Source organism: Magnolia sinica, chromosome 17 (assembly GCF_029962835.1).
Source record: "Magnolia sinica isolate HGM2019 chromosome 17, MsV1, whole genome shotgun sequence".
NCBI classification, from domain to species: domain Eukaryota; kingdom Viridiplantae; phylum Streptophyta; class Magnoliopsida; order Magnoliales; family Magnoliaceae; genus Magnolia; species Magnolia sinica.
The window spans coordinates 67584004-67656092 of record NC_080589.1 but is presented as its reverse complement, the minus strand read 5'-3'; the positions used below and the strand labels follow the sequence as shown (position 1 = coordinate 67656092).

General features: G+C 40.4%; 1 protein-coding gene across 7 annotated transcripts; it reads right to left on the bottom strand.

Moving 5' to 3' along the window:
* Positions 1-26709: 26709 nt before the first annotated feature.
* LOC131231943 (mediator of RNA polymerase II transcription subunit 12) lies at positions 26710-67234 on the bottom strand. 7 transcript variants are annotated; one of them, XM_058228355.1, is made up of 14 exons: positions 67080-67234; positions 65399-65853; positions 65168-65322; positions 61062-61121; positions 60618-60723; positions 49838-49909; positions 43706-43759; positions 43061-43168; positions 42238-42414; positions 41844-42149; positions 39263-41685; positions 29803-32385; positions 28658-28979; positions 26710-27705 (listed from the first exon to the last, which is right to left on the bottom strand). In XM_058228355.1, exons 3-14 carry the CDS (start codon positions 65293-65295, stop codon positions 27250-27252), a joined length of 6795 nt encoding a protein of 2264 aa, XP_058084338.1. In that variant the 5' UTR covers positions 65296-65322; positions 65399-65853; positions 67080-67234; the 3' UTR covers positions 26710-27249. The 7 variants fall into 7 exon arrangements, with proteins under 7 accessions (XP_058084338.1, XP_058084337.1, XP_058084336.1 ...); XM_058228354.1 differs by having other exon boundaries at positions 65168-65318; XM_058228353.1 differs by having other exon boundaries at positions 65168-65301.
* Positions 67235-72089: the final 4855 nt, after the last annotated feature.

The window sequence follows — 72089 nt, the reverse complement described above, 5'->3', positions numbered from 1 at the left end:
AGGTAACAAATGAACCACTAAAAAAATTGTTTTGTACATTGAGGTCCACTTGAGTGGACTATATGGGACCCAATGTAATGTCCGTGAGTAATCCACACCTTCCATCAGCTTCACACGCTCTTATTAAAATAAAATTCCGAAAATTAGGTAGATCCAAAACTCAACTGGGGCACACCACAGTAAACGCCCACGATTGAAACCTTCACAGGGCCACAAAAGTTTTGGAATAGGATAATATCTGTATTTTCAGTTCATCCCGGTGAGAGTAACCTTATGAACCGTTTGGATGGAATATAAACATCACAATGAGTTCTTGGAAGGTTTCAACGGTGATCATTTTTCATCCCCACTGTTTCTTATTGTGTGGCCCATTTGAGTCTTGGATCTTCCTAGTTTTTGGTTTGTATTCTAACGTGATCTTCTGAAACTGATGGATGGTGTGGATTCCTCACGTCCATAGCATCGAACCCCACATAGCTTCCGGAGGCACAGGCAATTTGCATGTCCCTTCAGGGAAAGCCGAAAACATCTTCGATGTTGACGTAGAAGGCCTAATCATTGCCTTCAACCGGATGAAAGTTCCGATCTCACACGTGCTTGCGACGATGGCACGTGTGTCTGCATGTGGATGGGCGGTATGGATTGACATACGGATATACAACGATTGTTATCATGCGTCAGATGGTCGTAGTTATCAGTGGTCCTCTCTAATGTATTTTAATACAAATTAGTTTTAAGGTGGAACTCGGTCCGAGTCAACTCAGACCCACACACGCCCGATCTAGTTCAACATGAACAACTCAGTGAGTTTGGACAGATTCCACCTGCCTTGGGTGAGTTACAATTCAACTTGACTAAATGAGTCGATCTAAGTTGTCAAATCATTTAGGGCCAAATAAATAGGGCTGTACACAAACCGAGTTAGCACGATTGGCTCACTCGACTCAACTCGAAAAGGCTCGATTTGTCTCAGTTCGAAACTGAGTTCGAGCCGAGTCAAGCTGACTTTTTTAGCTTGTAAAAAGTTTTGAACCAAGTTTGAGCTTGCTCGAGCTCGACTCAACTTGGATCAAACCCAACTTGAATTGAAACCGAACCAATTCGGTGATTCGGTTACTTTGATATTGATGCTGCTCACCAAGTGTTTGATGAAATGACTCGACGAAGTGTTGGCCGGTGGCAAGGAAGGTATGTATATGAAACAAATACATTTTTTCCTTGATTTTGATGTTGCCTATAATGTGTTTGATGAAATGCTTGTAAAACCACTGTTGTTATTTTACATACAATAAAAATTTGAAGGCACAGTCCATGTGTTTGTGAAAATGCTGCACAGGTGAACTCGGCTTGATCTTGGCTCAAACGCGGCTTGAACTGGCCCGAGTTGCTGACTGAACCGAGCCGAGCTGGCTAGTCAGGCTCGAGGACCGAGCCGAGCTGAGTTCAAGCTGGGGTCAGCTAGTGGCCGAGCCGAGCAAGCTCGACTTGGTTTGACTTGTGTACACCTCTACAAATAAATTACTTTTTCTACTCACAACAGTATATAAGTGACTTTCAAATAAGAAAGTTTAGTTTATTATAACTTTTTGACTTAGAAGTACTTTAATCACTTTAGTTAAAAAGAATTAGCTTTTTTACTTTTCACAAGTTACTAACTTTTCATAAGTTGCTAAAGGGAGGCATCTGTAGAGACGAAATAACGAAGCTGATAAATATGTTGTTTACTAAATATACTTTTCTTCTCAATTAATAGAAACTTAGATAAACTACTTGTACGATAAGTAGCTTATCTTAAGCAAGTTACATTCAAGGCGCCCCCTTAACATCATATGCATAAAGTAAGCCTCATTTGATCTTTCAACTTTCAATAATCATAAGGTAAGAATTAGAGAATTTTTAAGTGTCATAAGAAATCTTGTCAAATTGGGACTAAAGGGGTTTTCCCTACATACACTAAAGGTATCTTGGGAGCTCAAAATATATGGACTTTTTTTTTGGGGGGGTGGGTGGGGTATAAGGCTCTTGAGATTTTTTCCAGCGTCACATTATTTCAAAAAAATACTCATAACTCCTTCATTACAGGTTAGATCAAAATGATCTTCGACTTGTTGGAAAGATAATTAGACAATATTTCAATTATGATGAAATCATCTCATTTAAAGATTGTTTGAACTTTTAAAAGTGGGTTCAAAGTCCCTTGTGGCATAACTTATGTTACTTGTATGGTTAGCATTGTGCGACTTGTGGTAGACTAAACAATTTCCAACAAAGGCATTTTTATAGCTCATTGAAAAGCTCATTGAATTTACATTTCCAACAAAACCAAAATCACTCAAATCCAAAGTGTAATGAGGGAGATTCAATCCATTTATCTAAATTGTATGGTGTTGATTGTACAAATAACATGAGTTATGACATGAAAGAATTCGGCCCCACTTTTGAAAGATCAAATGGCTTTCAAATGAGATTATTGTAATTCTTTTTAAAAGTTCATTAAACTATCATTCCAACGAGCTCAAGATCTCCTAATTTGACTTATAATGAGGGAGTTATTAGTGTTTTTTTGGGACCGCATGATGCTAGAAAAACTCGGGTTCACTTTTATTATCAACTTTCGTTTGCATTTTTAGTACAAACTTACATTCAGTTTCAACACAAACTTACACTCACTTTCAGAACAAAGTCACATTTGCTCTTGGTACAAATATTCATTCGCTTTCAGTTCAAACTTACATTCATGATCAAGGGCTAGAATCTTCCCAATGCTAGATGATGTTAAGCAAGACTCCTACCCATGCTGGGTTTCATGATGTCAATAGCTTGGATCACCAAAATAGAGATCCAATTGTACCACTTGGCCACAATAATCTACATTCAGTGGGGAAAGGGTAGAGCTGGGCATTATTGACCCGATCCAGTGGATTCGACCCAATCTGACCAGATCCGACCCGATTCGAACCGAATCGACGGCCTCGATCAGTGCAGTTCGAGTAGGGTCAGGCTGATCCGACTGTTCATCGGATTGAGTTTGAATTAATGCCAATTCGGACCAATCCGATCCAGAATCCGATCCAATCAGATTCAATCTGATCTGGCCATATAGTATGATGTTAAAATAGAGCCATTTGATATTTTCATCTTTAACTGTTGAGAAATAAAGGGTTGAGGCTAAAATAGAGCCATTGGATGTTTGCATTATCAGTACTTCTACCTTTTCTAATGGTCTAGTTCACTTGAGCTTTGGATATGCATAAATTTTGAGTTCAACCCCTAAAATGATTTGGAAAAACGAATGGATGGTGTGGATCAACCACATGCATTCACGGTGGACCCACGTGCATTCAAGCTCTATCACATGCCAACTATACTGGTTTGTGTAGCTGGATAAACTTCAAATTGATAGTTTGTATCACACGCAATATACTTGCGGACAAGTGACAGGTTGAGTAGCTAGCGAGACTACCTACTGAAGTGACCAGGTTCTGTGGGACCCACCATGATGTATGTGTTGTATCTACACCGTCCATCAATTTGTAGAGATAATTTTAGGCCATGAGACAAAGAATGAGTTAGATTTAGATTTGGAGTGGACCGCACCACAGAAAACAGTGGGAAGAGTGACTTCTACCTTTGAAACCTTCCTAAGGTCCACTATGATGTTTATTTTAGATCCAACATGTTCACAAGTTAAGACAAACATGAAAGAAGGGAAAACACAAATTTCAGTTTGATCGAAAACTTTTGTGAGTCTTAGAAAATTTTAATGGTGGTCGTCACTCTCTCCACTGTTTTCTGTGGTGGGGTCCGTTTGAGCTTTGGATCTGATTCATTCTTTGGCTCCTGCCCTAAATTGATATCTCCAAATGAATGGACAGTGCGGATACAACACATATATCATAGCAGGTCCCACAAAACTTGGTCATGTCACTTTAGTAGGGAGCCTGGCTACTCAACTTGTCAGTAGCTAATCCGCGTCCCATGCAAGCTACATGTCCATGATAGGCTGTTATAGATGCATGTCTCTTGAAGACGAGCATGTACGCGCCTCGAGCTCTGAGATGTATGAACAACTCAAATGAGATCAAAGTTACATGGCCCATCATAATGTTTATTTTCCATCTAATCTGTTACTAATGTAAAAAGTACATGGATGAAGTGGAAAAACAAATTTCATGTTGATCCCAAACTAAAGATCTTAATGGTAAACGATCAATCCCCCACTGTTTTTTGCAGAGTGGTCCAACTGATCTTTAGATCTGTCTTATTTTTCGGCTCAAGCCTTAAGACAAGCTCTCCTAATGGATGGACGGTTTGGATATAACACATATCTCATAGTTTGACCCAAAGAACTTGCTAACGTCAATACACCACCAGCCCATCCCCTTCCGGTCTGTATCACCCTCTTCTCTCTTCCGATCCGAATAATACTCAACCCGATCCAATTCGGTTTTCCTGGTCGAGTCAAACTCGGTTCGAGTCAAGCTATCAGTGCATTGGGTCAAATAACCTGAACTCGGTCCCAGATCGGATCGAGTTCAGATCAGGTCACGTAGAATCTGGTTTGAGTCGAGTTGGACCCAATCTGATCCGACTCGGTCCGATGCCCAGCTTTAGGAAAGGGGCAAAGATTAGGATTGTGTAGTGAAGCAGTCACCACTCTCTACCTTGGTGTGAAGACTTTGTGGGGTCCACCATGATTTATGTGTCTTATCTATGCCATCTTAACTCATTTTAGGGCATGAGTCCATAATTGAAGCATATCCAAAGCTTGAGTGGACCACATTAAAAGAAACATTGGGGATTGAGTGCCTACTGTTGAAAACTTCTTCACGGCTATAGAAGTTTTGGATTAACCTGACACTTGTGTTTTCCCTTCGTCCATATTTGCGTGATATTACAAACACTCTATAAATATCAATACTAAGAAACATCATACATTAAAATGGGTCCCATGAAGTTACTTAATATGCGAGGCACCTCCAAAATTTTCAAGGCTCCATGTATAGGTATTTTCATTCAGAAAAACAAAAAACACCAAAAAGACACCTATAAGTGTAATGGTCGTGAAAATTTAATTAAAAAAATTAAAAAAAGATTTTTTTTATCTTATCTCCTTTTTATATTTATTTTATCTATATCGCATCTCCTATCTGATCTCTTATCTTATCTATATTATTAATCCGTCTACCTTAAATATACATTTAACCCTTCCCGCATCTCTCACGATTCAAACAATGAAATTTGCATTGTAAAAAGAGTTCTAATTCAAATTAGATATTAACAAAAAGGCTACTTATGACAACAGAGAAAGGGATAAAGAGAATTTTAAATTGCTTAGATCAGGTATGTATATCGTCCTCCTTTTAGTATTTTTATATATTTAATGTAATTTGATTCAATGTATGCAATGAACAGTGTGGACCGGCCACATGTTTATTGCATTGAATTATGGATAGATACAATGTAAAGGTGAGGAGAGTCTAAAATTCTGTAATTATAATTGGTATGCATCTGATTGAATTAAATTAGATTTATACGAATCATATGATCCATAAGGCCAAAATATACAAGGGCCATAATTTTCAGTTCAATCTGACCATCAGATGAGCCACATTAATCAGATCTATAAGTGTTTAATAAGCGAATCTTAGATTTTTGCACAAGTGTTGGTATCACTTGGCGTAAAAGGTCGAGATAGGCCATTAGTGTATGTGTGATTAGATCAACACCATTCATCAAATGTGTAAAGTAAAAACATAACAAGACCTCAAGAATCTGAATGATCTAATCATCCGATGGGCCACCCCGATCAAGTAACTTCCAATCAATTTTATAATCTTAAAAAGGAAATAAAAGATATAAATCTAAAATAGAAATTTTAATTATTTGATCATTTAGGATTTGGCCACCTAGGATGTTAATCAAAGGTGGGCCCCACCATCTAATAAAAATAAATGAATAATAATATTGTTGATATAATTGATAGGACCTCAGAATTCAAACCAACCTAATTACCTTATAGAGTCTATACTACCAGACTCGGGTGTGTAATCCAACTTATCTCATGATTCATTAAAATTAAAATAAATCATTTGAGATTATTTGATTGATTGATATACTGATTTGAGTATTTTGTTATGATAATTATACGCTAAATTCATATGTGAATATTCTGATCAAGACAACTATGCCAAATATAAAAAATATGCATTTACCTATTATCCATCATTAATTGCATTTGCATAATGCATGGTCGATTATAAGGGCCCTCCCTGGAAGAAATGTTGATCCTGGTAGAGCATTACCAGATACGGGCTATGCCCAAGCGTATCAAAAGGTGGAAGCCTACCCAACGGATGGATGCGTGTTGACGACCTCCAACCCAAGCAGATAGACGATCATCTCATTTAATGCATTCTTACACTAATGCATTCTTACACCATTTGCATCCATATCATTGTACATATATTTTTGTATTATTTTATTTGTTATGATTATTAACCATGATAGGTTATTTCACTAAGCTTGGCTAGCTTACTTTTTTATTGATAGAAAAACCGTACAGATGAGCCATTAGCAGATAATGTGGCATAAGAACCGGAAGAATCTACCGTACCTGAACATGACTTATGTGAAACGTAGCTATACTTATCTAAAGATAAAGTGGCGGCATTAGACCATTTCTAATTATATGATGCATTTGCTAGCATAGTTTGATTAACGTATAATGCATATCGGTATTGATTTTGAGATTTTAAAAAATTATTTAGATTTATTTCATTGAAACAATGTTAGTATGAAATAAATATAATTATAGTATGATAATATAATAAATGAATGATTTTTTTAGAGTTTATTTTATTTTAAGGGTCGTGAAGATTTATATATGCCTGGTTGATTGGTGCTAAGTATTATGTATGTGTAATTGAGATTATGGTGGAACTTATACTGAATGTAATTATCACCTCTGATCAAATTGATTAAGGAATTAAGTTAGTACAATTTGTGTACGAGTTATGAACTGAAACTCGAGTCTGAAGGTACACACTCTGTACCCGAATTTTGGGGCGTGACAGTTTGGTATCAGAGAAGTTAAATTAATACCGTAAGTGATGTGTAGGTTATGAACCCCATACATGCATAATGTGTAGGTCCCTATAACTAGAAACTTACACTTACGACTTCCCATTATAATACTTTTATATAATAAGAAACTACAAAAAATATATAATTTATAATTCATTTATTATTATATGAAGTGAAAATTAAACTTATTTATATAATTACATTCCTTGAAGATGTAAATCTAGATCTTTGAACAAATTTTAAAGTAATTTAAGTTGTGATGTACTACCGGACAGCGATGGAGAACAGAAATCAACTACCTTTAAAAAATTATATAACTAAATAAATATAACTCCGATTAAGGTGATTCAAAAGCCTAATCGTAGATATAGAAGTTTAAATTCAATAAAAAAAATTAGATAATTGGAATCTGACAGATACTATACTGATTCTAGGAATTAGTGCAGACTGGTTAGAAATCGTCCAAATATGAACAAGTCTGATTGCAGTAATTTTTAAAAATTCTGTGGTTGCCTGATTCACATGAAATTAAATGTTGTATACTTATGTAAAAACTTTCAAATTTTTTTTGAGATATATTTGAAATTTTTAATCATGTAAACCAATGATTGGAATAATATCCACTAATAGTGAATTGGTCTGTCCATAATGTAGCACTAATAACTTGATGAATTGTAGAATTTTCTTTGTTATTAACGCTAAGGGCCTGTTTGGATTCGCATATAGTATTGTATTATATTGTATTTAGGTACTGTTCATGTATACATTGGACGGTTTTCAGAATACATCCAAATCAATCAGATACTAATCAATGTTTGGATAGGAGGTATTGTTTGGCATAGTATGCAATACGTTATACAGATCAATGTTTGGATAGGACATATTATGTCTGTGTATTGCACAATCTTAATTGGGTCAGGTGGCCTGTTTGACATATGGAACTTTCTGATTTATAGCTCAGATGATTTTCACGTTGAAATGTACCAAATGAACGGTCCCAATCTTACACTGCATAGGTACCAGATATCTTGTAATCATACAAATTTCAAACTTTCATCCGCTGCCAAATACAGCGCAATGAATACGAAGTATTGACGGCAACAGAACCCACTGACAATACTCTACCGTCGGTTCAAAAATTTGGCTGGAGTTTGTATTCGCATGCATGGGATTCAACTCCTATTCACTCCAATCCAAACACGGTAAACGTCAAATCATAACTTCTAATACGATACAATACATTCCAAAACGCGTATCCAAACAGGCCCTAAGGTATTTCGATAATATTGAATATGAATTAGAGAATCTAAAAGGTCCATTAAATTATTAATAATCTATCTTATAGGAGTTATGACTCCTAAGAAGACGCGTAGTATTCGTGATTTAATACAATCCACCAATGCACCTCTCCCATTACTCATTTGCCAAATCCTCCTATTCCCAAAGAATCTGAAACAATTCCTGATGAGTAAGACGAGAATGAAGTTAATGAAGCAAGGCAAACTCCTCCACCACCTCCTCCTCCAGTTAACATGGCAGATGTTGGACCTAGCACGCAACTCCCATTATCCCTAACCACTATTCGAGTGTTCAGCCATGGGATGCTGCCTTTGGGTTGGTAGCACAAATGGCAGGAATGCTAAAACAACAATAAGAATAGTTTGCCGTTTAGTGGGACATGTTAGCCACATTGAACCGGACATCTCAACATCATGGGAACACATCTTCACTAAAGTTTGATCAGCCTCATGAGGTAGATTTACTTAAAAGGTCTACAAAGTTACGACCACCAGTATTCAAGGGTGCATCTAACCCATTAATAGAAGAAGATTAGTTGAAGCAGATTGATAAAGTATTAGAAACAATGAACTGCCCTGATGATCAGAAGGTTAGACTGACGTCCGTTATTCTTAAGGGCGAAGTCGATGTATGGTGGAGAGATGCAAAGAGAATGGTTCCAGCTGATCACATGTAAACTTGGAATGAATTTCAGAAAAATTTTCGTGAGAAACATTTTCCTAAAGCGTACCGCATCCAAAAGATGGCAGAATTTTCAAAGTTAGAACAAGGTTCCATGACAGTAGCCTAGTATGAAGTAAAATTTGCTGAATTAGCAAGTTATGTGCCAAAGGTAATGGAAGATGAAGATTATAAGATTATAAAATTTGAAGAAGAGTTAAAATATAATATCAGAATGAAATTTTGTTGCGTGAATATGAAGAAATACTTGAAAGCAGTCGATAAAAGGTTATGAGCGGAACAAGATACAAAGTGGTTTCTCAAATCTCGTGTACAGTTAAAAGAAACAGGACAAAGAAATAGGCCGACACCTATCCAACACCAACCACTAGAGAAGAAACCCATAATAAAAATTCAGTCATCAACACCAAGAACTTAAGAATGATATTTTTCAGAAAATTGTGCATACTGTGGTAAATATGGTCACATGTCTCAGGTGTGCAGAACTAAAATGAGAGATATGGATATAATGTCTCTTCAACAGATACCTCCGCGATTGTAACTTTCATCATCATCTCAACAAACAGGTCAGACATCACAAGCATCACGTACCCAACCGCCCCGACCGCAGTAAAATCAGCAAAATCGACCATCTCCATCAGTTCCTCAAGGCCAAGGCAATTATCCCAGCAGACAGTAGCCACCATGTGCATGAGTTTATTCCATCTCATCTAATGAGAATTTAGAAGAAAATAATAACGTTGTTGAAGGTATGATCGAAACCCATGGTATTCTGATTTTTGTGTTATTTGGTTATGGGGCTACTTTATCTTTTATTGCATCATCGTTAGTATTTCGGTTAAGATTGAAGTCAGAAATCTTCGATAAGCAAATTTTGGTAAAATCCTCCATCAGCAAGTCAGTTATTTTGGACAAGATATGTAAATCTATTCCTCTTATGATAGACGATATTCCTATATTAGCTAATTTAGTAGAAATGAGTATGGCAGGGTACGATATTATTCTCGGAATGGATTGACTTAGTCGAAATCATGCGACCTTAGATTGTTATGCGAAGACTGTTACCTTCGCAGCGCCACGAAGAGAACCACTTATGTTTTAAGGGAAGAAAAAGAATGAGAAGATCGAATATGTCATGACGTTGAATGGTAGTGAGAAACAAAAAATGACAATAGATTTGATTCTGGCCGTGCAAAAATATTTTGAAGTTTTTCAAGAAATACCAAAACTACCACCTCGGTGAGAAGTGAATTTTGGTATCGATCTCCTACTAGGATTGGTACCAATATCTATGTCTCCATATCGAATGACGCCTATTGAACTGAATGAGCAATTGGAAGAATTGAGGTCTCAAGGATTTATTCGACCAAGTACTTCTCCTTGGGGTGCACCAATACTTTTTGTAAATAAGAAAGATGGCACTCAACATTTGTGTATTGATTATCGCCGCTTAAATCAGATGACGATTAAAAATAAGTACCCATTACCCCATATAGATGATTTGTTTGATCAGTTGCAAGGAGTTCGATATTTTTCTAAGATCGATTTGAGATCAGGTTATCACCAACTATGTGTTAAAGAAAAGGATATCTATAAAACTGCTTTCAGAATGCGTTATGGTTATTATAAATTCTTGGTCATGCCGTTCGGGTTGACCAATGCATCTGTAGTGTTTATAGACTTGATGAATATGGTGTTCCAGCCTTATCTGGATAAATTTCTCATTATATTCATTGATGACATTCTGATTTACTCGAAGACCAGTGAAGAACCTGAGCTGCATCTAAGGACGGTATTGCAAACTCTAAAAGATAACCGGTTGCATGCTAAGTTTTCTAAGTGTGAGTTCTGGAAGGAGAGTGTTAATTAAATTTCTTGAGCATATTGTTTCAGAAAAAGGCATTGCGGTTGATCTTATGAAGATCGAAGCTGTGGTGAAGTGGGAACAACCTGTAAGTGTGTCATAAGTTAGAAGCTTTCTCGGGCTTGCTGGATATTATAGAAGGTTTATTAAGAAATTTTTGATGATTGTCAGACCGCTAATGAATTTAACTCGAAAAAGAGTGCCCTTTAAGTGGACTGAAAAGTATAAAAAAGCTTTTGTTGAACCGAAGCAACTCTTAACCTTAACTCCCGTTCTAACCCTCCCGAAGGATGGGTTGATATTTAAAGTTTACACCATGCATCAACTAAAGGTCTAAGTTGTGTATTAATACAAGGAGGCAAGGTGATCGCATATACATTAAGACAATTTAAACTCCATATTTATTCAACCCATGATCTAGAGTTGGGTGCTATTGTATTTGTGTTGAATATTTGGCGGCATTACTTATATGGCGAACAATTCGAGCTTTATACAGATTATAAAAGTTTGAGGTACCTATTCTCACATAAGGACTTGAATATGAGGGAGAAAAGATGTATGAAATTTCTTAAGGATTATGATTTCTAGTTGTCCTATCATCTGAGTAAGGCTAATCTGATTGTTAATGCATTGAATAGAAAAGAATGTAAACAAAAGAGTATAGCCAGCTTAATGGTACACGAATGGGAAATGTTGAATTTTATTAGAAAGTTTGGCATTCAATTAAATTTTCAAGAGAAGAAGATTGTGTATGTAATATTATGGTAAAATGGACCTTTATGAAGAGAATAATTGAAGCTCAAATGAATGATGAGTGGTTTAAAAAAATGATAGCCAAGTATTAGAAAGATAAGACTTTAAATTGGAGTATAGGGGACAATAAAGGAATTTGGTATCGAGGTCAACTCTGTATGCCTAATATTTCATATCTAAAAGACGAGATTCTAAATGATGCGCATCGAACTAAGTTTACAATTCACCCGGGAAGCACAAAGATGTACCATAGTGTGAAATGATTATTTTGGTGGCTGAATATGAAGAGAGAAATCACCAATTATGTGTCGAGATATTTTGTTTGTCAGCAGGTAAAGGTGGATCATCAGAACCCATCAGGATTATTGCAACCTTTGAAAGTACCTGAGTGGAAGTAGAATTGTATCTCTATGGACTTTATAGTTGGTCTTCCTAAGACACGGAAGAAGCACGATTCAATTTGAATAATTTTCGATCGACTGACCAAGTTAGCGCACTTTATTCTTATCTGAATTAATTATTCAATGGAGGAACTCACCAAGCTATACATCAAGAAAATAGTGAGACTTCATGGTGTCCCTAGTTCTATTGTATCAGATCGAGACTCACGTTTTACTTCACGATTTTAGACAAGTCTAAAGGAAGCTATGGATATGACTACGGACTACAGCACAACATATCATCCACAATCTAATGGGTAAACGGAACGTGTGAATCAAATATTAGAAGACTTGTTACGTGCATGCGCTATGAATTTTAAGAAAAGTTGGGACGACAACGTACATTATATTGAATTCGCCTACAACAATAGTTACCAAGCAAGCATCGGTATGGATCCGTACTAAGTCTTGTATAGATGTCCTTGTCGAGCACCTAACTGTTGGGCCGAGGTATGTGAGAAATGCTTAATTGAGCCAGATGTTATACAATAAGCTATTGAGAAAGTTGAAATTATTCGAAAGCGACTACAAGCTGCTCAGAGTCATCAAAAGAGCTATGCCAACAATCGAATACGAGATCTAGAGTTCATAGTAGGAGACCACGTGTTTTGAAGGTTTCTCCCATGAAGGGATTAATGCGATTTGGTACCAAAAGAAAATTCGCACTACGTTTTATCGGACCATTTGAAATATTAGAGTGGATTGAAGAAGTGGCATATCGGCTTGCATTACCTCCTCAGTTGGCCAGTGTCCATAATATTTTCCATGTATCGATGCTATGAAAGTATGTAACATCCTGGATTTTCACTATTTTAGATTTCCAAAAATCCTTGAAATTTCTTTTTTGTAATTAACTTATATTGTCACTTACTGACCATTAGCACTCAATGTTAGTTTATGCATGAGTGGAACCAGTAAAGAACAATACAAGTCCGATTAATCAACTGTAGGAAGCCAACGGATCCGCCTGGATCTTGACTAATAGACCAAATCAACCCCGTTACTCCTTTAGCCTAAAACTGATGGATTTGAGTAATCTTGACCAAATCTCCACTTTTACTAGTTATAAATAGGTCACACTATGAACATAGTTAATCCAAACCCTAATCATTGGCCACGAGAAATCTCACTACCTAATTCATTTCAAAAATGCCCCGATTCTCCGAACAAGCTCTAGACCGCTCGTTGGTGGGCCACTGGTTCTAAAACTATAGAATAATATCCTTCTGACTGGGCTTGACGTCCATCGCGGGAGTCAGACATGGGTACTGTCTAGAACCGCTCAACTTGAGCCAAAGGACGAGTGCATGAGAAGTGCAAATATTCTAAAAGAAGAAGCTGAAACTTAAGTGAATTGGGTCGTCCACTCTTATGCAAAGTTAAGGATTTTAAACTGTCAGTTTACGACCAAACTTCACACGTGGAGTAAGAATATTTCTCTACTCATATCCGTATAGCCACGGTCCCGATCGATTATCGGCAACCATTGAATAGACTTTTCATCATATCTGTCGATCGGCGCATCCAAATGGCGGGCCGATCATATCCATACATAGATCATCATTAGGGCTAACTATACAATGGTGGGTGTCGACTCGTACGCCCCGTAGTGGCCCCAAAATGATAGAAAAATACTCCCCTAGGGCTAGTATAGTAAAAACCCAACACTTGGGGCCATTTGCACCAAACTAACATTATAAAAGGGGCTCCTTTGGGGCACCCCTCTCCCCATACGAATTTACCCTAGAGAAGGCAAGAGAGAAGAGAAAAAAGAGAGAAAGAAGAAAGGAGAAGATAGGAAGGGAGAGTGAAGGAGGGAGAGAAAGTGGGCCATAATTAAAGGTGGGGCCCAAGAGAAGTTGATCCTAGCAACTCCTTCCTTCTTCCTCAAGGGATCTCACACCCACCACTCTAAGTTTGAATTCTAACCGATTGGACAGGTAAGCACCCATCTTCTTGATATCCTTTGTATTGAGCTAGATATTGAATGTAATTCTAATATGCAAATGTGTGCTTTAGGGATTCCGGCTGATCGACCCCAACTCCATACTTCTAAGTCATTTTACAAGTCTTCAACGATCCATAAGTGCAGACTATTAACCTTAGGTGGCCTAGCACCAATTTCATTATGAGTTTAATAATTTTGAATACTTGGATGATGTGTTTAGAGGATCTGGAGAGAAACTTAGGAAGCATCTTACCCTTGATTCTATAAATTTAACTTGGAGTAGTTATGGCATGTTTGTTGTCTCTTATGTTTGGGTAGGAATTTAACGTTGTATGCTCGTGTCTTGTGATTCGTGTGTGATGTTCCTTATAGCATGTTTGTTGCCTCTCGTATGATGGGGTAGGAATTTAATGGTTGCATGCCAATGACTTGTTAATCCTTATATGATGTATTATATAGCACTCATTAACACTTCTGCTTGTGTTCCTATGATGTATGAAATGTTTATCTTCCTCACTAACCCACACAATACACTTGCACATTTAGTTCACTTCATGATTTGCTTTGCTTGGTAGAGAAATTGAGATTCTATGTCGGAAATTATGGATGCATGTTTTCACTTATATTAGAGGATAACTATGTTTGTGGCATATTATGAATTACCTTCAACCTTAGGGTTGGTCAGGAAAATGAGGAAAGTGAAGGTGGTCCCGCTGGTAGGACTATCCTGAAGCTGAACCCATGGATTTGGGCGAGTACGTGTGGGCGATAGTAGTTAGACTACATGGGTTGCTTGTACCCGATGTCGTCTTCCATGTGCTTGCCTGACTCATGTGGTCTAGCCTATTTACTGACTAACCTTGTTTGTTAATCCTATTTGCTCACATATGTATGGAACTTGGAACACCCTACAATTGTTGTAGCCCATCGATAACTAAATTAAAACCGATCCACCGCCTCGTGAGCCGGGTATGGTGGAATAAGACAGTGTCCGAGCTGTTGGCCTACGCTGGGGTGACGCGCCTCCCCGTAGTGACCGCGAGCAATCTTTTTTTTCTCGGCACTCCCCATGTGCTTGAAGTTGGGATGGGGAACCCGAAGGGATCAAGAATCGCGGGATCTCGGCCTCACACATTGGGGGGCCTTGGCCTCGCAACTAGTTCGGGGCATTTGATACATGGAGTGTATCAGTTCCCCAACCTACTGAATGAATGGAATTAACTAAGAACTTGGCTAACATTATCATCGCATCGTACTAGCTAGGTTGGCGACTCGACAGTCGAGGTCGCTCTGAGGGAGTGTTGGTCATACGCGATCATTAGATGGAGTCGCTCGAGGGAGTGTTGTAGCGAAGGCATGCATCATATCATCCGTCATACATGTGCATTAATAAGATTAATTAGGTGTTTATGAATGGTTGTTTTTCATTAAATTCATAATATAACTGATGCTTGTTACAACTTAAAACTAATAGTACCAACTGAGTTGATCACTCACTCTCACTCTGGGACGGTGTTTTAAAACACCAACCAGACTCTCCCGTAAATGCAGGTGACGCAGAGTATGAGGAGCCTAATGGCGCGAGTCTTGATGAGGAGGATGAGTTGTCTTACTTCCAGCTGATGGGCGGCTCTCCATCAGCTTGATAGGCAGGACTTAGATCGCTAAGCAATGGGCTCAGCTCCATTCTTTTTGGACATATCATTCTTTTTGTGGTTTTTGCTGGGCAACACCTTATGCGACCCATTTATATTTTTGGACCTGTATATATATTAGATCTCTTTCATTTCAATAGACTTGTGTGGTTGTGCTTTATGTTCCAGAAAATTCCAGGCTGCACATTTGAACCCGATTAAACGCATATTAATGAAAATCGGTTAAAAGTGACACTCGGGAACTCGGGAGTCGAGTGTATGCAGGACCCCCGATTTCTAGGGCATTACAAAGTATAAGAGGGATGATTCTCATGTGATTAACTAGCAAGATCTCGATTTACAGGAAGATACATCTTACGTGGAGAAACCAGTTTGAATACCAGATCGTAAGGAGCACGTGTTGCGCACTAAGACGGTACATTTAGTCAAGGTTTTATGGAGTCATCATGAAGTAGATGAAGCATCTTGAGAGCAGGAAAAAAATTAGTGAGAAATATCCTCGTCTCTTTGAGCAATAGTTTTAGGTAAATTTCGAGAACAAAAATTTTCTTTTAGGGAGATAGAATGTAACGGTCGTGAAATTTTAATAATAATAATGATAATAATAAAAGATTTTTTTTATCTTATCTCTATTTTATATTTATTTTATCTATATCTTATCTCTTATCTTATCTTCTATCTTATCCATATTATTGATCCGTCTACCTTAAACATATCTCTAACCCTCCCCACATTTCTCAATATTCAAACACTCAAATGTACATCGTAAAAAGAGTTTTAATTCAAATTAAATATTAACAAAAAGGCTGCCTGTGATAACAGAGAAAGGGAGAAAGAGAATTTTGGATTACTTCGATCAAGTATGTATATCGTCTTCTTTTTAATATTTTTATACATTTAATGTAATTTGATTCGATGTATGCGATGAACGGTGTGGATCGGCCACACGTTTATTGCATTGAATTATGGGTAGATACAATGTAAAGGTGAGGAGAGTCTAAAATTCTGTAATTGTAATTAGTGTGCATCTGATCAAATTAGATTAGATCTGTACGAATCATATGATTCATAAGTCCAAAATATACAAGGGTCCTAATTTTCAGATTAATTTGACCATCGGATGGGTCACATTAGTCAAATCTAAAAGTGTTTAATAAGGGAATCTTAGATTTTTGCGCAAGTGTTGGTATCACTTGGCGTATAAGGTTGAGATGGGCCATTAATGTACGTGTGATTAGATCCACACCATTCATCCAATGTGTAAAGGCAAAACATGACAAGACCTTAAGAATCTGAATGATCTAATCATCCGATGGGCCACACCGATCAAGTAATTTTCAATCAATTTTATAATATTAAAAAGGAAATAAAAGATAGAAATTTTAATTATTTGATCATTTAGGATTTGGCCACCTAGGATGTTAATCAAAGGTGGGCCCCACCATGTAATAAAAATAGATGAATGATAATATCGTTGATATAACTGATAGGACCTCGGAATTCAAACCAACCTAATTACCTTGCGGAGTCTATCCTACCAGACTCATGTGAGTAACCCAACTCATCTCATGATTCATTAAAATTAAAATAAATCATTTGTAATTGTTTGATTGATTGATATACTGATTTGAGTATTTTGTTATGATAATTATACGCTAAATTCATATGTGAATACTCTAATCACGACAACTATGTCAAATATGAAAAATATGAATTTACATACATCCATCATTAATTGCATTTACATAATGCATGGTCGATCGTAAGGGCCCTCCTTGGAAGAAATGTCGATCTTGGTAAAGCGTTACCAAATGCGGGCTATGCCCAAGCCTACCGAAAGGTGGAAGCCTACCCAATGAGTGGATGCAGATTGACGATCTCCAACCCAAGCAGATGGACGATCATCCTATCTGATGCATTTATATACCATTTACATCCATATCATTGTACATATACTTTTTGTATTATTTTATTTGCTATGATTATGATTCATACTGGGTTATTTCACTAAGCCTGGCTAGCTTACATTTTTATTAATAGAAAAACCATATAGAGGAGTCATTAGTAGATGATGTGGCGCAAGAACCGGAAGGATCTATCGTACCTGAACACGACCCATGTGAAATATGGTCATACTTATCGGAAGGTGAAGTAGCAGCATTAGACCATTTCTAATTATGTGATTTATTTGCTAGCATGGTTTGATTAACATATAATGCATATCGGTATTGATTTTGAGATTTTAAAAAATTATTTAGATTTATTTCATTGAAACAATGTTAGTATGGAATAAACATAATTATAGTATGATGATATAATAAATGAATGATTTTTTTAGGGTTTATTTTATTTTAAGGGTCGTCAAGATTTATATGTCTGGTTGATTAGTGCAAAGTATTATATATGTGTGATTGAGATTATGGTGGAACTTACATTGAATGTAATTATCACCTCTGATTAAACTGATTAAGAAATTAAGTTAGTATACTTTGTAAATGAGTTATGAACTGAAACTCATTTTTGAGGGTGCACATTCTATACCCAGATTTTAGGGCGTAACAATAAGTATACATAAGTTTTTCAAAATAGAGTGATTTTGGGGGTCCCTAAATATACTAGGTGTATTTAGGGAAAATTTCTAAACATAATTCCAATTCTAGTAGCCTTTGAGGTCCAATCCATTAAGCAAAAGAGGTGTTTTTTTTCTTTTTTTTACTTAATTGCAATTCTAAGTGTGTATAATGTATTCCTATTTCCATTGTCATGATTATTCAGGTATATGGCATGTGTGTCACATGTGAAAAGAAAGGAAGAGAGATTGCGCGAGGAAAAGTATGAAAACACTTGGGTACCTTGCCTAGGTACTGATCAGGATTTCTTTCACTAACTTGGGTTAAACGACTAAACATGCACAAAATCTAGGCCATCAATTAGGTAAACCACATCTTAGTTGGCCTTGATTGAAAAATTAGGTTACTTCAATTCTCAAGTGGGCCAGTTTATAAACTTATACACAAAAAACATCTAACTTTATGTAGTATGACAACTAGGCCTTATAATACTGGGAATTTTGGGCAATTCTTTCGTCATGATGAGGCGCATTGGATAAGATGTGGCCAACCTTTTTCAACTGATAGGATGACCTAAACATGTGACACATTGATGGGAAAAAACATCATCTTCCTTAATATTAACAGCTCTAACAGCCACCGCGCCCACCAGCATAGATAATATTAGTATGCACTCCAAAACCATTATACACCTTCAAATCAGGTCCGTTGCATTTTGGTGCATCCAAGCTGGGGTGGACCTTCAAGGTATCTGGGTCCACCAAAACGTTGGACTTGGTCACGGTCCGAACACCTCCAAAGCTACATGCCTTGTTGGGTCCTTCATGTAGGAAATGGCCACTCCCCATTCGAGGGCTATATAAATTGTAAGAGAGATTTATATAAGCTAGGTTTGAACCATGGACTCTTTGTGACTCTTTCAGCCTCTGGCTGAGTCGACTCAGTCAAATCGGGTTTAATTCGGCCACAAACTTATTGTGACTCTTCCAGCCTCCAGCTGAGTCGACTCAGTTAAATTGGGTTTAATTGGGCTTGCTTGCTTGAGTCAGGGGGCTGACTCCTAGTGCTGATCTGATTCGTATAGGGCTGAAACTGAGTTGACTCAAATGAGTTGTCAAATCATGGTTTGCGTGCTACCATCTGTTAGATGGACATGATTGCGTCCTGCCCCGGCCCATCTCTAGCCCAAACGGGCAGTTCTATGGGTGGGCCCACTATGATGTATCTGCTTATCCATGCTGTCCATCCCTCTTCTGGTATCATTTTAAGGTAAGAGCACGTAAATGAGATAGATCCAATGCTCACATATAACTCTTGCATTTAATGCAATTGGCATTTAATACTTTGTGCATTTAATGCAGCCTAAGCTTATGGCTGGACTAGGAGCATGGATTTCGAACCTCTTTAGGGCCTGTTTGGCCAGGTAGACTGGATAGATTAGATTGTAATGGAAGGGATTGGAAGGAGCAATCTCGGGATTGGCCGGGCGTGCCAAACAGGGACGTTGAACTTTTGCCTAGATTGGAGCTAATCCCATGGGATTGCCAGCAATCCACTGACATCACCATCATTACATAGAAATCCACCCAATCCCTCCTAATCCCATCTATTTTGCGTGGGACATGTTTGGGTGGACGGATTGGAAGGGATTGGCCGGGCGTAATCTCGGGATTGGCCAGGTGGGCTAAACATACTCGGTGGTAAATTCCCTGGATATAGCAATCCCATGGGATTGCCAGCAATCCACTGACACAGCCATCATTACCTACCATCCACCCTAATACAATCTAATCCCATGGGATGGGCCCATCCAAACACGCCCTTAATTTGAAACCTCCTCAATTTGAAATCCTCATATTGTGTTTGGCACCCTAGGAATCAACTTTAATCCACAAGTAGCTATGAATTATATATTTACAGTTTAAATTTAATTACTTAATCAATTTTAATATCTCTAATTAGTGATATATGTAATGTTTGACATAATGGTTGTAATAAGCCTGCTAAAATATATGCTTTGCCCAAAAATGAAGAAATTTCAAGTCTCAAATGAGCCACAAGCACAAGATCATGTTTGAGTGACTCACCAATGATTTTCAGTTATTGATTTACATGGATAATGTTTGGATACTGTTAATCATCATATTAAAGTAATTATAGTAATACAATTGATAATCTAATTGTTTTTGGATATTATTAGTGGGTCATGTGCCCAATAGAATAATAGCATGGCGACACATATGTTACACAAGCAACTATTGAAAGGAGTTTAGGTGTAATCCAAGTTCCCACCTTGGAATTGAAACCCCCATTTACTTTATGCTGCCAAGCAATAAGGGGATTTGAAAACCCCCCAAATCCATGGTGCCAAATGACTCATTATTTGGTGTGGTCCACTTGAGTGTTGGATCTGTCTCATTTTTGTGGACATACCTTAAAATGATACTAGGGAATAGATGAACAACGTAGATAAACAAATGCATCATAGTGGGCCTGCCCATAGAACTGCCCGTTTGGGGCCTAAGACGGGCAGGGGTAGGGTGCAACAGGTAAGTCAGAATTTTAGCCCAAACCCAACCAATTATAATTTGAGCTTAGGTTGGGTTTGAATTCAAAATTACTAACTCATTAGTTACTAATGGGTCACACCTCGGTCTTCTTGGACCTACATCGAACCATTTATCACATGGATAGGTTTGGACCGCGAATGGGTAGGATATAAAAATTAAAATTGAGATTTTACACAAATAATATTCCATGTCATCAAATTAGTCGGTTGGGTTGGGTTGGGTTGGGTTGGGTTGGGTCGGGTCGGGTCTACACGCTAGACATGATCTGACCCAACCCAACCCAACCCAACCCATTCCATTTGCACCCCTAAGGTCAACCTCTCTCATGCATAACATCCGAGCCATTCCTGCCCCTATCCTCCAAAAAAATGTAAAATCAGGCAGCTCTTCTCATCATGTGGGCCACGCTAGAAACTTTGATCAGGTCATCATGTGGGCCACCTGATGAGTGAAACTTCCCGACTCTTCACACCCGGTGATCTAAATGGTGGGGCCCAGATCTTGCCATAACTGAGTCTTGCTGTGACTCGGTTGAGTCACTCAGGGATTCAAGTGTCCAAGTGAATCGGATCAACATCGCACCGAGTTGACTCTACCGAGTCTCGAGTTTTAGAACTATGGCTCTTGCATGGGTCTCTGATGTTTTAAAATTCCATCGTGAAGGCGGGAAATACAGGGCAGCATGCTTACCTTGGCCAATTGAAGGATCTGAGTATGTCTATCCAGCTCTAAGTTCTCCTCTCTGGTACGTGAGATTCATTGGACCTACCACTCCATGCATGCTTGAAACAAGAGAAAAAGCTACAAAAGCTATTATAAAAACTCCTGCAGATGACATGTAAATACAAACCGTCCGTTTAGAATATGAGCTTTTTAATCAATGGATGCGATGGAAATCACAAATTTTAATTTCATTCATGTCTGGATTAGAATGTTAGTGCTATGTCCAAAACAGATGCATTTATAATTCTCGTTTTTCAATAGAAACGACTGATGGCGTGTTTGGATGAATCTTTAATCGACGTGCAACGCATTTTTTGTGGGAAAAGACCGTTGGGGGCGTGTTTGGATGCGGACGCGGATTTCCATCGGAATCCTTTCGCATGAAGTTACTGCACTGGAAACTTAGGTGGGGCCCACTTTGATGTTTGTGAGAAATCCACCCCGTCCATCCGTTTTTTGAGCCAATTTTAGGAATTAACACTAAAATTTAGGAGGATCCAAGTCTAAGGAGGTCCGCACTAAAGGAAAAGGTGGTTAGGGAAATTCCTACCGTTGAAACCTCCCTGGGGTCGAAAGTGATGTTTACATGCCATCATAACATCATTCCTACTGGGATGAACTGAAAACACAGATATTATCCTGATTGAAAAGTTCTGTGGCCCCACGAATATTTCAACTGTGGACGTTCAATCCTCATGTTTTCGGCCCACTTGAGTATTGGATCCGGGTCATTTTTAGCCTCATGTCTTAAAATGCTCTCAAAAAACGTATAGACGTGGTAGATTTCTCACAAACATCACTGTGGACCCCACCTGATGGATGCCGTGCCTTACTTTGGAACGGAATCGTTTGCAGCACCCGTTCTTCGCAACAGGTAAAACGCCCGAGCTCTGTGGTGCCCACCAAACTGCATGAGTGACATCCACTCCGTCCATCAGGTGTTTCAGTAGATTTTATTTCATTAGACCAAAAATCAGTTAGATCGACAACTCATATGGGCCACACCACATGGCACCATGGGCAACAGGACGCCAACCATAAGCTTGTCTATGGTCCCGCCGCGGTGTTTATATTCCATCCAACCCGTTCATCATCTGACACTTATCTTAGTCTTGGATCAAGTTCATTTCTTGGTTGTATGGTGAACATGACGGTGGGGCCCATCATGATGTAGAGCCTAACATCCAATCCGTCCAATAAGTGAACCCCTCCAATTTCAACTCTTGTTCGAAAATTCAGGCCCATCCAAAACAAAGTTAGGTCACACCACAGGAAACACTTATGGGGGATGTGCACCATTAAAATCTTTCAGATTGTGAGTCGGCTTCACAGTAATTTTTATATCACATCCGAACCGTTCATAAGATGCGCCCCGCAAGAATGAATAAACCACCTAAAAATCACACCATTCCACAACTCAGGTGGGGTATAGTATGTGATTTTAAAGGTTGTAGGATGAATTTTACATGGTGTCCCACCTAATTTTTTCATGAGCCTGATTTTTTGTTTCCATGGAGAAAATGATGGGAAGCATAGAATGGACCCAGTGGATATGGGCCATACATATTTCTAGACCCAAAAACGTAGGTGTAGAATAAGCTTATTGAACAAGGGTTGTCGACCATCCGTTTGCAATTGCTCACACGAAATCCATAAGCAGCTCCTGTGATGAGATCTAAGCTTTCCACGCAATTGGAATTAATGCTTACATATTCTGCCTCAAACATCATGCCACATCACCATTCCGTTGGGCCACAATGAATAAACTGATGGTTAAAACAACAGTTGTGTACGCTGTGGCCCACCTAAGAAGGGAAATGGTCTGATTTTCGGTCACAATGACAGTAACTCACCTGGTAGAAGCTCAGATATACCACACATGTTCCATGTTAATAATACATACGCTTGTCAATGTGACAGACTTGGGCTGTCCGAAATTAAAATTTTGAATACACGTGCAGGAACAATTCAAAATCCAGACCAAAGCCAATGCAGGGGCCGACCCATTGACAGACCTGTTAATTCATGTACGGCATGTGAAAGATCTGCACCTGGGTCTGGCAAAATCAATGTTTTGAGTCAGCCCAGCTTTGTTGGGCGAGATGGAATAGTTCAAAATTACGAGTCTGAACAAGCCCCAGGCCAGCCCGTTGCCAGGTCTAGACTCCGGACATGTTTGGAATTAGTAGATCAGTCTGATTGGTTCTGATTTCAGTTTGTACAAGTGGGGGCCCATGATTGAGTGTGCAACATTAAAAGATGAACAAGTCATTTGAATGTGTGACCAGGACTCTTCAATCAATCTCATTTTCTCACTGGGCCACCAACACAAGGTCCTACACGATGGCAAGAGTGTAAGCGGCTGGCTGGCCCCTGTCTGTAGGGCAATGTTGTATAATAAGGGAATTGCTAGGAGTAGAAATAGGTCGGGTATATGCCAGGCCCAGCCCCATCCCGGCATGGGCTTAGCACAACAAGCACAAGCCCAAAAAAGGTCAAGTTTTAGTTGACGTAGTGCTAAGCCAACCTAACCTGGTCTAGCCCTAAATTGTTTTTTTTTACAAATAATAATAATAATAATAATAATAATAAATTGTATTACTTACTCAATTTTGCTGGTTGATTAATTGATCAGGTGGGCCACGCGTGCTCAAGAAATAAATATTTTATAGTAATGGAATGGGCGGTCTACATTCAAGATGGCTTAGAATGGCATATTTGTAAAATATAACACATGGATGTATAAAGCAGGGTTGGGCCGGGCTGGCTGGGGTTCAAATGACTTGAATAGGGCTGTACACGAACCGAGTTAGCTCGGTTAGCTCGCTCAACTCAACTCGACTAAGCTTGATTCGACTCGGTTTGAAACTGAGTTCGTGCCAAGTTGAGCTGATTTTTTTAGCTCGAAAAAATTTCGAACCGACTTTGAGCTTGCCCGAGCTCAACTCGACTCGGATCGAACCACTCAGTTACTTTGATATTGATGTTGCTCACCAAGTGTTCGATGAAATGACTCAACAAGGTGTCAGTTGGTGGCAAAGAAGGTATGTATATGAAACAAATACCTTTTTTCTTGATTTTGATGTTGCCTACAAGGTGTTTTGAAGAAATACTTGTAAAACTACTGCTGCCGTTTTACATATAGTGAGCATTTGAAGGTATAGTTCATGTGTTTGTCAAAATGCTGCACAGGTGAACTCAGCTCGATCTTGGCTCGAACTGGCCTGAGCTGCTGACTGAACCAAGCCAAGCTAACCAGTCAGGCTTGAGGACTGAGCTGAGCTGAGTCAAGCTGTGCCAAACTCGACTCGGTTCGACTCATGTACACCTCTAGACTTGACCCCTAGCTTAACCGAAAATTGACCAGGCCATTCTTGCAACAGCCAAGCTCAATCATGGACCAAACTAGTGAATCCAAGACCGAGCCAAAGGTGGATTGGGCATGGCGTTGGATCAAGCACCCTTGGCTGGACTAAAATGAACGGAGCACCAAGCTAAGCCACAGGGCAGGCTAATGGTTCAGATAACAGTCCCAAGCCGGGCCATTGCGACGTCTGCTTACCTCGTCAACATATAAATCTACAGAAATGGTCTTTACCGAAAAACAAAATCCAGACGTCAATGAAACTCCACACATCCAAACAAAATATCTCAATAGAAGCTGAGGTACCTAATTACAGGTTGACGATCCACGGACCTTCATTTGCAAAATCCTATCCATGCATCCAAACAACCCTTAGATGGGATGGGCAAGCTTTTTCACATTCACATGAGAACGCATGCTATAAAAATAAGTAATTTCTTCGGAAGCCATACTTACAAACAAACAAATCGAAATACTGTAAACCTACACCAGGTTTTAGGCCCGTTTGGACCCCACTTCTGCAGATCCCCTCTCCCTTTATCAGTCCACTTGTTCGCCATTTTAGCGCGCCCCTGATAGCAGCAACAGATGACATTTGCAAACATGCATCCAAACACAAACCCAACTAGGGTTTTGGCTCAAAGCAACATTTCCGAGACTTAAATCTATTCTGCAGGTGCATTGAGGCATGCCCTTGTATTTGCCAAAGGCAGTATATATCACCTGATACCTCATGTATACCACGTGTATCAGCCCGTTAAAAGGTGATAAAGGGCTGTAATGGTGATGAACTACACTGATTATAAACCTTGCTCCTATGTTAGGTTTGCACCATTTAAAAATGGTGGCGACTCATTAACCATACTCATGACATGGTTATACAGCAAGCCGGACCATTCAAATCACTGACCCAACTGGGGATGGAGATGGCCTTTATAACCGAAAAAACTGCACTGAGAAGATAATACTAACCAACAGCCACACACCATTCCACGTTTAACCATCCGTTCAATATACATTAATTGGATGGTTAGGATTGCTTGATCAGTGTGACTTTAGAGAAACACTTCAAACATAACCAGGCGTGCTATCACATCAAAATTGTGGACTAAAAGCTTAGAATGCAGATTAGTTTCTGAGATCACCAACCCTCTGAAAATGAGGGGGGGAAAAATTTCTGTCAGTTCATGTTTCATATAACCATTTTTTTGCCGTAGTCCTCTATATTGTAAATAAATAAATTGTTTTGGAATGTGGGTTTGGACCTCATCTGTACAAACAAGAAAACCCGAATGGGATTTGCACAGACTCAGCCCTATGTATTCGATAACCTCATTTTTAAGATGAGGTTTGTTAGAATCCATCGTGATGTATTGCTATAGGATGTGTCAGGACTACTAAACTTTCAGAACTTGGTCATATCCCTCAACGATCCAAACCATTCATATGACAGACCTCACCTTCAACGGGGGGCAACCAAAAATGAAGGAGCTCTTAGATTGAAATATTTCAACCCTTTGATCATTCGACTCTTTTTTGTTGAATAACATTCTACCAATCAAAGAGTTGAAATGTTACAATCTGATTTTATTTTATGTTTTTCTTTTCTTTTGGATCTGCCATCCATTGTGTGGCCCAACAGTAAACGGTTTGGGCCATCCAACTGCTAAAGCCCTGACATAACCTGCTGCAATGCATCCGGATGCATTCTAGAAAAAATCTCTTTCAAAACTTCCCCTCACAGGGCAGAAAATCATGAAAAAGAATTTACAAGCTTTCATCATCTAAGTTTTCCCAACTTGAATGTTTCCCTTGTACAATTCAGTGGATTCAATTTTCCTCAATTGCAATCAGTACAGCTACAGCTACACCCCACTGCATGCAGATAAGTACAAAAAAATACAACACTAACACATGCATGCATGCATATGTATGCATGAGAGAATCTTACCAATGCAGGGTGTGTAGGGATTGTAAGCTCAAAACAGCTCCAGAGACCATTCCTCCTGACATTTTACTCATCTCAACAGTGGAAAATTAAACAATATCTCTATATATACAACAGCCTCCCGAACTGCACTGGTGGAGGCATATGGGGCATCAAGTGGGCGGTATCTTAGGGTTAGTTGCCAACCACATCTGATGCCCGTTTGGCTGGAGAAATGTAATCTGAGACATTCTCCTGGGAAAAAATAGCGCCACCCAACAGCGAATCAACGCCATCGAGGCAAAAGAAAAACAGCATCCATACCTGTCAAGTGGGCCCGTTTGTGCCAAATGAATGATTGTAGAAGTATCAGCTATCATCATCCACAGGCCCAATGTAAGTGAGATCTGTTCTTCTAACTCTCACAGTCCCTTTGAGCCAGCTGCAGGCTGTCAGATTGGTGTGGTCACCAACGCCCATGTTGCTGTTGCCTGAAGGAGGTGCAGACCCTGTCCCATCTTCTAACAGCATCCATGGGTCGATTTCCATGTCTGGATCCTGCACCTGCAAGGGCAATGGCTTGCTTTTCATGGAAACGTTAGTAGTGGCACGGCCAGATGGGATGGGACTTCTTTGGGGCAGGTTTGTATTCCCTTGCTGGAATCCAGGACCCGATATGTTGGATTGCAGTGAAGAAACAGCTGTGGTGGATACCGTTGGGGGCTGGCAAGAAATGGTAGGGAGAGCAGAAGCAGGAAGCACCGGCATTGCAGATTGGAGACGCCGCCGGATGATCGCAGGCAATTGCATACGATCCAAGTCAGCCTGCACAAGTAAAAAAGAATAAATGAAAAAAATAAAAAAAATAAAAATTTATATATATATATATATATATATAGGGAAAAGGTACTATGCGCTCGACCTCACGAGTCCATCCCATAAGGTCGAGCTGTGTGGGCCCCACCGTGATGCGTTTCGAACATCTACCCCATCAGTCAGATGCACCATTCCATCGTGGGCCTAGGTCTCAAAAATCAAGTCAATCCGTGACTTGTGTGGGCCACACCACATACAGAAGTGGGGAGGGTCCGAGCACCATTAAAACATTCATAATCATTTTTTGGGCCCACCGAGATGTGGTTTGCAAATCCAGCCCATCCATTATGTGTGTCCCACTTGGATGAGGGTCCAGACCAAGTTTCAGCAGCATTCAAAACTCAGGTGGGCCCCACCAAGTGCTTTTATATGTTTTAACGGTATCTTCACATGATTTTAGATGGTATGGCCCACCTAAGTTCCGTATATGGTTGATTTTTGGGATATCCCATAATTTAGAGGGGACCCATCAAATGCACGGTGTTGATGGTCGACATGCATCACGGTGGGGCCCACACAGCTCGACCTCACGGGAGCTTATCGTGAGGTCGAGCGCATAGTACCTTTTCCCATATATATATATATATGCCATGGGCATTAAAACTACCTTCAGATAATATCACAGATTTTGTAGTAAATGGCACGAGCGATGCATGCATGAGAGAGGAAATGGAAATGCTGGAGTTGCAATGAACATCGAGACGCGGCCTCGCAGTACATGCAACCATGGCACAGCATGTATGTGAAGTCTAGGCAACTCATCGCATGGGCCCACATGCAACAACATTTCTCACTATTGATAGATCCAATCCATCCATCAGAGTGATGCTGCTATCTAAGAAGGTAGTGACATTTCAGCCACTCCATAAAGAGAGATTTTGGAAGGGTAAGTTGAAAAAACCTGCAAACTCTCCGCCACCTCACGATCAAACATGCCAAAATCCCGAGAAGATTTGCCAGTCGACTTGGAGGCAGACTTGGGCTTCAGCCAACTTGGCTTGCAACTGCTAAGCAACCCATGCAGGACACACAAAAACCTATCGAAGAGGCTGTCGCCAGATAGGTCAAATGACGCCGATGGCAGCTCCACTTCCCTTTTGGACGGAGAAATCCTCTGCACAGGAAAACAAGGCAGGTCCGCATCCTCGTGCACGACCCTCGTCCCGAGAAGGCGAAGCAAAATTGAGGCAAGCATGTGCCTCATGTTCCGACCAGATGGTTCCCTGAAATGACCCAACAGATGAGATTCAGTTCATCAGAAAAGAGAGATTCTGCTCTGCTATCTTTTTTTCCCACCTATCTTTGTGAACTTAAATGTTTAAGTACGCTTGTCAACATGTACTTGAGACACAAATGGATTCGCAGCGATCTAGCTAAAAGGGGCTTTCTCCCTCCCTCCCTCCCTCCCTCCCTCACACACACACACACACACACACACACACACATATTAGAAACTGACAGCACAGCTCCTGTCACTCTGAGAGTGAAGGGGTGGGTAGTTTTTCTGCTTACAGTATTGTAGTGCTACAGTGAATTATTCTAATACCAAAAGTAGACGTATAAAAACCAAGGGAATTTATCACGTCTTCCACAATCCTCTAGCCGAGGCTATGCAGTGTACTTGGATTTTGGTTTGTGCAAATAGGGACAGTGATTCAGTGATCCAGACTATAGACCTGTTGGCTTCCGCATGGGTGGAACATGCCTTGGCATAACCTTTCAATTAATGGCCTGAAAATAGACAGTGAAGAAGAGAAATGCAGCCACGGTTCACATTCAACAAGAAAAGATCGATATTGGTGGCTTGGATCTCCTAAGCAATGAGCTTCTTGGGGTATGGTCCCTCCATGGTGGGGCTCCACAAACAAATGGCCTGGATCACCAATAGTACAAACTAGAAACTGAACCCAAGTGCACTGCATATCATTGCCTCAAGGACCATATAATCACGTCTCTATCAAAAGCCTTGTTAATAACAGTACAACTGATTCTGGATTTTCTGGGGCGCTACCCACAAGTTGACAAGAAACGAAGTAAAACATTTACCTGTCTGCACAGATTATTGGAAGTAATCTCAAAAGGAACTGCAACCGCAACCACATGGAAGCCCGCAATGCCGCTGCAGAAGGTGGTGAAGAATCAGCAGGCGTTGTAGGTCTTCTACCCAAACCAGGGCTTCCACCTCTCATACCTTTGCGAGTGTTTCCTTTGTTTGCAGCACCTTCACCGACAGAAGGAACTGAACCTGCCTGCTTATTCGCACCACGAATGACTGTATTTACTTGTTGCTCGATGAGGCTCATCTGCTTGATCAAGTCGTTTGCAAATGTATTTCGAGATTCATTGGAGCTCCGATCTATGCATGGAAAAACTAATTCTGCAAGAGCTTTCTCAGTAACATACTGTTCATCAGCCATTTGAGACATCACTTTCCCTGACCTTTTTACATCCATGCCTTCTTCCACAACTTCGCCTTCTTCAAGAGATGCAGCCTCCATCTTCCTCTTCACACCTCTGTTTCCTGCTTGGTCTGCAATGCAACTTGACCAGCCCCATGGTTTCGAAAACTGGGGTTTAGTTGAAAGGCCTCTGAGCTGAGCGACATTGAGAAGCCGTTGCCTAATAGACTTGCGACCCAAAAGGAGATCACTGCCTCCTAAGAACCACTTTGCATGCAACAACAGTGACTCCTCAAATGACCTTCCAAGTTGATGAACAACTTCCGAATAGAGACGGGCTGCATCAGGCCTGACAAGTAATCTCGTCAGAACAATTTCAGTAAAATTGCTTTCATTATCGGCAAGCACAAAATTATCAGAATTTGGTGAAAGAGATCGAATCGCCTCTACTAATGACATATTCTGGGACTCGACTTTCTCAATAAGAACCTGTTCGTTCAAGAGAAGCCTCAACTCAACCCACTGCCAATGAAATTTTGCTGGCTGCAAGGTATCTAAAACATGTACAAGTTGATCCAGAAGCTTCATCTCGTTTTCGGCATATGCCTTTGATTCACCATGCCCAGGAGCCCAAGTCCCATTATCCTGCAATGACTGGGGCATCTTACAATCAAGAATGGCATTTAGAAACAGCCTCGCCCGTAGAGGAACAAATGCCATTGTTTTCAAATGTTTGTCTGGACTATGTAATTCTAGCATGGCTGCAAACTCAGAATCACCAGTATCAGAAGCCAGAAGATCATAAAGTGCACAAGTGTCCCGTAGGCATACATCCCGAAATGGCTGGTGTCTGATAGCATCGCCTATTGATGATGATAGAGATTGATACATTTGGATGTCTTCACGGGCTGCAATGTTACTGTTGACAATGTACGGCCTCCAAATCACCATCGCAAAGATTGAATAGGCAGGAGGGAAGACCAAGTTAAGAGGAAGTGTCTGCTGCATCCTTGAAACAGCCAACGCATATGATTCACCAAGGAGCTCCACAACTAAGCCGTCACAAACTGTTCTGCAGTTACCAATGAGCAGCCTAAACCAGTGAGCAGACACTTCAGTGCTATTGTCCACCTTATAACCCCCAACAGAACGAGAAATCCCATTTGAACCGGATCTTGCTGTCCTTACAAACGGCAGTATATCCAAGCCTTCCTTTAATCTGAACACAGTAACCATTCTCTCCAGAGTAGCAACTCCATGAACAACTGCCCCAATTACAAGTGCAGACACAGCTGCTGCAGCTTTTGCAGCCCTTCCGAGAAATACTTTAGCAGAGTTGTTCAAAATTTCATTGGACATGTTCGAATTGGAATCATGGGTTTCAGGAGACAGTTGGAACTGACTGCGAGGAGCCTTTGCAGAAGCTACAGCTGCAGAAACGGCAGAAGAAGCTTCGGTTGCAAGAGCTATCTCAAAGACCCGGCTCTGACGCTCTCCTAGAGCTTCCTTGAGTAAGCAGAGGCAGGTTATATGGATGTGTATAATGCGCCGAGCAAAAATCAAGGAATTTGTAGTTGAAGACAAGCTTGGGTAATTACTGCCAGCTAAAAAATCCGGCATTTTCGATATTGCTGGAACAACGTTGCTGACAATTGCAGAAACGGCAGAACCCACAACAGAAGGATCCACTTCTTGAGCTGAACCACCATTCTGCCTAATGCAGTCCACTAGGCCCAAAACAATCTGTTGAGCTATCTGAAATCCATCATCCCATTTTTCTACAGCAGAAACTCTTGGAGTAGTTGTTGCAAAAGGCTTTCTTTCTTTGCCATGGAAATAGCGCATGGCTTCCTCGATGTGCCTTTGCACTATTTCTTTCATGGTTGGACCCGCTGGCCTCAATAACCTCCCACTTATCTTTTGACGGAGGTAGTCATCAACATCTTCCATTGCAACTGGGACCCCAACAAGTGAATATCCTAACTCACTGTCCAGCGGGCGTGCAGTTTCAAGTTCAGAAAGCAGTCTCTGATCACATGTTGCTTTAAAACTCTTCTCCCATTTAGCCACACTAGCTATGCTGCCAAATTTCTTCAACAAGTGTTTAGCATAAACAAAGGCCACTGAACCAGAAGCCCTACCATTAGATGTCATCACTGCCATAGATCGAAGCATGGCAGCAGCCAGGGCTTCAGGAAGAAGATCCATTGCTATTAGTACATTCTCATACCTGAACCAAACTGATCATTAGGTGAAAACAAAACTAGCAAAAAACACAATAACAGCAACAAATATGGTCGTGCTAATATAAAAAAAAAAAAAAAAAAAATTTAAATGGCAGTCTTCGCCTCACTAGACAAGAGTAAGGTGCTGAAATAATGAAGCAGAATAAACAAGCATTATCCGCAAATAACTCTCAACAAGTGTGCTCGTGAGAATAAATAGATTATGCCTTGGGGAATTCAGCCAAGATGATTGGCCCTTGCTTTCTAGGCATTCGTTGTTATTCTTTGAGCTGTTCGCCCACTTTTGAATAAAATTTCTTCACTTTTCAAAACAAAAAAATAAAAAAAGAGTAGAGGAACAGAAATTAATTGATACCACTATCAGAAAATTTCACAGTAGCAGTTTGCCTCAAGGAGGAGGCAACTGAATGGATTACCTACTCAAGAAGCTTACGAATCACAATCTCAAATAGAAATTCATAAAACCATAAGATACAATGGTCAAACTAAGGATATTGCTACACTTACTGTAAATGTTTTCTCCAATGAGATTATCTAAAAATAAAACTACAACAAAAACCACTGTTGTTTGGGCTGTCCACAGGGTAACTGGATTTGTGGCTAGCCAAGGGTCTCTAACTCATATAGACAAGTCTAGGTTCAATTTTCAAACATGTTTAAAAAATGAGTCACAGTTCCACCAGCTTAGACCCATTTACAAAAAAAATAAAATGCGTAAGGTAAGGTACCTAATCAGGGACTCACTGAGTACCTGCTTGCATTTACTATCATCAACATTATCTAAGCCTTATACCAACTAATTGGGGATCCGCAACATGAATCCTTTTCCCGCCATTCTACCCTCTCTACAGCCATACAAGGCCCTAGCATGAGTCTGGAACGCCATATTGTCTGGATTCATGATGAAAGTTATGGCAATAGTTTGACACCGGCTGCTAACCTGACACAATGCTCCTTTGTCAGGGGGCTTGGGGCCCAACAATGAGAGCACAAATCTCTAAGGTGCAATGTAATAGACTATTACATAGGTTGATTACTATCAATGAGTACATATAATATGTAAATAATATATAATATATTTATATTTATAATTGATTACATATGTATTATGTATAAGATGTATTAAAGCTGTCTGCGCTCCGAAGAGTCTGTTGATCACCTTTTGCTTCACTGCCATTTCGTCCAATCCATCTGGGCAGAGATCTTCATCAGCTTTAATCTATCTTGGTGTTCTCCGGGAGAGGTTAGCCAGTTTCTTCTTCCTTGGCACGGGATGCATTTTGGTAAGCCTAAAACCATCATCTGGAGGATGGCGGTCCTGGTTGTCTGGTGGTCAGTTTGGGGGGAAAGAAACAACAGACGTTTCAGGAATTTATCTAATTCGGCCGAGTCCATGGCGACGCTTGCCAAACGTCTGATCATCGCTTGGGCCACGAATGTCACGGACCTGTTGGATTTTGACTTCTTTTTTCTTGGAGTGTAATTTGAGGGCTACTTTCTCAGCAGCCTCTCTTTTGTTCTTCCTTTCCTTTTAATGAATTCCTTTCTTTCAAAAAAAAAAAAAAAAACCAGCTTTCACATATATATTAATGCATGTATGCATTATAATGACTTCAAAATTAAGTCTTAAGAGAACCAGACCCAACCTGAAGCTAGGACCCCAAGAACCAACAGTTACCAGACTCTATCGGATTCGGTCCTATACCCCAAATGTGGTGCCCAGACCCAAACATCATAAGACCTGAACCTGAGCACTTAAGCAGATCCAGGCACATGCATATCAGGACCCCGTGCACAGCCATAACCATCATGATACAACCCTAAGCTCCCAAGGTAGCCCCAATTCAGATTCAATATTTAGTTGATGTGTCAAAGGAATCCTAATAGGAGAAATTGAAAAACCGTCCACCATCTGAATCTGGAATAAATGCGAACCAAAAAAGGAGATGAGAATACGTCAATGAGCTAGAATACCCCCAAGTTGAGAGGATTCATGTTCTTACAAAACAAAGACTACATATAGATCATTTTAAGCATTCTGCTATTGAGTTTGCAGGAAGGATTCCACCTTATCGCTTTAGTTCCAAGGAGGGGGTTAATGATCCCTTGATAATTGTAACTGTCTAACTGATCAACACTATAAATAAGTTAGACATAATAACAAAAATGGAATGATATCATTTCTGTTCAATATCATTCCTGTTCAGATGATGATGCAAAAAAAAAAAAAAAAAAAGTCACAAGACATTTGTTCAAAGCTTCTCCATTTACATTCTCTCTAGTCTCCTAGTAATTGCAAAGAAGCACAAGATCTATGGAAAGCCTAACTGGACAAAGTCAAGGACTATCTCATGGATGGCTAGGATAGAAGGAAATCAGGCCAAAAAGTTCAACCGAGGCATACCGCATGCTATCGCTTCTGACAGCCATAACTTTGTGACCGGATATCCGTTTTGCCTGCTAATACATCGTTGGAAAGCTATCAAAGAGCTCCACGTCCTAGTCGATGCCAAAGGCCATTAGCCATGAACAATTTTCTGAAATAAGGTTGTTTTAAGGGTCAAATCTGAGTTTTTAATCTTTCAAAAAAAAAAAAAAAATCTGAGTTTTTAGTCAAATTTTACACATTTTAGCAAGTTACTGTTTTTTGCTATTTTTAGGGTGTCTTAGCGTTTCACTATGTCCAATCATGCTTAAAGTCCTTGTTTGAATCACGTGAAAGAGTTAAGAGTCAGTTTAGAAGTAGTCTGTTATTTTTACAAGCTTTATTATTTTAGGAGGGTTCACTATTTCAGATTTTAGGGCTCAAGGCTACTATTAAGTCATGAAAGACTTTTTGTAAACATATTTTATTCATATATTGTCAATTATCTTTTTCTATTTTATAGATTTTTTACCTTGTGGATTCAAGCCACTAACTTATTTGGCATCAGAGCAAGGTCTTTTGTCGGATCAATTGTTAGCAGCAAAACGAGCAGCAACAATCCTTTGGACGGTGCTCCAAGGAATGAGGTAGTGACTAACACGATTTTCCAAGCCTTTTATCAAGAAAATTTACGATCAATGCAAGGGATAATGGCATCGGTTAACCAATTGATTGAGGCTGTGGAGTGCAAATATATGTGGCAACAAACAACCCACGACCATTGAAGGGAATTGGGGTTAGTTTGTAGTCACGTAACCATGCCAAACCATAAGCCATAACCCTACAAAGGCAAGGCTAACTCAAGGAGCAAAATACTTTTATGCAAATCAAATGTTGCTGAAGAAGTGGATTTAATGCAGATCAAGTAGTGCCTCTTTACAAATCCGTCAACAAAGAAGAAGAGTAGACCTATGCAGATGAGGCAGTGAATTCTTAACGAATCCACCATCGGGTAGCTTAATGGTTCCACAGATAGTTTGACAATCGACCTAGATAAAGTTCTGATGGAATCCGAACATTAGTTGATGAATGGCCCGACAGAAAGAATCAATGGATCATGGTTAAGGATAACTAGATGGCCAAATAGATGGACCCTTTCACAGTCATCACAGCTATGTCTACAACTTGGGTCTGGGTCAACCCAAACCCGATTGACCCAACTTGAGTTCTTCAGGTCAGGTTGAGTTAGGTTCGGTCGGGTTAGGTTGTTAAGGTCCTTGGGGTGGGTTCGGGTTGGAAAACGCTAACCCTATTGGAATTCAGTTGGGTTCGGGTAGAGCAAATTCATCCGGGCTTAGGTCGGGTTAGGTTGAGTATAGAGGGCTTTGGGTTAGGTTGACCATCAGCCCAACCCAGCCAAGTTGCACCCTAATCACAACAAAGATCAACACCCTTTTCTCTTCTCCATCGCAACCAAAGTACACAAATCAAAAGCTAATAGTGACTAGTGACTACATCAACATCGTGGCTAATGGACATTTATCAAAAGTGACCATCAAAGGCAGAATCAATGTTCCCTCAATCCACAGTTGCAAATCCATTATTGCATAGGAGGTGGAAGTCAATACCCCAAATACGAAGGATTAAACAAAAGCTGAAGGTCAGATTTCATTCTATGAAGTTTTATTTTATAAACAAAATTCCGATTTGTTGCGTAGCCCCAAAAAGCACTATGCAATGCGCCATTATCAATCTGAACTCAAGGATTAGTTTAGTTTATCAAAGTGGAGGGGTCTGATGTAGCACAAAGTCAAGGACCAACTCATGGATGGCCGGGATCAAAGGAAATCAAGTCAAGTTCAATTGAGGGCATAGCACAAGCTATAGCTTCCAATGGCCATTAACTTTGCAACCAGTTATCAATTTTGTGCATATAATAAATTGTTGGAAAGCTATTGACAAGCTCTATGTCCTAGTCAATGCCTGAAGCCATTGCCCCCTAAGCAGTCCTCCAAAACAAGGTTGTTTAAGGGTCAAATCTGAGTTTTTAGTCAAAATTACCATTTTAGTAAGTTACTATTTTGCTATTTTTAGGGTGTTTAGGGTTTGAGTAAGTCCAGTCATTCTTAACGCCTTGTTTGAGTCATGTGAAAGAGTTTGAGTCGATTTATAAGTCGTTTACTATTTTAGAAAAGTTCATTACTTCGGGAAGGTTACAAATTTAGGGCTTATGGCTTATATGAAAGGACTTTGTAAATAGACTTATTCACATCTTATCAATAATATATATATATATATATATATATATATATATATATATATATATATATATATATATATATATATATATATATAATATATATATATATATATATTCTATTTTAGAGATATTTGACCCTTGTGGATTCAAGGTCTATCATAGAGGAAGAGACCCATTTATTTTCAATTATGAGTGCAACATGGCGTCATAAACTTCAACTGGGCATGATTTGTTCTTACGATGTCATTCAGAGGAACTTGAAACAAAATAATATCTCAGAAACAAAGATGGGAATGAATGCATGGGGATTAATTGCAGTAGATGCTGAGTGCAGCAAAGAACTTAGAAAGGATGGATGTCATCACATGACAAAAAATTTCAATGAAAACAATAAAGAGAGATGGTCTGATAAATTGGGTACAGAGAAGAATCATAGCGAACAGAAACAGAAACTGATTGCAAAAATACATTAGAAACTGAATGGAAAGTGTGAAGCAAGCAGCAGACGGCAAATGGGAAATACCTACATATATCACAGAATCAGCCAGGACTTTGTGAATGAGAATGATTATGAATACACCTGTATTCTATGTTACACAAGCATGGGTTTAGGCCTAGGTGTCAGACTTGCTTGATCGCCATATCTCAAGCTAGAGGGAAGAAGTGATGTATTTAAGATATCAGTATATTTATTGTTAAATTACTTGTGGAAATTTCTTAGCTTTTTTTTATTTTTATAATTTTAAGTTTTTAACTACTCTTTTAGCATAAAATATCCTGATGAGATGATCAAGGCAGTTTTCTCAAGCCTTCCGCTGTACTTCATGTCCTTATTTATATGCCTGAGGAGTGTTCTAGATAAACTGGAGAAGTTAAGACGAGATTTTCAGTGGCAAGGCGGGGAGGAGAATAGGAAGTTTCATCTCATCAGGTGGGATAATGTGTGCAAGCCTAAGGAAGCAGGCGGATCAGGCATAAGAGATCTTGATTCCATTTATAGGGCGCTGCTAGGCAAATGGTTGTGGCAATTCGTGACTGAAGAAGGCTCCTTATGGCAGACAGTCATCAGCAAGAAGTACGGAGTAGACAAAGAAGGCTGGTGGCCAAAGAACTCTTCAGTATAAGAGCTTCAGGAGTATGGAGGGAGATCATGAAGATGAAAAGTCTTATCCTAGAGGGGGTCAGCTTTGTTGTGGGCTCGGGATCGAAAATCAGATTCTGGAAGGATAAATGGCTGGGCGAGAGTTGTTTGCAGGACTGATATCCAAACTTAGTTTGTGCTGCACAGAACCAGAAATTTTTGTCGAAGAATGTTTTGTTAGCCATACTTCCTCCACTCACTGGCTCCCTTTGTTTCGGAGGAATTTATTGGAGACAGAAGAGAAGGAACTGCTGTCCCTGCTGTCTTTGCTTGCCAAGGACATCTCTCGGATGAACCGGATTCGGTACGTTGGAATTTCAGCAAGTCCGGCCTTTTCTCTGCCTCTTCCTTTTTCAGTTTCCTCTCCTCCAGGGACTGCAATTCAAAATCCGCCTAAGACGGCCTTTTGGTCTTACAGGGCCCCTTCCAAGATCTCAGCTTTTGTTTGGCTGGTTACTAAGGGAAGACTTCTGACCTGTGATAACCTGAGGAAAAGGGGGCTAGTGATTGTCAACGCATGTCCTCTGTGCCTAAGTAGTCAGTGAATCATCTTCTGCTGCGATGCCCGTTCGCCAATGAAGTTTGGTGCAGTTTTTTGGCATCATTTGGGGTTCAGTGGGGCTTCCCTTATTCAGTTGGCGATTTCCTAGTCCAGTGGCATGGAGGCGGAGTTGGGAAGATGGGACGTTTGGTGTGGAGACTAGAGCTGTTTGCGGACCTTTGTGGTGCCATTGGAGGGAAAGAAATAATGGATGTTTTAATGACTCTTCCAGGGATGCAAAGTCGGTTTTCCATATGGTGTGGTCTCTTATTTCAGGACGGGTGGCTATGTCCGATAAGCTTTAGAGTTTGTATCCTTTCTAGTCTGGATTGGTCATCTTTATGATTTTCTTTGTATTCTTTTGTGGATTGCCGCTTTCTTAATAAGTTCTCAGTTATCCTTCAGAAAAAAAAAAAAACAATCCCATACCCATGTCATGTCATATCCAACCTGGATGATCTGAGGGATCCATGTACAACTAGGTCAACAAAACAAGGGGAGATTGATAAGCATGAAACCTGGAAAATCAGAAGTCAAGAAAGGTTCACAAGTACCTCCGAATGGAAGATAACAGAAATGCCTCCCCCAATTCACATGCATGGCTTTCTGTGTTCTTGGGCAGCACCAAAATGTTTCTCCCACTATGAATAGTAGAGCTTGAACCACTGCGGGCCCTTGGTAACAACCATAGCAGAAACTTCACTGCTGAGAATAAATCAGAAGAAACATCCAACAAGTACAGTATGCAGGACAACTCATCTTCACCAAGCTTCCATCGTACAACACTTCTGTCATCTTTTGGAGGAGAAAAGGGCCCCGTGCATTGTCCTGCCATAGCAGCAGCCTTTTCATTCCCTTCTACAATCTGCCTGATTGAAGTTATTAACCAGAGTGTGACGGATCTCTTCTCGAGCAACCGCAACTGTTTTAAAGCCTTCCCAATCGTAACAATATCACTGAGGTGTGATGCTCGGATCCCATCCACTGATTTTGGAATTTCTCCTTCCATACCAGTTCCGTGATGGGGACAGTTTACTTTGCTATCGCATACATGGCTAGTGGATGCTCCCTGACTACCCTCAATCCTAGCAGCTGCCAACTGTGCTAAACTTTGAGTTTTACGCACAATTTTTTGCCTACCTCGGGATGACTGCTTGGTTGCCCTAAGCGGTGGATCAACCTTGAATGACTCCAGGGGTTTAGGTCCCTTCCTCACCCACCACATGTCTTCGTCGTCTGATGCATTTGATGAAAACCCTAGAAGATGGGAGTTCCTTTCCTCACTTGACTTTTGCCTCTTTGATCTTTTACATTCTTCACAGCCAGGAGTTCCTTCTGTCAAATCAGTCCTGCTAACAAGAGACCCAATAGGCCTCTTAAGACTCCCTTGGGATTCATCAGATTGTGTTTCAGTCAATGTCGAACCAGAATTTGGGAGATGCAACAGAACAGAAATGGCAGCCTTGAGCTCTGCAACTCTGGTTACTGTCTTGGCTTGTTTTGTAGACAAAGGACTGCATGCCACACAATTATTTTTCAAGTGATTCAGGGAAGTGTGCAAGGCACCATCCCTTCCAGCAGTTGAGTTGTCCTTAGGTTTTTGCATAGAAAAATTCAATACACTGCCATTTACAGTTTTCAAATGACCAGAATTTTGACTAAGAAGTCCATGAAGAACAAGGCGACGTTCATTTGAGTAAACACGCATCGCCTCAACTAGTAGTGTGGTTTCAGCAATTCTTGCTTCTTTCAAAGCATCGTGCAAACAAGGGCCTGGAAGGTGCTTCAGGATTCGATGGTGTCTGTTTCGCCTGTCCATTTCCATTGTAGATTCATTCCTATCCATAATCCCACTAACAATCAGCTGCCTTACATAGGCCTGAGGATAAAAGATGCCAAAACGAATAAGTTCCATAACAAGCATCTGAAGTCTCTTAAAACCTTCACCTTTACTCGCTTCATGCTGATCTAGCCAGCACACCACAATATCATGCAATGGACCCGGACTCTGAAGAATATCTAACGTCTCCTCACTTTCATCTAAACTTTTCAAACTATCTCCAAGCACAGAAACATCATCAACAGCTCCTGAAAAACTATCATGCAAAGAGAATCCTTTTGCAAGTGCATTGGCCACCAAAGGACTGCCCTTCTTCCCCTTCGATGAGCCATGCATGTCCTCCATCCTCATCTTCAAAAGTTGAACTGCAATATAAACTTGACAAAAATCTTTTCTACCAGTGAATTTCAGATCATGAGGTAGTGCAGTGCGACAGTTTCTAAAATCACATGTTGCCCACTCACAAAGGAGAAACACTGAGCAAATCACAGGTAGGCTGACTGCCCCAATCCACTTCAAGGATGATCGCAAGCATGGACTGACTTCTGCAACCCAACCTTCTTCAACACTTCCATCACAAAAATTTTCAAACAGACAGTTATAAGCACCTCTGACATCCCCCAGGATCAGAGATTTGTCCAAGGCCTGTACAGCCTTAGTCACACCATGTCCCTGAAGGCCAGGAGTTACAGCCATTGCAAGATTAGCGGTGCGTTTTTGAACAGAAGAAACAACATATCCGAAGGACAAGTACCGATGATAAGCATCTTGTCCTTTGCCATTGTACAAGTTGACAAGTTCTCGAGGACCATATTGAACCTTTTCAACATCCGTCAATAAGAACTGTCTCCCATTCATTGCATCAGGAACTACACAAGGTGGCAGAGGAAAGCAATCCAAGGCAACAAAGGTATCAGGTACAGCCAGTATCAAATATCTCAGAATCTCAACCAAAGCAGAGGCTATATAGGGCCTTCGAGAATTATCTACATCTGAACTGACTCGGGAAAGATCCTGTATGGAACGAACAGCAATGTCCACGAGCATCCGTACGTATGTCTGTGATAGTAATATATGCTCTATTACATCAAATACAATAGGCAAAAGTAACTGTAAAGCCCCAAGTGACTCCTTTTCCTGAAACCATGCATCATAAAAATATTAAATCCTTCACAAAATCCCGACAGAAACCATCATAACAATAAAAATAATGTAATGGAACCTCAGTTGAAATACATGACTACAGTGTTATATACAAGTAAGCTTCAAGTTTTTGCCAGACAGGATAATCGAACCTGAAGTTGATTGAGAACCCACTCAATGATATGAGAAGAAGGAAGAAGCCCTTCTGCATGATGCCATTGTAAAATGCGCACCATGTACCACCATTTGAACTGCAGGGCAGGCTCCTCATTACCAGCCAGAAGTGTTTGAGGCGTTTGATCCCTACTATGTGGAATCGAAAGAGAGCCATCTTTAGAAAGGAATTCGTCCAAGAGATGCTGCAAGTAGTCAATAACATCCTTTGTCCATAGTTCAGTGCGGGCTAACTGCAATTTGTCTGGTGTCCCAGAAGAAACACTGGTAGAGGCAGGCCGAACCTGAAAATGGTAACAGCCATAAATGGGACAATACCAACACAGCAAACTCCAATTAGAAAATATTAGCAAATCACTATTAGTCTATTACCTTATGTGGCTTAAGAATATCACCCACCTGATTAAGATAAGTGACTTTGATAAACCACGTTGCTCTCAGCAATGGAACATTATGCCTGATAAGAACTTCAAACAAAGATTTCCTCCTATAACCATGAGGGACGTGATCAGCCAAAGAACGCAATCGCTTATGTTGCTGAGACAAACCCTATCCAAAAAAGTTCAAAAGCCACATCAGCACAAACAGCAGTTCTATTGGAATTTATTTTTTTTTATGAAAGATGACGAATTTTTATTTTTTAAAAAAAATGAGAGAGAGAGAGAGAGTAAAGCCCTAGCAGGAGGGACGCTCTCATCACATCCCCGGCTAGCCAGCACTACAAAGAAAACAAGAGGCCAAAAATACAAGGGACCCAAAAAACAAAACAACTAGCTTGGGTCACCAAAATCCCTGCCCCAATCCCCGGAAAAGTACGCTAAAGAGAAACCATAGAACTCCGGCCTCAGCATTGCCCAATTGATAGTGTCATATACAAAATTACTCTCTTTAATTAGTCACCCAGAGGGAGTCTTCAACAAAAATAGAAGACGGAGATATGGAAAATTGATCTTCTTAAGGAATTTCCATATGGTAAGCTATGGAAATTATATGAAATAGAAGATGATTTAAAACCATCTTTAAATTTTACCAGCACCCAACCATAGTAGTACCGATTGCACAAGTACAATAGATTAATACGAAACTGCAGTGAGTCCGGAAACAAAAGGAAATAAAATAGAACAGCGCCATTTTTTTTCCCAGATTTAATAGTATTTTTGAGAAAAAGAACAAACAAGAATGCTTCAACATAAACCTCAATCCATTTCTTCCGAAAATCTTCACCACACGGCCTTTGTTCGGGAAAAACACCAGGTTTTGTTAATAGTGGTCCTGAGAGTGGCGCCCCATACACCTGACCAGCCTGATGCATATCAAAAAGAAACATCAAGCCCCAGTTACCAGCATGAAATTTGAATTTGCTTAGATTTTAAAAACCATAGAAAAATAGGAAAGGCATAAAACTGCTAAAATATTACCTACTTATTGTAAAACTGATAATACAAATCAGAGGTTTGCTAAGCCACAGCAAGCACACATGCCGATATGGCACAGCTAGATGTGAGATCCACGCTTTCCATCAGATGGGCCACACTGTTTAAATCTTTTGCCTAAAAATCAGGCACTTCACACTTCAGGTGGGACTGTGGGCTACAGTTCAGAAAACAACTGGATGGCTATAAAAAAAATCTTTTATTCATTTGCTTTGTATACTTGGGTCCAACTGAGAGTGAAACGAGCTGATTTTGACCAGAGGATCTAAAGAATGCCTCCCACCTGATAGAAAGCTCAGATCTTGCACAGGTGAGCCATGTGTGCTTGGGCAAGCTCCACACAAATGTAGGATTAGCAAACCTCAAATAAGTTAATATTAATGGGGAAAAAAAACTCAACACATTACCTTGCGCTTTTGAGCCCGAGAGTCATTGATAGCCCTGAGACGTTTACGAATTGCCTAAAACAAGGAACAACCGAAAGGGGATGGTGAAGATTCATGTATTGAAAACTGTAAACATGGAAGTATAATGCATATACCAGTAAGCAAAATTATCCATTTTAACCATGAATTTCACTGAATTACTCTGCAAAAAGCATACATAAAATCACTTAAAGTAGCAGAAACTTTTCGGTTTCAGTAATTAGGAGGGTAAACCGGACAATGGAAAATAATTTGGAGATCTGGCATCAAGTGTCCAATATATCCCAGCAAATGATAACAAAAAAGTGTAGCTCAAAGTGACTGAAATGTAAACACAAGAAAAGACTGAATCGAAAGTCAGGTTAACAACAATAATGATTGTTGAGTTCAGAAGAGTGCAAGTCTGAGCATGCTCTGATAAAATTAAAAAAAAAACATTGTTACTTCTGTTTAGAACCCAGGAGTCATGTATTTGTGTCCAAGTAATTTCATATAAAAGATAAGTCTGACATTATTTTAGAGGCAAGACTAAAACCAAATTCATGGCATATAAACAGCAAGAATTTTGAAATCTGCATTAAGGAAATAGGTTTGAAACCAGCACATAACTACATAAAGAACCCAAAGATTACCTTTTGGATGAATCTGGGGTTAGGTTTGGAGGCTAATGAACCAAAGAGTGTAGCAAATGGTCCCAATGTGGAAGGAATTCTTCATCGTGGTAACTATTAACAGCAAGTCCATGTTGCCCATATACTTTGATTCTTCATACAAGAAGTTTTTTCCACCTCAATAATATCAGGCGATATCATCGGTATCGCTGGTGGCCAATACAAGACAGCCAGGGAGACATTAATTCCCCAGTATTGCCAATAATATTGCATTGTAATAACAATATCGCATGATATGCCAAAATATCACATGATATCGTCAGGCTTCCTTTATAAAGCCCCAATATCATAGATACATGCAATATGTATCAATGATATCCATGCAGCACACGGAAGGAAAAACAAAAATAAATTATTTTTGGAAGAATCTCTTGCTTTTTGTTTGGTTTTTGGATGTATTGTTTGCTCTTTTTGGTACTTGTATTATATTATTTACGAATTATATGAACTCTTTTATATAATTGCATCACTTCTGTTGGGCAGCACATAGTTTAGGACCTTATACAAAGGAAATTTGTTATACATTCTTGTTTTTGTCATGTTTTGAGCTCAAGTGTTCAATCATGTCTATTTTAACCTCCTAAAGTTTCATTGAAAACTTCCATCATTTTCCCAATGTTTTTACTCAGACAGCGATAGAGTACCCGATACATGCGATGCCGATATATTTCCGTATCCCAAGGGGGTGATGCATGCATCAATACCAATACTAAAAACACTACATAATAGTAAAGGCCCTATCTAATTTCCAGATCATCACCAATAATCCAAGTGCATTCAGAATATTGGCTTCTTTTTCAGTTTCGCCAAGGACTACTTATAACGCCATCGGCCAAGTTTGATATTGTTAGCCTCCATGTGCAACACTTGTTCAACTTCTCTTCTTCGAAAGTTGTTATCCCATATTAGGGGCGTGACTTGGCTGGTACCCCGGAACCGGCGATGTGGTTGGTACCCAAACCGTGGGCCCCACCTCGATGTATGTGTTGTATATCTACACCATCCATTCGTTTTGCCAACTCATTTTATAGCATAAGCACAAAAATGAAGCAGATACAAATCTCAAGTGGACCACACCATGGAAAACAGAAGTGAATGACTATTAAAAAATTTGGTAAGGTCACACAGACCTGGATGAAGGGAAAACAGAAATATCAGCTTGATCCAAAACTTGTGGCCCCACAAAAGTTTTTAATACTCATTCACCACTGTTTCCCGTGGTGTGGCCCACTGAGATTTGTACCTGCTTCATTTTTGTGATCATGTCATAAAATGAGTTGGCAAATCGAATGGACGACGTAGATATACAATGCATACATCGGGGCATTGGAAGTCGTGTTGCTTTCTTCCTTGAATTTTTTCCTTTGCTTTGGTTGATAAATCTGTGAGTGCTCAAAATTCCTGGTGCTGTTGTTGATGGCCTGGTTGTGGCTTGCTGATTATTTGTGGTATTGCTGTTAGATTGGTCATTTGATAGTTAATTTGTTGATCTAGTCGTTTAAATCTAGTGCGGTTGAAGTTATGTATGGGTTCCAAGCCAAAAACACAAACAGACACTCAACAAACTTCCTCAATTAAACTCAGAGGGGTTGAGAATTATTTGTCATCGGCGCAGTCTGTCAAAATATTTCTTACATCAAAATGAAAATTAAAACACTTGACTGATGTTGGGCCCATGGAGAACTCTAACACTTACTGCCAATAGAACAAAGACAACTGCCACCTCATTAGTTCGCTTTTTCACAGCATGGATGAGACTGTTTATCATAATGTTATGTATGGTGATTGTGCAAAAGAAATTTTGAGATACTCTCTAGCAATTATATTCAAATGAGAAGAACATAAAGCGCCTATATGATATCTTCAAGGAGCTTCAAACCATGAAGCATGGAGAGAATCTTCATGAACATTGTGCTCGGTTTAGAGAGTTGTTCGATGGATGGAAGCTTCATCGTCCATTTACCACCAACATTGCTCAACAACAGTGCCAACAAGAAGAAATTAGACTTGCACTCTTCCTTGCCACAGTTCACCTGCATCTGGACCCGATCAAGGTGCAGCTTCTTGGAAGTGAACGTGTTCCACCTCTATCTAATGTTTTTTTCTAGAATATTGCAAGTGTCAAATCCTTCCTCCTCATCCATGTTGCCTCCATCTAGAAACAACATTGCATCTATAAGCCCATGGAAAGAAGCCAATACATTACCACAACAAGCACGGCTTCCGTCCCTCAACCTTAGGCTTTTTCTTCTTTTTATTGAACAATATCATATGCTTGTTCTACAAATGAAATATAAATGTTATACGAGCTACTTTCATTTGCACACGATCCACTTGTTTCAAAAGCGAGATACCTCAGCTGGTGTGCTAAAAGTAGGGAGTGCAACTGTCTTGTTTTGGGTGAATAGTTCATCTTCTATAGCCACCCCACTGGTGTTGCAGTTTGGCTTCATTATCGGACACTGGCCTGCCGTCCCTCAACCTATGGGATGCTGTGTGGTTGTTTTGGGAGGGAAGTTGTTGCACCATTGTTGATGATGGTCCTTACCTGACACCAAATCATCTCCCGAGTCCCCACATAGTTTCCTTTGATTTCAATGCAAGTGTGTATGCGTCAGACATTTTAAACACATTATCCATATAACCTGATTAAAACCATTACGATATAATGAAAATTGAAATTTCATGCTCCTCGTACTCACAAAACCTCGTTCATGATGTCAATGTATGGAATTCATCCAAACATTCATTCAACAATTTATTTCCTAGGCAGATAATAGCATCTTTGACAAAGGCCATGGGAATAAATCACGGATAAGAACACCCTTTAAATTTCTTCATCTTTGTTCCAGAAATTATTTTCCCCTTACCTTGACGGATTCATTTAGCTTGAAGATCATCCCCTAATGCTAATGTGTAATAAAAGACAGTTACCACTTTAACCCTTCAATTATTGATGATTTATCCGTATTCGAACCATTTCTCCCACTTAGCCAATCCATAAAGTTGTCTAAATGCAAATGACCACACAATTCCATAATTTCTACATTAATTCTAGTCTTTGTATTGAATTCCAGCAATTGACTAATCCGACCACCGGTGTCTTCACTAGCCAAAGCAGCCCATTGGTGGTTAGGAATACGGACCTTCCCATATGTGTCTTTAAGCTCTAACTTTGGTCTCCATATCCCCTCCACGTTGAAGTACTCTCACTTGACCAATGAAATCGGCAACCATATGCATGAGTTAATCTACTCATTCTGTGAGCATATGCATCAATTGGGCTACTTGTGCAAACTCTTCTTGTCTTGCCACCTTCAAAGCCATTAAAAGATGATCTAGAGTCCAAATTTGTCAACAATCACCCACTCTGCTACCAAAAATGATGCAATTTGGTCATCGCATCAAATGAACATCCGATATTCAAATCACTAGAATCGACTGTGTAAAGACAACATAGAAGAGTATCCAAATAAAGAGGGACAAGCAACTCATCATTCGTCTAAGCCTTATCCCAACTAATTAGGAACCAAGATTAAAATCTCTACACTGGTTACAAGTACTTAAATAAGAACTTCAGAAAACCTAGGAAACATATAGTGCCTTCTACCTCCTAAAACAGCCCTTTTTACATACCCTAAGGATATACCCTAGAATCCCTATGGAATCTTTAACTGGTATTTTCCAACTCCTAGATTTATTCAAAATCAGGCCCCGAATTAGAGTCCTCTAAATGAAGGATTTTCTTCTACAGTCCTCTAAATGCCTGATCAGAAACAGAATTATTCTTTGGATTCTGTAGTAGCAAACAGAAATGAAATTGATGAGAATCAGAAGTTAACTAAAATGCAGGATCACACTGGCGTATGGAATGCTGGTACTAGTGATATTCTAACCGTCACCTTCCTCAATCCCTCATTCAGAATATTGAATTTGGGGTTTTGTTTGTTTGAAGAGAAGGATAAGCTTGTGTGGACAGCCAGCCTCTAATGGAAAACTCACCATTTAATCAGTGTGGAACCTCAGCAATGGATATCTTGCAGAAAAGATTTGACATTGCTTCAGTTCTGTTTTTGACATCCACTGTACCCAAGATGTTACCCTTCAGCAGCACTGTGAAGAATGGTTTCAGAGGGCATCCTTTCACTCTTCTCGAGAAAAAGGTGCATTGGCATTCTTCTGCTGCTCATCATTTGGGAATTATGGAAGGAACACGATTTCAGATGGCATGAAGGGCGCTCTGACCACAGCTCATATCTTATCTGCGAAATCTCCCATTAGTTGCAAATTACTCAAGGAAATGTTGATTTTGAATCTGAATGTAATTTTTCTGAGTCCATCTCCTTCGACGTCCTATGTGTCAAACAAAGACTGATCAAAGGGCTCATCTTTGTGATCACTAGAATGGGTTAGAGAACCTCAGAGGAGGCTGAAGTTAAATGTTGACAGGGCTGCAACAGGAAACCCATGATTAGGAGGCAGAGGAGCTTTAAGAGATCATAACGGTTGTCTGGTAGCTGCTTTTGCAAATTATCATGTAGTATGTAGCAAGTAGCAACATGGTTGCAGAGGCTAGAGCTTTGTTGGATGGATTGTGTTTTTCTCAGTTACAGGGGCCGTCAATTCTATGGTGGAAAGTGATTCAAAGATTTCAACAAAATTCTGGATCAATGCTTCTGAGGTTTCCTTCAACAATCTGGTTGGGGTGGGGTTTAAATCCTGGAACTCAACAGAATCCTCTCAGCCTTAATTCACCATGTGTACAAGGAGGGTAATCTGATGGAAGATGGTTTTGCAAATTATGGATGTGATTCCAGCCAGAATCATCTCTTTTGGCAGCACGAATCTCCCCTCTTCATTCATGCTTGCCTTGTTTTCTAAGTAGGGCTTTCCACATTTTCAATGTAAAAGGTTAGCTGCTTTAGGCAGAATGTCCCAAGGTCACATAGCCCCCCTTGGCTTTTGGCAGCACTCGAATCTTCCTTCTTCGTTCAAGTTAGCCCCACTCGGCTTTGATGTAAAGCAAATTAAATCAATTAATAAAATTTCCAGGTAGAAATCCCCAGCTTTCATCACAAAAAAAGGAGCTTACAAAATATAACTCCAAGTGAATCAATCCTAATGGGTAAAACTTGCATAAGTCTGACATTTCAAAAATAATAATAATCTTTCAATTGATCAGAGACTGGTCAATTGCTAAAATTCTTCAGCTTGGGTGCACATGCTCTGCTAACAAAATCAAATAAATGCAGCAGGGAAGTGACTATGCCATGCAACAATTGGATCATAAAACAGACTGCAGTTTAAAACATCATTCCATATATTCTATATGCTAAATTCAGCGACCAAAGAAACCTGGTGAATCATTCAGCATTACAAGCAACCATATATTCATCAACAAAATAATTACCTGACATCATAAATGCAATAATAAAAGGATTACCTCTTTGCATTTGCCAATAAGAGGCTTTGTAAGAGATCCAGTGGTCTGGGTTAATTCAGTCTCTCTAGATTCCTACAAACTCAATAAGAAAACAACAGTTAAACTGAAAGAAACCAAAAGTAATAGAAACAATTGACCGGTTAACAAAGAAATCAGGTATGAGAATACACGCATACAAGCATAAATAGATAGGGATATTTACTGAATTGTGAATCCCTATAGGACATAGGACATACTAGCATTGGTGCTCAAGGATATGCTCCGGTGGTTGCAGTATGTACAGCAGGGCATACTCTTGACAAGGAACCAGGAGGTCCATTGACTCTTCTCCATTTCTTTCTTTTCAGGAGAATGTTTGTTGATTAAAAGCATGCACATCTTACCCACTCTAGCAAAGTGGATGGGAATGCTTCTCGGGCACAAATATCACAATATAACCAAATACACAATTTTGTGTTATGTCTATAGTTGCACAAACAGTGAAGCAGCAACAAATTCAGGTGTGAGAGCAGGGAAGTGTCTGTTTTAAAATCTTAGCAAGCACATCAGCCATATCCCTGTTTTTTTTTAAAAAGCAACGAGAATATATTAGAAAAAGAAAAGGATACAAAAGGCCTGCTGAGGTAGCAGGGCGAAACCAAAGGAACAGAGGAAACTAAAAGCCTAAAAACAGAAAATTGAAATCTTTCATACGAGAGACATTAGAGCCCCATTCGATAAGAAGATGCTTCGCCCTAGATCCCACAGATTCAGCTGAACCTTGAACGTTGTTAAAACGCCTATCATTCCTCTCCTGCCAAACTGCCCACCAGATAGCCATAATAGCTATTTTCCAAACCTTGGAAGAGATTTTCCCCAGCTTGAATCCGTGCCAATAGGCGAGAAGAGAGGACACAGTGTAAGGCACACAACCGACAACGCCGAAACGAGAGAAGAAATCCTGATAGATCTGAGAGACAAACGGGCAGTGAACGAGCAGGTGGTTGATGGATTCATCACACCCCATGCAACAGAGACAAATGTTGGTGAGCTGCATACCCTTTTTGATAAGGTTATCAACGGTGAGGATTCGGTTCCTAGAAGCAAGCCAGGCAAAACAGATGATTTTAGGGGGGACTGGGTAATTCCATATAAACGAGGGGAACGAGGATGTGAGCCGGGGGGGGACTAGGATAGAGTATAGGGACTTCACCGTGAAGAGGGAGGACTTATCATTGGGCCATAGGATTCTATTAGGCTCTGTTTGGGAGGGAGAAGCCGTAGATAAGCAGAGATAAAGATCAGCTAGAAGAGGGACCTCCCAGTCGTGAAGATTTCTACAGCAGGTGATATCCCAGACCACACCCGATTCCGAAGTGGTGAAGAAATTGTCGACCGTGCTGGATTTGTTAACTGAAAGACGGTAAATGGCAGGGAAGCTATCCTTTAACTTACTATCCTCAAGCCATTGGTCCTCCCAAAACCGAATAGACGACCCATTTCCCAATTGGTATATGACGTTCTCAATCACCGGATTTTTGCAGCGCATGATACCTTTCCAGATGCGAGACGCCCTGTAGGTGGAGGAGTCCTTCGTCCACCATACTCCCGGGGATGATCCAAACTTCCCTTTGATGATCATATTCCACAGAGCTTAAGGTTCTAAACCGAGTCTCCACATCCATTTGCCAAGGAGAGCCTTATTCATCACCCTCAAGTTTTTAACGCTAGCCCCTCTGTCACAAAAGTGGCAACAGACCTCTTTCCAATCAAGAAGGTGGAATTTCTTTTGGTTTTCCTTGCCACTCCACAAGAAATCCCTTCTCAGCTTGTCGATTCTACGCAGAACAACAGTCGGGCAAGGGAATAGGGACAAAGTAAATAGGGAAGTTGGACAATGCAGCTTTTATAAGGGTGAGTCTACCTCCCATAGACAGAAATCTACATTTCCACGTGGCCAGGCTCTTTTGGAATTTCTCAACCACCTTATCCCACACCGAGATTGGGGGTGAGCCAGTGGCAAGCGGGAGTCCCATGAAGAATGTCGGGAAAGAGGCAGAAGAGCAACCTAAGATCGAGGCAAAGGAGGACAGGTCCAAATCAGAAACATTAATACCAAAGATTTTGGACTTAGCCATGTTGATACGTAAGCCTGAGGCAGCCTCGAAACATCTGAGAGTAGTGTGCAGGTTCCCAATAGCTTCAGTGTCAGCTTCACAGGTGATCAAAGTGTCGTCTGCGAATTGAATATGAGTAATGGGTAAGACGACCCCTAGCATTAAAATACCTTTGAAGAGATGTGCTCCTTGACCCATAAGCAGCATCTGGGATAAAGCCTCCACAATTATGAGGAAAAGAAGGGGGGAGAGGGGGTCACCCTGTCGAAGGCCTCTAGAGCTGGGAACGAAACCTTTTGGCGTTCCATTCAACAGGATCGAGAAGAGAGGCGATTCGACACACGCCTTCATCTATGTCCTCCATTTCTGGCCAAAACCCGTTGGGAGGAGCATATAATGGAGAAAGTCCCAGTCCACATGATCATACGCCTTTTCAATGTCGAGCTTACAAAAAACTTTGTTCGCAATCAGCGCACCGTCAATGATTTTCCTGCCTTTGATGAAAGCGTTTTGGTGCTTGGATATCAGCCTATCAATCACCGAGGCAAGACGATGGGATAGAATTTTCGCCAGAACTGACGTGGAATTCGTTGAGGAAGTGCATAATATCCAAGTGAACTGTATCCCAAAAGGCGTGGAAGAAGCTCATAGGAAATTCATCCAGACCCGGGGATTTGTCGCCACCCATGGAGTCAATAGTTGCTTTGACTTCATCTACCGCAAAGGGAGCCTCCAGTTGATCAGCCTCCGAATTGAGAAGCGAGCAGAAGGGAATACCATCCAAACGGGGCCTGGGCCACCCATCAGAGGTCAATAGGGAACGAAAATGAAGAATCGCAGCCTCTAAGATCTCATCTTTGTCATCTACCTGCCTCCCTTCCAACGAGATGCTATGGATTGCTTTAGCCCGAGCTCGCATATTAGCGATGCCATGGAAGTATTTCGTGTTCTTGTCACCCTCAGAAATCCATTTGGATTTCGATTTGATTTTCCAAGCAAGTTCATCTTCCAGGGATCTAGAAGAGAGGGATTGAATGACTTGGATATGCCTGGATAAGGTCTCCCGAGAGGGAATGTTGCCTTCCAAAGCAAAGTCGATCGCATGGAGCTCCGCGAATAAAGCCTCAGTTTCAGTTTCGCGTTTCCAAAGCACCTCCTTCTTCCACACTTTAAGGTTTTCCTTAAGGATGCGAAGTTTACACATGAGCCTGTAATCGACAAAGCCATCAGAAGGGAATGAGGACCACCACTCAACAATTTTCTGATGGAGAACCACGATGCTGAGCCAAGCGGGATTGAATCTGAACAGCTTAGGACCCCAATCATCATCGAGAACGGAAAGAAGGATTGGCCAGTGACCAGAGGTCGTTCTTGGAAGGGCCGTCTGAGACAGGGACGAGAACTCCTCGAACCAATCAGGAGAAATAAGGAAACGATCGAGCCTCGATTGGATCTGGTCTCTGCGCCCGTTAGACCAAGTGAATTTAGAACCACAGAGGGGAAGATCAATCAGTTCCTGGGTTTGAATCCAGTCATTGAAAGACTACATGGAAGTAGAAGTTCGACGACGTCGAGAGTGCTCGTGCGGAAATCGCACCATATTGAAATCACCAACAAAGCAACAAGGCCCTGCAAAAGACTGTCTCATGACAGTCAGTTCGTCCCAGAGATTAGACCACAAGGAGTTGTTAGTAGGGCCATAAACAGAAATCAGAAGACAGCGGAAAGAAGAATACTTATCTTGGAGGATGACTGCTTTGGAAAAGGACCTGGACAGCGAAAGCTGAAGGTCCCACTTGGAAGAATTCCAAGCGATAAGAATACCACCAGATGATCCGGAAGCGTCCACAGTGACGAATTCAGCGTCCCGATCTCCCCAAATAGTGTCCAGAAGATTCTTAGAGAACAATGGAACTTTGGTTACCTGGAGGCAAATAACATCCAGATGTTTTCTCCTGATAGAGCCTTTGATCAGACTCCTCTTCTGTTTGGAGCCCAATCCCCTAACATTCCAGGAGAGAACAATCATTGGGGCACCGAGCTGCCCCGAGTACCCTTTCTACCATGCCTGGCCGAGGAGTTTGATGCAGAAGCCAGAGAAGATTGAAGACGGAGTAGTTCTCTATTGCTAGCGGAGCGAGGAGCATGTTGGGTTGAGTTCTTCAGAGGCGGTAGGGGCCTGCCCCTATTTTCAATGTATTGGAAGAGGCCAGTGTAGTCTTCTTCCCTGTTCCCGAAAGAAAGACCCAAAGAGTGGCCCACATTTCCCACTGCATCTCTGATCCATTTCTTATCGTGGATTTTCTTGTAGATTTCTTCTCTACTCTTCCCCTCAAGTGGGGCCATGGAATTGTTATCTTGTTGCTGATAAGGAAGATCTGAGCACATCTGAAGAGGTTCGGCGATAATCACATCCGTAGATGTCTCTTCCTGGAACAACATTAGAGGACCCAGATCAGCCCAGTCCTTGGAAGTAGAAGCGGAGTTAATAGGAGAAGAAGGGGTGTATGAGGCAGAGTCAGAAGAGAGATGTTCTGTCATATCTTCTCGAGAGATATCTTCGCCTTGGATAGAGAGAGATGGGTTATGATGGGCGAGGGAGGGAAAGAAAGAAGAGGTAAGGTTGGGGTGTTGTAGGCAGTCGGGTATGTCGGGTTTGTTGGTTAGGTTTATCGGATGTGCGAGGATTACAAGGCTGGGATTGCGCGGGACTAGATCGGATATCTTGAGCGGGCCCCATTTAGATGGCAAATATCGAGAGGATAAGGGACCTGCATCAAACGAGCCGACGTCGATGAGAGACGTCAGCTTCGGGTTGTCGATCGGACGTCCCAGCTGCGTTTTTGCAGCCATCAAACAAACTCTCCGTTGACACGTGTCGTGATCCCATATCCATGCAGCCGTCTTCATTAAAGGAGGGCGGCCGATGGAGACAGAAGACGCCACCCGTCTGCACCCTAGCCACCTGGCGGTCGAATGGGTCCTTATCTCGAGAGGGAAGTGAGGGTTCCTGTACACGCGTCGACAAAGCAGCAACCGCGAATCCTGCGACGCTTGCACCGCCGATCTTCTCTACAAGACGAGGCCCGGAAGCTGAGGAGAGGCTGCCACGTGTCAAGAGAAAAGGCAGGACGCTGTCTCCGTATGCAGGCGTTGCAGAAGCTCTGACGCTCCTATGATTCAATGGTCCGCTAGAGTATGGCTGATGAGTTCCTTCTTCCCACCGAGCTCCCTGGGCATTCTGCAATGGCTGACTCACTGACTCCTTAGCTCCCCACACATCTCCCCACTGGGGCTGCGCCAATTGGGAAGATTCCTTCTGGATTGGAAGTAGAATAATACGATCTTCAATCTTAACACGGATATGCGACAAGAAAGGGAGGGTTTTCTTTCTTCTTACCCGAGCACGGATGACGCCGAGTTCCGTCCCGAGCTTAGTCTTTAGATCAAGCTCGAGAAGAAAGCTGACTCAGGATGCAACTTTAATGAGAAACTCATCATACCAGCATTCTAGAGGAATATCCCAAATCAGGATCCAGATGTTTTCTTTACCAAACAAGGAGAATTCCTCCCACGGAATGATTCTGCTAATGGGCCCATCAGTGCACAAGTGATCCGCCATTGTTAAGGTGTCCGAATTGCAACCAGGGCAAACTCTTAGCCATAAGACGTCGTGACCCAATGGTTTGAACTCGGATAACCCGAGCTCGAATCCCGTGCAGTGACGAATCCAATCCCTGACTTCCAAAATGGACGCTCCTTCTACAATGACGATGACCACTGATTTTGCTAACTCGGCCCGGTTTTTTTCGAAGATCCAGTGGTCTACTTCTAGAGGGGTGTCCGACAAATCTTCAAACCTATCAACCCCATCGGAGTCGATCTGATCCCTCGCTAGATCTTCCGACTACTGAGAGGACACCAGCTTATCCTTTGGGCCATAGAGGAGGGCGTCTCTGAAGGAGCGGCCCTTAGATTGAGATACCAGACAGGTGGCCTTGGACAGAGGTGTGGGCAGTTGTTTTGAACCTTCAGAGACATTGGGAGAAACTCACTTCTGAACGTATGAAGCAGTCAAGGTTTCGGGACCGTAGTGCGCTCGTTGAACTAGCAGTTTCTTTCCGCCATAGCTAACCCCATGTAACATCGAGACTGCCCATGCCAGTTCGGCCTCACTGCCCATACGAACCAAAGCGAAACCACGATACTCCCCAGTATCTTTATCCCTGGGCATAACGACGTCCATAGCTGCTCCTGCTCGGCCGAAAACCCTTTCCAGATTTAGAGGGAACCATCTGTGAGGATATCCTTTGACGAAGAGAGTCGGGAATGAAGCATATTTGTGTCGGCCTTCTCCTAACTGTTTCCCGTCCCCTACCAGTTTATGGTACCTATTCCTTGAGGGAACTGACATCCAGGCATCCTCTCTATTAGATTCTAACTGGTCCCCGATTTTCCCCTTCCCTCTATCTACCACTCGAGACATAAAGAAGAACAAAAAAAGGAACAGCGACGAAAAAGCTACAGTACGGAATTCGTCGGCGTCGGCGTCGGCGCAATCTATTCGTCGTCGGGATGAGGTTAATCCTTGAAAGTGAAATCAAGGAGCACAAAAGCAAAAGTGGCTCCTAGTTAGAAGGATTGTGCAACTACTTCTGCCATGCAATGTCAGCCATATCCCTGTGGCACCAGAAAGCTGGGACCCCACCCGTAGAATAGTATGATGCCATATGATGGCACAAGTGGCATTCAACCATGGATCAAGGTGGAGGTTCTTTGGTGCATCCGAACTGCAATCATACGCAGTTGGATGACCACACACGTCTCATTCTTAAAAAGTGGAATGTGATGGACTCTAGTGTGCACGGGTTCAATCAGATAACATTACATAGCTCAAATATCAATCCATTGTTGTCTTTGATGGATATACACAACCATATATATGTAAAGGCCCAGATACTAATCTATTGTCGTCTTTGATGGATATACACGGTTTTATATATATATATATATATATATATATATATATATATATATATATATATATATATATATATATATATATATATATATATCTGGCACTGCCCGTTTAGCACGGCGCCCCTGCCCGCCGTGGCACTAGCCCCGCCCGCTTAGCACGACCCTAATTTGCCACGATGATGCCCTGCCTGCTTAGCACGGTGCCCCTGCCCACCTCCCAATTAGCGACCGATCCTGGGAAACATATACTATTTCAATTGCGCAGCTTTGCCAGCGCCATCGCCACCTGCCCGCCGATATATATATATATATATATATATATATTGTATAATACCTTTTTCCCGTTATTATTTCCTATTTTGAAGGAACCAATGCATATCGTTCACATTGAGATGCCTACTTTATACGAGAACACATCAACCGTACAGCTAGATACCTACTTATAGAGGAAATATGCCAACCGCGTCACCTTTTCAAACCATATGGATGTGTACAATCTTTAACTAGTTGACGTGTAGCTAGTTATGTCCAGATTATACATCCCATGCTTGCTTGTTTTGAGACTTATGAGCAATTGTGGGGTAATATAATCCATAAAAAGGGGTCATATGGTTGATAAAAGGGAAAATATTACTGGTCAATATCTTTAGTAGTAGATATCTATGGAACCTCAGCAGCATTTGGATTGTCATGAAAAACATATGGCCTAAAAGTGGTTTGTATGCAAATTTACAGCCTACAATGACTTACCATTATGTATAAGGAATTCATTTACATTGTTTAATTTAGATCATTTCATATTTTTAGGTGTTTCGTGGAGAGTTTAGGGAGAGTTCTGTATCAGCCAATGGGCATCTACTATTGGCTTTTTAGTATTAAATAAGCAAATTTATGTACTCTTTGGCTAGAGGACCATTGATTTTTCACACAAGGCCTTTTCTTCTATTTTTTTAATCATTTTGTGCATGGTTAGTTCCTGAAGATCGTTGGTCATTTTTTATGCCTGAATCTAGTAGTTACATTAATGTTTTGGTTATTGGTTTCTCTATGCTTATAATTGTGTCACTCTTACTTGATATGACCAAATATCTGAATCAAGGTGGCATTGATATGACCAATATCTGAATCGGGGTGGCATTCAATGTATAACTATGATCACAGATATTTCAAAAAACATAATGCATTGATGTCCAATATGTCAATGTTAAGGATAGAAGAAGTCAAAACTCCTACCATCTACTTGCAATACCTGCTACGTCTATCAGTGACGATAGGACATTTTCTGCCATTGCTTGTTATTATGAATTCGAAATATAGAACCATTGAACTGACAGAAAATTTTGATTAAATTCTATGGTTCACTCCAAATGGCCATATGACATAAATCATTGAACTGATGCAGAGGGAGGTTGACATCTAAGATAGCGAACAATAGGGGTGCACAAATGCAGGTTAAACATCCACTTTCTAGGGAAAAAACAGCATTCAAATGATAAAAGAACCAAAACTGTAGTTGCATTCATTAAGGCTGTGTGGGAAGACAGAAATGCTGGTGTTTTGATAACACTAGCAAGTCGGCTCAAGGCACTTCTCAAACGGTCACATCGTTGATTATTGAACGGGCTTCTTGTGTTCCAAATTTGAAGGAATGTAATTTGGTTTTTCTCGGGATGTAGTTGGGCCGCCTGCTCGGTGTCTCTTTTGCTTTTGCTTTCGTTTTGTTTTCTTTCTCTTTTTTAATAAAATTTGTAATCTATCAAAAAAATTGTAGTTGCATTCCACATTTCCATGGTGGAGTCAGATTCTACAATCCACCAATCAACAACATGTTACGTTTTTGAGGCACCTAAACTGCATGTCTCATTAAGGGATCAAAATGCAGAGGAAGGTTGATCTTTCATATTTCCCTGTGCATAGAAGCTGAAGATGGTCGAGTATGACCTACATTTCCACTCGACGAACGATTACATATGTCCAACAACTATACTGAACATGGAGAAGAAATAACATCTGAACCACTGATTTCCACTTGAGAATCTTTGAACACACTGAGAAGGCAATCAAAGAAAAGCTAGAAGGGTTATCAAGACCTAGGCAATTTAGCCAATGCTGGTAACCTTAGATGATAAAAAAAGCTGTTCCAACTTCCAACTCAAGGAAGTTTAGCAACATGGGAAGGACCAACCTTCCCACAGATAGCAAAGTTCAGAAAACTAAAAGGAAGAATTACTTAACAAATGCCTCATTTGGATCCCGGAGGTTGGGTTACAGGGCCAAATCCCTTGAAAGTCGGGCTATAGGAAGAAGACTTCCAGAAAGTTGGACTAGTGTTGTTTAGATAACTCCAGAGTTACATTGAACCTGAGAGTTTGCTTTTGGATATCAATATCCTGGAACTCAAAGTGATAGGTTGGTTGGTGCACATGCAAGCAATGACACACATGTACAATACTGAAGCCACTTAATGTGTGGGTCTCACGATGAAAATGCCCCTTTCTAAAATCTAAAATGGTCCAATCCTCAGGTGGGTTCCACATACATAAAGAGTATTGGTGTGCACTTATGATAATTTTCGTAAAGTGTGGTGGACAAACCTAATGACCAGGTCATTTACAAGGTGGGGCTCACCGTGAAAAAATGAACCAACTGAAATAGCCAACTCATTTGGCGGACCACAAATGTACTACATACATTAGCCCTAGCCCTTGCCAATTTATCATAATAAATTGTGCATTTCCATCAACCAAGTGCAGCCAAGATAATGAATGGGCCACCTACAGCATCAGGCTCCACATGAACGTGAGAGGCCATATGGCAGCATGCACTCATATGCCTACAGCTATAGTGGCATGTGCCATTGTATACAGTGATCGGAACCATTGATTGGGTGTGACACTACGTGGATGGGGCAAGTTAAACAGGCGATCATACCATGGTATCCAATTGATAAGTGGCCTGAAAAAATTGGATACTTAACTAACATTAACTAACATGAGGATCAATGGTCTCACCAGTAGCAAAAATTCACAATAGTTGGACGGTCATACCTGTCCAATCGCTAGAAATGTGGCCCAAATTCAGTCCACGTAGGAGTGGCAATGAACGTATAAGACTCTAAGGTCCTTCTAATCACAATACATGTTTACCACGGCTGAAGGACAACTTCTGTGAAGTGCATGATTTGCTGCTGAAACAGGATTATAAAGGCATGGAGGGCAAGAGGGTCCTTTCACTTATCAAGCAGGTCCCAAGACTTCCACCAATGGCGAGGTGAGAACATAGTTTTAGGAGGGAAAATATTAAAATAAAAAAGATAAGGTGTTTGGGCAATAGAGGGAGAAGGTGACAGAGATGGGGCGATATAGAGGGGGGGGTGGGTTTGTGTTTGGACACGCTGACATGCCTCTGGTGCAAAAGACCCCCTTACGGCCATACACAACAAGTAACCAGTCTTACACACAACTTTCCACCTGACTCTCTGGCCCTGGATCGTCCTCACCATTTCTGGGTAAAGAGGTTTGGTTTCCACCGAACAGAAAACATCCGAACGTGTGAAAGTTACAAATTTTGCAGAAGTCAGGTTGCAGGTACACATGCAATTCAAAAAGTATAAGAAATTGCAAGAAAGGAAAGAGAAGAAGCACGGTAGCTGGAGCAACAATACAGTTGTGCAAGGAAACAAACTGTGGAGTATAGGAGCATACCGCAATTCCATCAACAGTCTCCCTGTATCCAACTTGCACGTATTCCTTGGTCAGCGTCTCTTCGGAACAATTTGGAGTTTGGGGGTAAAAATCAGGTGGCCCAAGCCTAGCGCGGAAAAAAAAAAATTTATTTTAAAAAACAATAAAGAATTTCTAACCACATGGAAGGAATGCAATCAAATGCAAAATAATAAGCAACCAGCTAATTGTTTTAACACTCACTGTTCAATAACATTTTGAGAAAATTTTGGACAGAAATGGAAAAGGTGATAGGAAAGAAAACAGAAGAAAGATACATTTTTACTTCTTTTCAAAACAGAAGAAAGGATGGATTTTACTTCTTTTTAAAATTTATCAAATTCTGCTGGGAAAGAAGAAAAGGATGAAATTGGAACATATAACCCATGCAATATGATTCTCTGTCTTTTTAACAAAAGGATTTACCGCGAACTTAGAGGTTCTTTATCACACTTAAGCTTGTATGATGTTAGCTGCGATTGCCGCCTGCAAAAAAGAATATATTCTCAGGGCTCTGTGTTTACAAAGTATGTGTTGGATATATAGAGGACCACATGTGAAAAGAAATCTGACTAAACCAGCATTATTCAAATGGAGATTCGTCTACAAAACAATCATGAACCGAGTCTGCAACCATATCATCATCATCATTCCTGTCATTGATGTAACCTTGTCCCAACTATTCGGGGTCTCTATGTGATGCCTTCCTTGTCTTGCAAATCCTTTAAGATACATGTATTCTCACGATGGTCAAGTTGTAAGCCCAGCTGCCCTCCTGGGCTGACATCAACCATTCTTTTTAACTTCAATTATGACCTATTGGTGCTTCCAAGCAGAGTTTGAATTATTATTTTTATGACGATAGGGTATCTCCGCCCCCTTTTGAGGCAAGACTATTCCCTGCAGATGCATGCAATCACCCGCCAACCATGTGCATCGGATAATCAACGGGGAAGGGAATCGAACTCATGTCTGTGAGGAGCAAACCCACAACCCAAGTCATCCGCCCAAACCATGACAGGTAGCAGAGTTTGAATTATGCATCAGAAAGTTTAACAAAAACCCTTCAGGGCTTGTTTGGATTTGTGGAAAGAGTAGGAAAGGAAACACTTTCTCGGGAAACTTTATTTCCAGAAAATTGTGGGAAATAAAACTTTGTTTTCCATGTTTGTTTTTAAATAAGATTTTCCTGAAAATTTTGGTTGTGTTTCTAAATTTATTGTTTGGTAAAATAAATTTTTTTCCTTGAGAAAATTTTCCCGATAGTTATTAGCATATGTTAGATTAACACATGATACATATGGAATGCTCGAAGATGGATGATGGCACATATGGGTGCTTAAGCTTAATGGTGTCACACATACAAGTAATTGAAGATGGATAATGGCACATGTGGGGCGCAAGCAAAAGATGGATAGTAGCATAGTGGCATATGTACGATACAACAGTAAATGGACAATGGAAAGTTGGCACATGCAGGTGCAGCACATGTGAAGTGCTTTGTACATGTGGAGCCCAAGTGAAGCTAGATATGGTGGAATCCAAATCTATGATTCTTCATGGAAAACATGAAGAATCATAGATTTGTAACCATTTGACACTGGTTTAACGTGATTTACACCAAAAACATGGATTGAAAATCAAAAATGCTCACCGGATCGAATAGGTGGGATATATCGACACTACTTGTGCATTTCGCATTGCACAGGTGGGATACAAGATATATTGTGGGATATATCGGCTGATATCATTGATATTTAAAACACTGGCATAAAGTTGTTTGTGCTTGAAACTTTACCAAATCATCTCAAAAAAGTCCAAAACAATATAGTTCAATATGCAGCCTAAATACAACTAGGGTATGGTGTGGTGGTAGGAATCAAGAATAAGGATGATGTGGTCAACCAGAGTGAGACCTAGAAGTGTGGGTGGGCCCACTAAAAGCCCAACTAGGCTATGCATGTGACTATAGTGTAATTTCAAAAGTTGGATTCGTTTTTGGAATAATTTGAAGTTCTGGAAATTCCTAATTTTTAGACGTTTCCAAGTTTAGTTGATGTTGGTTTCAAAATTTGTAGGATGTGTAAATCATAAAGTCTACTTATGGCTTAACTGTCACCTCTCCAATGAGACGAAAATCATATGGTTCCAGAGTTAAGACAGTTGTGTCGACCTAATGAGATCCACAACTGATGGCGGGTCCACTAAAGGACCAACCAGGGTAGGCGTGTGAGTTGGATTTCCAAAGTTGTATTTGGCTTGGAATTATTCAAAGTTCTAGAAGTTTACAAGTTCAGTTGTTGTTGTTTTCTAAAAGTATAGTTAATGCAAATTAGAAAGTCATTTAGGATCATCGTTGTCGTAGCCTTTTCCCAACTAAGTTGGGTTTGCTACATGAATCCTTTTACACCATTCCACTCTATCAAGGGCCATAACTTCAGTTAGACCATAAGTCTTTGAGTCTTGTCTTACTACCTCCACCCGCATCCTTTTGGGCTTTCCCCTTGCCCTTGTAGAGCCTTCAACTTGTACTAGCTCACTCCTAACCAATGCAATTCTTAGTCTCTGTTGCACATGACCAAACCATATAAGCCTACTTTCCCTCATCTTATTACCTATTGGTGATACTGCTAAATCCCCTGTCACTCATACATCTCAACATCCTCATTTCAGTTATACATCCAGTGAATATGTTGTTCCTCAACTACCCAACAACATTTTGTCCCATAAAGCATGGCTAGTCCTATATCCATATAAAATTTCCTTTTTAGTTTGGCGGTACACGACGATCATATAAAACTCCAGAGGGACATCTCTATTTCTTCTACCCCACTTGGATTCTATGGCAACATGCCTCTAAATCTCTCCACTCTCATGAATAATCATCCAAGATATCAAAAGTGACCATTTTGAGAAACTCCTTGGTCAGCAATCTTAACTATTCCTTGTTCCCACTCCTATAGTTACTAAAATTGCACTCCATATACTATGTTTAGCGCAAAAAAAGTCTACCCAAGATATTTTAGAAAAGAAATTAGGTCAGTTTTAGGTGTCTTTCAACAGTTGAGAGTAGATTGGATAGATGCTGATTGAGTAGAAACTCCACAGATTGATTTAGGATTTTCTTTTCTTTTGGGGAGAAATCAGCTATCATTCCTTGAATCACTCTTGAATCTTGTGTTTTGATCTTCAAATAGGCATGATCTGGTTGTAAATCCATTTATCCTTTCATCGAAGCTCAAAATGAAGAAAAAGAAGAAAAAAAAAAATCAAAACAAATTTGAAAATTAACAAAGATGCATGTGTGCAGCTTGGCCCCAGGTACAGGTGTTCATTGGAGTAGATATCAGAATAATTGACCGTTACACCTGCCAGTGTACCCAATAGAACAATACACCCTAGTATTGCATCTCAGTACAGGCTGATACTTACCTGATATCCCATTTCTTTAACCATGACTGAGACACTATTTAATTTGACCAATACACATCTGATATCCCATTTCCTTAACCATGACTGAGACACTATTTAATTTGGACCAAGACTACGCCCTTTTGGTCCAATAATAGGTCAGGATGCCGCATACAATAAATTTGAGAAACTTCACACTGTTCTAATAGTAACTTCTGCCTTAACTTTGGCTATAATATAGTATCATGCCTTGCACCCCATGTCTTTATCCATAAATAATATAATTGTTCCTCACCTTTCTCCAACAATTTGGGGTTAGCTTTCAAATGATAGATTAGCAAAAGTTTTATGATGGGCTGTCTATTAGACATCAACCTTCCTCTTTTACCCAAGCTCTTGGAACCAGCCACAACAGAGTCACAAAATGATTAGAGTTGTAAGACTTGAAACGAGGATAAGAGGAAGAGTCACCTAAAAGGACTTCGATTGAGATGGTGAGAAGGAATATCAAAGCTTGTTCACTTACCAACAATGGGGTCTTAGATAGGATTGATTGGCAAAACAAGATTCATAAAGCCAAGCTCAAGTAGTTGGGGCAAGCCAATGATGATGGTTATAATACTTGCATATACATACACATGATATATACATAGTTTCACAAAAACACATGAAGCAATGACCCTAACTCAAAAAGGCAATATTTTGATGCCCAAAGAAGGATTCAATCAGAAACATGAGAAGTAGCATATTCAAATAACAGAACAGCAAGTATTTGTTTTCATAATATAGAATAATAAAATAACTTCCCCAACTAGAGAATGTGACCATTCTGCATGTCAGGGATTGACATGAATAGCACTTATAAAATTACATCGTTTTCTCATACTAATCTAAACATTTTGCCAAAGCAGGAGCACCATTATCACCTAGTAATTTGGTACAAGGAACATGGATGATGGTATGGTGATCATGTTGTTTGGTTTCACAGATAGGGACTTAGGAACAATTGCCGAATCATAATTTGTAAAGCCAACCTCAGATAGTGGGACAAGGTGATGATGATGATGATGATGCGAAACCTCAAAAAGATCATAAGGTACATAATATAACAAAACTATTACCTTGAATTCAGTGCGAAGTTTGATGATGAGAAAGAAGAATCCGCTCTGGAAGTGTCCCTAGAAGATGTCCCACCAACTGCATTGTTACTAACTCCACCACTACAGCTGGCAACAGGATACCTTTGCATTTCTACCTACAATCAACGGCATACTGCCTCCAAAATCAACACCACCATAAGCAATGCAAGCTATAACTGATGTGAAATTTCACCAGAGTTGTGTCTAACTGACCATGCGTCATTGAAGCAAAATAACCCAATATAATCTAGAAGAGCAGCCGATAAGCAATGTGCGAAGCAAAATCTCAATCGTCACGATAAATCACCAGCATCTCTCAATACATTATCTTGAAATTGGGGATTTGACCTCACGACCAACATAACCATAGATATAGATATATGTGAAGCCGTTTAAGCATCCAAAACCCGAGACTATCTTACACTAATCAATCCAGATGGTAGGTGTCCCTTACAAGTCACATGCGTCTGACAAATGCAGTTGAGAACTACAATTTCGCTTGAACTTTTCCTATCTACATGACTTCCATTTTTCAAATCAACTAGAATGGCGAAGTAGCAAACTATATCCCAACGATTCGATAAGCAAAGAATCACTGCTCGTTTTTGCTGTCCTATCTCTTCCAATCTCCTCAAATTGCATGTAAACTGTGCAAAACCCAGGGTTATCTGCATAAAATCGTGCCTCTTAGGTACTGAATGTTCCATAAACAGAAATTCCAATTTTCAAACATAGAAAAAACCAAACACTAGTTTTTTTTAAGAGAGAGAGAACTCAAAAACCAAATGGTATAGTTCATAACTAGCAATAACAAAACCCTAGTAAACACACTAATCATTTTTATTTTATTTTTTGAAAAAAAAGGGCAAAATGGGAAACAGTGATGGGCAATCCAATATTTGCAAGCATGAGGGAAACTGAATACAGCTGACTCTGTCAAAGACAAAAATTCAACTAAAAGCACGAATCATGCATTCAAGCAGCGAAATTAAATCACTAACCCACTTGTCATCATGATCTCAGCTGAAATTAAATTTTTTGGAAAGCAAAAGAAAAAAGAAATCGATAGTTCAAAACTGCCTAACAAAATTCAACTAAAAACACCAATCACAAGCAGCAGCCAAAGGAAAGAAAAAACAGCAAGCCACCCGTCCATCAATAATCTGAAAATAAGCTAAATTCAGAACATCTATAGTACAAAATCGATTTCCTAACCTGTGCATGGTGCATGGGTTAATTATCATGGGTCACATACAAACAAATCATGCATGTGGCACAGCATTCTGGCAGTCTCCAGACTTTTCATCTAGTGGGCCCCGCTGCGTACGAGCCATAGTCCGGAAAATCCCCATATTGGTTAATCCCAGCTATCCAATGGGTTGAGCGTTTTCCCTTCCAATGTCCTCAGCTGACAACATTCTCTTACACCCTCCCATTACGGATCAGTAGGAGTATCCCACAGCTGCAGCTTCGCGCCGGGGCCCACTGGGGGCACAGGATAACTAGCATGTGCACTCACTAGCATGTGCACTCTGCACAGGCTAGATTCCCCATCATGTATAACAACCACACAGAAATTTTCAACTTAATCAAAAAATCACCTTCCCCATCGAATCGAACGGGAAAAAATAGCTCAAATTCAAAAAGTATATATAATATAAAAAGGGAAAAAGAAAATATATTCTAAAACAGAAAACCCTTGATTCGAAACAAGAAAAACCAGCTGAAACTCCGAATCGAGCTGGAACCGAATCAACGGCTGCGATTCGGATAACGAGAAGGAAACGGTTGCGTGAGGTTTATGCGCCGGGATTCGAGACGGATTAGAGATTTCGAGCTAGGGTTTTGAAAAGGGGGGAGAAATTCAGAAACCCTATAAAAGGAAATGGCGTACCTTAGACAGGGAGATAAGGAATCGTCGAGAGAGAGAGAGAGAGAGATGGTGAAGGGAGAGCGTTTGACTCTTCTTTGCTTTTCTGCTGCGAGAAAAGGGAGGGGCTTGAATATAAATATATAAATTGCTATTTTCCGAGATTACCCCTTCATGTGATGTTGAATCACGGTTTCACCACAGCCAGAGGCAGTGCGGTGGACGGTACATGGTTGCATGGGGCACTTGAATATCCATCTTCCATAAACGCGACGGACAGCGAAGTATGGCACTGTCGTTACCTAAAAAGGCCATCCATGTGATTCCACGTAATTTGGACAGGAATTCATAATCATTACAAAATTTTTAAAACTTGCATTATAAATTGAATTAATTTAACATCTTAATAAGGTATAAGTATTGTTATCATGATTTTGTCATGTCGATCCAAACATGAAGAAATTATTGGTGAAATTACCTTCGATGAATTTTTTTGTTAAATTATGCCCATGAGTGCAGGGCATTATAATTGTTGAGAATTTAATAATGGAGAAAATTGAAATCAAATGAAATATAAGATTAAATTATAACATGTTCGAAGAACATATCATATATAATTTTCTTAAAGCATTATTCACCTGCTCTTGATGGTATGAGATCGTTGTTGGATTTCTAGCAAATCACTTCTAAGATACCACAAGATTTGTTAGATGAGCATGCAGTAATCATGAAAATTCCATTGCATGAACTTGATACACGGTTTTTTAATATGGCAAACTCTGTGTATTATGAAAAACAAAGAACCCACTTTGGTTGCTTACGGAGAGAGAGAAGAGAATATTTGTAGTTATTTTTAATTCTCGATTTATAATGGTTTTTATAGAGAATAAAAGGCCATGCGTTTTTACCGAGAGACATTCCTTGAATACCCATCTGAAATTGTTCACAATGGTAAGTCATTTAAGAAAAGGCGTGAGTTAACTCAAAAAGCAGAAGTAGTTGTTTCTTATAATGGTTAAATTTTGATGGTCGAATCGTCACAACGTTTGAAATCCATCAATTAATTGAGCGATGGATGGAATCATTCGGCCAACCAAGACATAATAACGGTCGAGATTCATTGATCGATTGGTCAACACAGCCATTTTATGCCATACGGTTTGTGAAACGGTTGATATTTGTCAACCGATCAACGAGACAGTCAAATCTTTGGCCAACAAGAAAAACAGACGCTAGCCAATTCTATAATGGCTTATCCTAGTCGCACTGAATCGTGGTAGGTCACATGGCAGCACCACTCGCGACACAATGCACACGTGCAAAGTGTGTCTTTACAGCCGCACTACCTCACAACCTACGCACTCACTCTTGCTTGCACCTGCATGTGCCCACATGTGGAACATCCAAGCCAACCCTTTTCTCTCTTCATTGTCAAGATAAGAATACTAGAAAGCTTAAAGCTTAGAAACCCTTATGGCTCTTTCTCTCTAAGCAACATGGGACTAAAGATTTTTCAAATATATTTTGGAGGAAAAACGAAATTCAAATTTCTTTTAATTTTTAATAAAAAGAATAAGTGCAAGACTCTAACATTTCTATTATCCTATTTAACTGACTCAGTTGAGATAAAATCTCAATAGTAATTTATAATTATTACACTTTTACATTTTAAATATAATTACAGTTCGTTGTCCATATAAGCCCCAATAGGAGATGGATGTTTTATGTCCTCAATTATTTTTAAAACGAAAGCCTTAAATATTTTAAGGATATTATATATATTTGTAATTAAAATATATTTTAGAAACTTGGAAATGTTGGCAATTTCATTTGAAAAAAATTCAAATTTCACCTACAAAGAGCCCATAAATATTTTATAATATACTTGTACGTAACATGAACAATCATGGAGAATGTTATCTTTGGAATTAGTTTTGGGGAAGTTTTGAAACTTTTGATTCGTAAAATAACTTAGAAGGGGATTTCAAATAGAGTGATGGCACTAGGTATATAAATATGGATGGTTGGCAACCTACGGTTTAAATTTTACCGTTTTCTCCTCAACGATATCTCCCTCTCTCTACATGTAGCCTACACCCACACCTCCTCTCCATGCATAATACACACCTCGTCTCTTCTTCTTCTTCTTCTCTCTCTCTCTCTCTCTCTCTCTCTCTCTCTCTCTCTCTCTCTCTCCGTGTCTTCCACATGCACTGCACATTCCATTTAATATGCGCGTGGGGATTAAGTAATGCACGTGCATATAATCAACAATATGACAATAGTAATTTAAATGAATGGTACAAACCTGAGAACATTCTTTGCATCGATCATAACCACAAGATTTAATTGATTTGAATGCCAACCAATTGGTAATTAGACCACAAGCAGTTAATGAGATATCAAAAGTGGGTCATTGATTGTAACGGCCTGGAAATCGGGGGGTCACGCATACACTCAACTCCCGAGTTCACGAGAGTCACTTTTAATCAATTTTCATTAATATGCATTTAATCCATTTTAGTTGCACAGCCTGAAATTTCCTGGAACATGAAACATAATCACACAAGTCTACTGAAGTGAACGAGATCAAATATATATCTATATACATGTCCAAAAGAATAAAAGGGTCGCACATGATGCTACCCAACAAAATCGCAAAAGAATAGTAAGTCCAAAAAGAATATAACTAAGCCCCCTGCTCAACGACCTAATCTCGACGCTCAAGCTGGCGGAGAACTGTCCATCAACTGGAAGTAGGACAGCTCGTCCTCCTCCTCGAAGCTCGCCTCACCAGGCTCCTCTGCCCCTGAGTCACCTGCATCTATGAACGGTTCTGGTTGGTGTTTTAAAACATCGTCCTAGAGTGGGAGTGAGTGATCAACTCAGTGGGTGCTATTAATCTTAAGTTATCACATCTATCAATTATAATATGATCTTAATAAAAAGCAGTCAATCAAGACATCTAACTAATCTTATTAATGTATATGCATACCGGATGATATAATGCATGCCCTCGCCACAACACTCCTTCGAGCGACTCCATCTAACGATCGCATATGACAACACTCCCTCAGAGCGACCTCGACTGCCGAGTCGTCACCATAACTAGTGCGATGCAATACGATCGTATTAGTCAAGTTATTAGTTAAGTTCATTCATCCAGCCAATTGGAGAATCTGATACACCCCACGTATCAATGCCCTAAGCTGATTGCGAGGTCAAGGCCCCCCTATACATGAGGCTGAGGCCCCGCGGTCCGTGATCCCGTCGGGTTCCTCATCCCCGACTTCAAGCACATGAGGAATGGAGAGAAAAAGGGATCGTTCGCGGTTACTACGGGAAGGCGCGGCACCCCAGCATAGGCCGACAGCTCGGACATAGTGTCCTATTCCACCACGCCCAGCTCATGAGGCTGTGGGCCAGTTTCAAGTAAGTTATTGATGGGTCACAACGATTATAGGGTGGATTAGGTTCCATACATATGTGAGCAAACAGGGTTAACAACAAGGTTGGTCAGACAGTAGGCTAGACCACACGAGTCAGGCGAGCGTGAGACGAGTGACATCGGGCACAAGGGACCCATGTAGTCGAACTACAGCCACCCAAACACACCCGCCCAAACCCACGGGTCTAGCCATAGCGTAGTCCTACCGATGGGACTATCGTCTCTCCTCATGTTCCTGACCAACCCAAGAGGGTGAGGGTGATTCATAACATGCCAACTATTCAAGTTATCAACAAGCATAATAACATCATATTCTCAGGCATCTCAACCATACAAAGACGGATACTCCTGCAAGCAAGCAAACATTATCAAGAACAAGGTGTGTGTGAGAGTGTGGGTTTGCGAGGAAGTTGAGCACTTCCTCCAACTTAAGAAATCACATGCACAAGGGTGATAAATTATACATCCTACGAAGCAACAACTCATGGGAAATTCAAACAAGGTATGAACATGTAATCATCCATACACAAAAACATGTGAGAGACAAGAACAATCATCATAAGAGCCAAACCTACAATTTCAACAAGCATACGAATCCTAGGGTTTCTCTAGACTCCCCAAATATGGCATCCAAGCAATCAAAATCATTAATCTCATACTAAATTTGGTGCTACGCCACCTAAGAACAATAGTCTGCACCTTTGGATTTGTAGAAGGCGTGGGATCGACCTAGGAGGGTGGATTTCGGGGGTTAATCGACCGGAATCCCTGCAACCCATTTGTATGTTAGAACTCAAGCAAAGCCCTTCTCAATCTCATGAATTTCAACGAAAATGGGTGATGGATTTTACCTTGATGATCAACGGAGTGAAAAGGGTGCTCGTGGTTGAGGGGTTCTTCTTGGGGAATATGTAGAGAGTTGTGAGGTTTGATTTCATTGGGCCCCACCTTGATTTAGGGTCCACCTTGTTCTCCTTCACGCACTATTTCTCCTTTCTTTACTCCCTTGGTCTCTCTTTCTGGTAGTGGAAGTTATGAAATAGGAGAGGTTGGTTGTTGGTGGATGGTGGGAGTTTATAAGGGGGATTTGTTGTTGGAGAAGGGAGGAGGAGATGAGGGAGAGGGCTTGATGATTTGGGGAAGGTAGGAAGTTATGAGGGAGAGCTTGGTTGTTGGAAAGAGCAATGGAGGAAATATGAGGGAGTGAGCTAGGGTTTATTTCCTAAACTTGGGCCCTTTGGCCTTAAGTTTCCTCAAATCCCCAAAATAGACTCCTAGGACTCACTATTGGTGTTGGGGTGGCCCTAACACTCCTTTGGCTACCAAATTTGCTGGTTAGGTGCCCTATGGTCCAATGAGGGGCCATACAAAATTTGGGAACAAATGGATGAACGATTATGGGGTTTGAGTCAACGGTTCCAATCTTTAAATGGCCCTATGGGGGTCATTCCGGTGATTGGAGCAGTTCTGGTGGCCCTTTGGCTATGAAATTCATAGGATAATTACTTCATGGCCCGATGAAGGATCATGCAAAATTTGGGAACGATCGGATATGGGGTTTGGTCGTACGGGTTCGATTTGTGATA

Bases quoted from the DNA above. Each gene is read 5' to 3' on its own strand.
- LOC131231943 (XM_058228352.1), bottom strand. The intron at 28,980-29,802 runs GTAAATGTTTTA...GGGTCATTTCAG, and splicing joins CCAATAATCTGTGCAGACAG to GGAACCATCTGGTCGGAACA. The intron at 27,706-28,657 runs GTTTTTTCAACT...TTACTTGTGCAG, and splicing joins AGGTGGCGGAGAGTTTGCAG to GCTGACTTGGATCGTATGCA.